We start from the raw sequence: 72,089 nt of genomic DNA on the forward strand, positions 1-72,089 counted from the left end.
ATTGTCTTGTGTCAAACCTTCTTAACTTTCCATTTTGTCATAGCGGTTTGTTTAAGTTTTGTCCAGGTTGTTTAGGATTTTATTCTGGTTTGTTTCGTTTGTTTTGTTATTCAAACCATTTCACCGGTAATCTAATGCAAAATCCGATCTTTTATTATTTCCAGTTTTCTTTTTGTTTAGTCCTTTTATCATTTTTATTCAACGCCGATTCTAGTGACATGACATGCGCACACAGTTTAGGCCTAGTCTTTAAATTTAATCATAAAACCCTAGAGAGGTGATCAGAATATTTAAAAAAAATAAAGACGGTTTGAGATTATTCAGAGCTCGAGTCATATGGAACTGGGGCAAGTAAAACATAAAGAAAACCGTTAAAAGCAAGATTCACCTTTCATGATAATGAGAGTGAGAGTGTCGCCCAACGGTGCTTTAGAAGTGACAAATGAACAAGCAGATATTGAATATAATTGTCAAGTCCAGCACCATCTGAAGAGACTGCAAATCTCTTTTTAATTGTGTTGTTTGCACTTGGCATGTTTTGAAGACTAGGATGACGAAGGCATTTTGTTCTGCTACCTAAACACTTTATCCTTCGTTACCCTTTTGAGCCTTATTTGTTTTTCTTTCGTACCCCTCGTTCGGAATCAATAGCAACGACTAGAAAATACGAGCCTGGAAGGTAAAGAAGAAGAAAAGAAAAAAAGAAGGAGAAAAGAAAAAAAATGAAAGGAGAAATGAGAAAAAAAGAGAAAAGAAAAATGATAACGAAAACAAAAGAAAGTTAGAAGAAAACAGAGGAATTTGGAACTACGTTTGACCTGATTCCTCAATGAGGATACGTAGGCGCTTCACGGCTCGGTCATAGGGTGCATAGTGTGCATGGTGTAATAAAAAGTAAAAAAATAATAATAAATAAATAATCCCCAAGCAAGAAACTGGGGCAAAGGTTGCGCTTGTTGTAAACAAATGTGATTTCGAAGGTTGTAATTTTGAACCCCAAATTTATTTTGTTTTTTGAGCCTTTAATACCCTTTCTTTCTAGCCTATCCAAAACCCACATTACGGTCCAAAGAAAGACCTTCTGATCAGTCTTCAAAAGATGCCAAGTCAGACAAATGAGAGTCTTACCGGTGAACATAACATTCTGTTCCACAGCAGAAAGGACTCTAATCTCCAGCAGAGAGAGTCATACCGGCAACACTCCAAATCCCCAGCTGGAAACTTATCGGTGAAAATCTTTACGGACACCATAAGGCGCTGCAAGCTGAGAAAAAAAAACAAAATGAGAGAGGCTTGATAGTGAAAACCCTTCGGGCACTACAAGTCGAATAAGATTGAGAATCAAATAGGGAATTGCCAATTAAAGGTCTTGAAAGACGATTGATGGCGGAAGATAGGCCACATATGCATGTCATGACCATTAGAGTCGGTATCTACGTTTGATAGGTTTTTATTTATAGTTTCTTTTGTTAAAGTGTCATCTTTTTCCTTTGTCTTTTATTCGGTTCCCCTTTTGTTTATCTTTCTCCTTTCATAGAAAAATTCCCCAGTAGAGTCTGTTTGGTCAGAACAAGTGAGAAATGACTTCAAAATCTGCCATCAGCTTTCCAATTATACAGGATGAGATCTGACTAATACATCCAAGTGGTATAGTCAGCAAGGAACAAGCGCGAGGCCAGTGTCAAGAAAGATATCTCCAGCAAAAGGAGATTGACAAAAGGATCAACGAGTGACAAAAGGAGAGCAATGAGCATGATTTGGGAAATTCATGCGAGACTAAAAGGTCGGGAAAATGACAGTTTCCGAACTATGCCACAAAAGAAGAGGGATATCCCCAGCAGAAAGGGATCATTCCCAGCAAATAATATCATCCCCGCAAGTTTTTTAGAAAGCAGAGCAGGGAAGGAGAAAGGGAAAAGCCATCCCAGTAGGAGTATCACAACCAACCACCGCGTTTTAAACTAACAAATTTTGTTTGATTTGAAACAGGTAAAGGAAATGGCATTGATGACGGAAATGCATGCCACAAGGGAGATTATCAAACTGGGGCAGAAAATTTTCCTTTCATTTAGAAAATTTTCTGGAAGTCAGGTACCCATTTGGGGAAGAATAAAGATAACAACAGTCTCAAGGGAAGTGGTCTTTGAACCAGTTTTACCCCCAGCATAACAAGTTTCAATGAGGAAGTTGTTCCCCAGCGGACAGAACAAAGGGATGAAACTTGAGCTCAGAAAAAGAAAGAGGCCAGCATCATTCCCAACAGCCTTCCGAAGAGTGAAGCACTAGTTCTGAAGGAATCAGAATCCCCCAGCAGTGTTATCCTCGACAGCGTTATCCCTAGCTGATAACATTCTATCCCCCAACAGGTAAGTAAATAATTCCCCAACAGGGTTATCCCCAGCAGTTTCGAGGAGTCTAACACAAGTTTGGTGAAAATCGGTATCCCCAGCGGTTCCTTTCTGGGAAAGGCAAAACGAGTCTTAAGGGAGGTAGTCTTCGAAGGAAGAAAAAAAAAAGAAAAAAAAAAGGGAAGTAGTTTGCATAGGAATGAAACATCCTACTTAAAAGGAAGTAGTTTTGAAAAGAGTACGATAACATATTTACTCAGCAGAGTTATCCTCAGCAGTGTTATCCCCAGCAGGGTTACTCAGTAGTTCGCAGTGTTATCCCCAGCAGGGTTACTCAGCAGTTCGCAGTGTTATCCCCAGCGGATCATCGAGATGTAGAAGCATCCTCGATAGAGTTTCGACCAAGTTTCAAGAGGGTCGGACAACCCAGAGTGGGTAAGGAAGAAAAGGAAAATCCATCCCCATCAAAATAATCCCCAGCAGTCTCGAGGAAAGACAACACGAGCTTTTAAAGGAGATAACCATTCCCAGCAAGGCAAAAAATCGGCCACCATTTAAAAAAAAACTGACTGATAAAATTTTCTTTGCTTGAGAGTTGAAACAGGAACAAAGCAGCGCAAGGGAAAAAGAAAAAAAAAGAAAAAATTACAAAGGTAAGTTTCTCAAACCTTTGATCTTTACATTTTCCTCCTGAGATATCAAATCTTAGTCCGATGAATCTTTCTCCTGAGATATCAAATCTTAGTCCGATGAATCTTTCTCCAAAGCTCGAAAGGAGCTTGATTTATTTTTTAAAAAAAATATTAGAGTTGAAGTTAGGAGCCCGCCTGGAGAATGGAGGTGTTAAATTTTGAGGAAGTTGTTGAAGTCAGGAGCCCGCCTGGAGAATGGAGGCTAGATATATTTTGAAAAGTTGAAGAAGTCAGGAACCCGCCTGGAGAATGGAGGTGTTAAAATCTGAGAAGTTGAAGAAGTCAGGACCCGCCTGGAGAATGGAGGTGTTAAAATTTAAGAAATTGTTGAAGTCAGGAGCCCGCCTGGAGAATGGAGGTGTTAAAATTTAAGAAATTGTTGAAGTCAGGAGCCCGCCTGGAGAATGGAGGTGTTAAAATTTAAGAAATTGTTGAAGTCAGGAGCCCGCCTGGAGAATGGAGGTGTTAAAACTTAAGAAATTATTGAAGTCAGGAGCCCGCCTGGAGAATGGAGGTGTTAAAATTTTGAGAAAGTTGTTGAAGTTAGAAGCCCGCCTGAAGAGAGGAAAGGCGTTTATTTTTAAAGTTGTTGTTGAAGTCAGGAGCCCGCCTGAAGAGAGGAAAGGCGTTTATTTTTAAAATTGATTGTTGAAGTCAGGAGCCCGCCTGAAGAGAGGAATGGCATTTATTTTTAAAGTTGTTGTTGGAGTCAGGAGCCCGCCTGAAGAGAGGAAAGGCGTTTTATTTTAAAAAAAGTTGTTGAAATCTCGCCAACCTAAAGAAAGGAATGGCATTTTATTTTTAAAGTTGTTGTTGGAGTCAGGAGCCCGCCTGAAGAGAGGAAAGGCGTTTATTTTTCAAGGTTGTTTTTGAAGTCAGGAGCCCGCCTGAAGAGAGGAATGGCGTTTTATTTTTAAAAGTTGTTGAAATTTTGCTAGCCTAAAGAAAGGAATGGCACGTTTATTTTTCAAGGTTCTTTTTGAAGTCAGGAGCGCGCCTGAAGAGAGGAATGGCGTTTTATTTTTAAAAGTTGTTGAAATTTCGCCAGCCTAAAGAAAGGAATGACATTTTTATTTTAAATTTGTTTTTGAAGTCAGGAGCCCGCCTGGAGAATGGAGGCTGGATATATTTTGAAAAGTTGAAGAAGTCAGGAACCCGCCAGGAGAATGGAGGTGTTAAAATCTGAGAAGTTGAAGAAGTCAGGAGCCCGCCTAGAGAATAGAGGTGTTAAAATTTAAGAAATTGTTGAAGTCAGGAGCCCGCCTTGAGAATGGAGGTGTTAAAATTTAAGAAATTGTTGAAGTCAGGAGCCCGCCTGGAGAATGGAGGTGTTAAAATTTTGAGAAAGTTGTTGAAGTCAGGAGCCCGCCTGAAGAGAGGAAAGTCGTTTATTTTTAAAGTTGTTGTTGAAGTCAGGAGCCCGCCTGAAGAGAGGAAAGGCGTTTATTTTTAAAATTGATTGTTGAAGTCAGGAGCCCACCTGAAGAGAGGAATGACGTTTATTTTTAAAGTTGTTGTTGGAGTCAGGAGCCCGCCTGAAGAGAAGAAAGGCGTTTTATTTTAAAAAGAGATGTTGAAATCTCGCCAACCTAAAGAAAGGAATGGCATTTTATTTTTAAAGTTGTTGTTGGAGTCAGGAGCCCGCCTGAAGAGAGGAAAGGCGTTTATTTTTCAAGGTTAATTTTGAAGTCAGGAGCCCGCCTGAAGAGAGGAATGGCGTTTTATTTTTAAAAGTTGTTGAAATTTTGCCAGCCTAAAGAAAGGAATGGCACATTTATTTTTAAAGGTTCCTTTTGAAGTCAGGAGCCCGCATGAAGAGAGGAATAGCGTTTTATTTTTAAAAGTTGTTGAAATTTCGCCAGCCTAAAGAAAGGAATGACATTTTTATTTTAAAGTTATTTTTGAAGTCAGGAGCCCGCCTGGAGAATGGAGGCTGGATATATTTTGAAAAGTTGAAGAAGTCCAACCCTCCTGGAGAATGGAGGTGTTAAAATCTGAGAAGTTGAAGAAGTCAGGAGCCCGCCTGGAGAATGGAGGTGTTAAAACTTAAGAAATTGTTAAAGTCAGGAGCCCGCCTGGAGAATGAAGGTGTTAAAATTTAAGAAATTATTGATGTTAGGAGCCCGCCTGGAGAATGGAGGTGTTAAAATTTTGAGAAAGTTGTTGAAGTCAGGAGCCCGCCTGAAGAGAGGAAAGGCTTTTATTTTTAAAGTTGTTGTTGAAGTCATGATCCCGCCTTAGAGAGGAAAGGCGTTTATTTTTAAAATTGATTGTTGAAGTCAGGAGCCCGCCTGAAGAGAGGAATGGCATTTATTTTTAAAGTTGTTGTTGGAGTCAGGAGCCCGCCTGAAGAGAGGAAAGGCGTTTTATTTTAAAAAAAGTTGTTGAAATCTCGCCAACCTAAAGAAAGGAATGGCATTTTATTTTTAAAGTTGTTGTTGGAGTCAGGAGCCCGCCTGAAGAGAGGAAAGGCGTTTATTTTTCAAGGTTGTTTTTGAAGTCAGGAGCCCGCCTGAAGAGAGGAATGGCGTTTTATTTTTAAAAGTTGTTGAAATTTTGCTAGCCTAAAGAAAGGAATGGCACGTTTATTTTTCAAGGTTCTTTTTGAAGTCAGGAGCGCGCCTGAAGAGAGGAATGGCGTTTTATTTTTAAAAGTTGTTGAAATTTCGCCAGCCTAAAGAAAGGAATGACATTTTTATTTTAAATTTGTTTTTGAAGTCAGGAGCCCGCCTGGAGAATGGAGGCTGGATATATTTTGAAAAGTTGAAGAAGTCAGGAACCCGCCAGGAGAATGGAGGTGTTAAAATCTGAGAAGTTGAAGAAGTCAGGAGCCCGCCTAGAGAATGGAGGTGTTAAAATTTAAGAAATTGTTGAAGTCAGGAGCCCGCCTTGAGAATGGAGGTGTTAAAATTTAAGAAATTGTTGAAGTCAGGAGCCCGCCTGGAGAATGGAGGTGTTAAAATTTTGAGAAAGTTGTTGAAGTCAGGAGCCCGCCTGAAGAGAGGAAAGTCGTTTATTTTTAAAGTTGTTGTTGAAGTCAGGAGCCCGCCTGAAGAGAGGAAAGGCGTTTATTTTTAAAATTGATTGTTGAAGTCAGGAGCCCACCTGAAGAGAGGAATGACGTTTATTTTTAAAGTTGTTGTTGGAGTCAGGAGCCCGCCTGAAGAGAAGAAAGACGTTTTATTTTAAAAAGAGATGTTGAAATCTCGCCAACCTAAAGAAAGGAATGGCATTTTATTTTTAAAGTTGTTGTTGGAGTCAGGAGCCCGCCTGAAGAGAGGAAAGGCGTTTATTTTTCAAGGTTATTTTTGAAGTCAGGAGCCCGCCTGAAGAGAGGAATGGCGTTTTATTTTTAAAAGTTGTTGAAATTTTGCCAGCCTAAAGAAAGGAATGGCACATTTATTTTTAAAGGTTCCTTTTGAAGTCAGGAGCCCGCATGAAGAGAGGAATAGCGTTTTATTTTTATAAGTTGTTGAAATTTCGCCAGCCTAAAGAAAGGAATGACATTTTTATTTTAAAGTTATTTTTGAAGTCAGGAGCCCGCCTGGAGAATGGAGGCTGGATATATTTTGAAAAGTTGAAGAAGTCCAACCCTCCTGGAGAATGGAGGTGTTAAAATCTGAGAAGTTGAAGAAGTCAGCAGCCCGCCTGGAGAATGGAGGTGTTAAAATTTAAGAAATTGTTAAAGTCAGGAGCCCGCCTGGAGAATGAAGGTGTTAAAATTTAAGAAATTATTGAAGTTAGGAGTCCGCCTGGAGAATGGAGATGTTAAAATTTTGAGAAAGTTGTTGAAGTCAGGAGCCCGCCTGAAGAGAGGAAAGGCTTTTATTTTTAAAGTTGTTGTTGAAGTCATGATCCCGCCTTAGAGAGGAAAGGCGTTTATTTTTAAAATTGATTGTTGAAGTCAGGAGCCCGCCTGAAGAGAGGAATGGCATTTATTTTTAAAGTTGTTGTTGGAGTCAGGAGCCCGCCTGAAGAGAGGAAAGGCGTTTTATTTTAAAAAAAAGTTGTTGAAATCTCGCCACCCTAAAGAAAGGAATGGCATTTTATTTTTAAAGTTGTTGTTGGAGTCAGGAGCCCGCCTGAAGAGAGGAAAGGCGTTTGTTTTTCAAGGTTGTTTTTGAAGTCAGGAGCCCGCCTGAAGAGAGGAATGACATTTTATTTTTAAAAGTTGTTGACATTTCGCCAGCCTAAAGAAAGGAATGGCACGTTTATTTTTCAAGGTTCTTTTTGAAGTCAGGAGCCCGCCTGAAGAGAGGAATGGCGTTTTATGTTTAAAAGTTGTTGAAATTTCGCCAGCCTAAAGAAAGGAATGACATTTTTATTTTAAAGTTATTTTTGAAATCAGGAGCCCGCCTGAAGAGAGGAATGGCGTTTTTATTTTTCAAAATTGTTGTTGAAGTCAGGAGCCCGCCTGAAGAGAGGAATGACGTTTATTTTAAAAGTTGTTTGTTTGAAGTCAGGAGCCCGCCTGAAGAGAGGAATGGCGTTTATTTTAAAAGTTGTTTGTTTGAAGTCAGGAGCCCGCCTGAAGAGAGGAATGACGTTTATTTTTAAAAGTTGTTTTTGAAGTCAGGAGCTCGCCTGAAGAGAGGAAAGGCGTGTATTTTTCAAAGTTGTTTGTTGAAGTCAGGCGCCCACCTGTATAACAAGAGGAATACTTTTTAGTCTTATACTGCAAATTTTTGAAATCAATAACCCTACCGGAAGGCAGAAGGTTACAACAAGAATCCCCAGCAGGAAACAATAAAAACCCCCAGCACCGGAAAGCAGAAGATTGCAAAAAGAGGTCCCAACACAAATTCAAGCGCGTGAGTCAAAAGGAAGAAAAGACGCGTCTTGAAAGAAGCGTCTTGTGAACATTAAATTATGCCCAGCATAACAAATCTGATGAAGAGAGCCGTATCCCCAGAGGAACCGCCGAAAAGCTTAATGAAGAAAGCCATATCCCCAGTGGACCGAACAAAATGATGAAAACTGGTATTCAGAAAAGCAAAGGGCCGATGCCATCACCAAATTCACGGAAGAAAAGCACCGGAGGAAACACAAGCCGAAAAGAAAGCAAGGCAACAAGAACAAGTTGCAGTCTAGCCTAACTTCTTGTTTTCTTTTAAGCACGGTGTAACAAGGATATCGGTAAGCAGTGGTAATAGCATGCAACAACAGTAACATTGCAGTCCCACGGTAGTCCCAGCTACCAAAACTTCCCGAACTACATTGACCTGATTCCTGTTTAGCCCAGGATATGTAGGAAACCTCTGAAGCAAAGCTTCGGTCAAATCTTTTTCAAAAAAAATGCTTCAACGGAGTACGCGAATGGGCAAAAATCGCTCGCTTTATCTTTGCACGAAAACCCTTCATGTCTTCGGGCAAAGAGGGGCAGCTGTAAGCACGTGATTTTTGCCCTATATGAGAATTACTCCCAAAAAATTCAAAATAAAATGATTTTCCTTGGTGTGCAATTTTGAGAATTTTTGTGACATTTTTGGATAATTATTTGTATTTGTCCGTTCCTGTTTATTTGTTAAATTAATAAAAAAATACAAAAATATGTCGCATTTTGCATGTAGGATTTAATTCTACAATTTTTAGTAATTAAATTTGTTTTACAAAAATTAAAAATTACAAAAATAGGCATCTTTTGCATTTTTAGCATTTAATATCCAAATATATAATTTTATGCTTAATTATTACTTAATTATGCATTAATTGTTATTGGGAGTTAACTTGCGCTTTTATAACTTAATTTAGTTCTTAATAATAATTTAAGTATTTTTATAATTTAGTTTTAGAAAAAAAAAGAGCAAAAATATAAAGAAAGTCGGAATTGGGCCTCTTCTTCAATTTCAAACCACAAGCCCAAAATATTGTCCAACCTTCCCCACGACCCGGTCCATTGCAAACCGGGTCGACCCGGTCCATAACCCAAAAGACCCAACACCCCCCTATCTTGCATTTCAAAAAACAAAACAAAAGAAAAAACCCTAAAAAACCTAGACTAACCATCCGCCCCCCCTTATCTTCTTCTTCTTCTTCTTCCTCAAGCTTCAAGCAAGCAACCATGGCTTCCCCCCCCCTTGCTGCTACCCTGCTGCCCAACGTCGACCACCCTCACACGACCTCCCCCTCCTCATCTTCATCCTCACAGAACCTCGCCATGAACGACCCCGCCTGCCAGCTCCTCCGCGCCGTTGCTGCTGCGTCGTCTGCTGCTTCAGCGGCATTGCTGCTGCTGCTGCTGCTCCGTCGAGCTCTACTAGCAGCGACTTCCATGGCCATGCCGCTTCTTCCTTCTGCTTCATCTCCATCTCCTTCATGCACATGGCTGTTGCTGTTTCTTCCACCCTCGTCGTCGCATCCAAACGACCCTCGTCGCTGCTGCTTCCTCGCCGCTGCTGCTGCTGCCCGCGTCCACCATTTACACAGCCAGACTGCTGCTCACGTTTCTGCTTTCATCTTCTCCATCCAAACAACCAAACGACCCTACTGTGCATCGTCGAGCAGCTGAGTCTAAACCAAACCTCGTCGCCTGCTGCTACTACTTCATCGCTGCTTCAGTTGCTTGTTAAATTCGTCTTCGTCGTCGTTTGTCCAAGTTTTGGTTGGGGTCGTCAAAACAGTCCATACAAGTTCATCGTTGGTCAGTCATTGTTCGTCGTTTCGATCTGGTTAGTGGTTTTTGAGTTTTATTTTTGTCCGTATTTCGTTTTGATATTCTCGAATCTAAAATCGGTAAATATTTGATTTTTGTTTTGTTCGTGTTCATTGTTTTGTTAATTTTTCAGTTTGTTCATGTGAAATTGTTAGTTTAATGTTTGTTAGATTCAAATTGAAATTTAATTAATTATTTCTTCAATTTGTTTCATGTATTTTTTCAGAAATTGTTAACGTTGTTTAAATCGTTTGAATCCGTCATGTTTTGTTGTTTAAAATAGATTTTAATGCATGTTTATTCTTTGTTTGAAGTTCATCCAGTAATTTAATTTGAGTTTGTTTTGGTTTTTGATTTGTTGATTTAATTTGAATCATGTATTTGTGTTGTTAATATTGTATCCTTGCTCATCCATTTTTTGTCTATGTTAACCAGGATTGGTTCTCAATATGGTTAATTTATTTCCATTAATTTGATGTTGTTCATCTGTGTTCATATGATTTGTTGTTGAATTTGCTGAGAAATTAGTCATATTGGCTATATTTTGGTTGAGATTGATTAGGTGAATTGGTTATAGCTGATGGGGTAGTTTGGTAAATTGCAGTATGTTCAGGGGTAAAATGGTAATTGCAATAAGGTCGGAGGGGTAGTTTGGGAATTGAACATTTTGAATAATTCTTTATGTTAAGCATGGGGGACAAATGTAATGGGGTGTGGGTGATATAATTGTTTAATATAATGGGGGGCAAGACATAATGTAGTGGGGGGAATATTGTAATTGTTTATGGTAGACATGGGGAACAAGATGTAATGGGATGGTTTGATATATTTGTTTAATGTAGTGGGGGGTGAGTGGGAAGATAGTGGGTTTGGTAGAAGAAAGTGATTGTTTTATTAATGGTTTAAAGGGTTTGGGATGGATATAAATAAAAAAACTTGATCAGATTTTTGAGGAGGAGAGAGAATAAAAAAGGGAGGAGAATACAGAACAGAGAGAGAAGAGATAAAAATTGGAGAAATTTCAAAACTAAAGGAAAGAACAAAAACTGAAAAAAAATCTTCTACTTTCTTTCATTGTTTGAAATCAGCATTAATTGTTGTTGTTTCATCGAAGCTTGAAGCTTTTTTTGGGATTACTACTCCACCGGATTGCAAACTTTGTTCCTGGGTTGTTACTGTTGCTGGGTTGTTGTTGCTGTGCTGTATTGTTATTACTGCTGTTGATTCTCATCTTCATCTTCTTTTGTTTCCAATACCAGGTACATGACTGTAATACTAGCTATTGCAAGCTAATAATGTGGAAGCATGAATACATATGAAGAATGAAATTTTGAAGTTTTAATTTCATTTTTTTGTTCCTTTTATTGATTGTATTTAAGCTATTTCATGTATTACTGAATAATAATTGAAATAAGAAAAAATAACATAAGTTAGTCTTTAATGAATCGGTTTGGCAAAACGGGTTAATTCACTAGTTATGAAGGTTTCAAGATTATCAACAGTAGGTTAATCATGACCAAGTAGCTAAATTTAGCTAAGGCATGAATTTAAATTAATTTTCGTAAATTAGGCATTAAGGCATGATTTGAGTTCAGGCAAGATTAGAAGAACGTTTAAGTCTAATAAACTTTCTAATAAGCTTTAGTAATTATGGTTAAATCTAGTTTCAAATGGTTGTGAATAATTAATCTCAATAGTTTTTTTTATAACAATGCTGAGTTTTAATCTAGCTGTATTTGATTCTTTTGAATATTAGTTGTCGAATTTTTATTTTATTTATAATTTCGAATTTTTTGAATAAAATTCCTTTTCATCAATATTTGTATTAATCTAGCAATTAGTATGTCATGCTTTCTTAAATAAATAAAATAAAAACTCATAATTAATTAGGATTTTCTTTCTTTATTTTAGAGACTAATGTTAATAGGAAAAATGTAGTCGCTTTAGGATTTGTCCATTTAAAATAAATGACACGAGCCTCGCCAAATAAAACACACAGATTGGTTAGGGTCGTCAAAACAGTCCATACAAGTTCATCGTTGGTCAGTCATTGTTCGTCGTTTCGATCTGGTTAGTGGTTTTTGAGTTTTATTTTTGTCCGTATTTCGTTTTGATATTCTCGAATCTAAAATCGGTAAATATTTGATTTTTGTTTTGTTCGTGTTCATTGTTTTGTTAATTTTTCAGTTTGTTCATGTGAAATTGTTAGTTTAATGTTTGTTAGATTCAAATTGAAATTTAATTAATTATTTCTTCAATTTGTTTCATGTATTTTTTCAGAAATTGTTAACGTTGTTTAAATCGTTTGAATCCGTCATGTTTTGTTGTTTAAAATAGATTTTAATGCATGTTTATTCTTTGTTTGAAGTTCATCCAGTAATTTAATTTGAGTTTGTTTTGGTTTTTGATTTGTTGATTTAATTTGAATCATGTATTTGTGTTGTTAATATTGTATCCTTGCTCATCCATTTTTTGTCTATGTTAACCAGGATTGGTTCTCAATATGGTTAATTTATTTCCATTAATTTGATGTTGTTCATCTGTGTTCATATGATTTGTTGTTGAATTTGCTGAGAAATTAGTCATATTGGCTATATTTTGGTTGAGATTGATTAGGTGAATTGGTTATAGCTGATGGGGTAGTTTGGTAAATTGCAGTATGTTCAGGGGTAAAATGGTAATTGCAATAAGGTCGGAGGGGTAGTTTGGGAATTGAACATTTTGAATAATTCTTTATGTTAAGCATGGGGGACAAATGTAATGGGGTGTGGGTGATATAATTGTTTAATATAATGGGGGGCAAGACATAATGTAGTGGGGGGAATATTGTAATTGTTTATGGTAGACATGGGGAACAAGATGTAATGGGATGGTTTGATATATTTGTTTAATGTAGTGGGGGTGAGTGGGAAGATAATGGGTTTGGTAGAAGAAAGTGATTGTTTTATTAATGGTTTAAAGGGTTTGGGATGGATATAAATAAAAAAACTTGATCAGATTTTTGAGGAGGAGAGAGAATAAAAAAGGGAGGAGAATACAGAACAGAGAGAGAAGAGATAAAAATTGGAGAAATTTCAAAACTAAAGGAAAGAACAAAAACTGAAAAAAAATCTTCTACTTTCTTTCATTGTTTGAAATCAGCATTAATTGTTGTTGTTTCATCGAAGCTTGAAGCTTTTTTTGGGATTACTACTCCACCGGATTGCAAACTCTGTTCCTGGGTTGTTACTGTTGCTGGGTTGTTGTTGCTGTGCTGTATTGTTATTACTGCTGTTGATTCTCATCTTCATCTTCTTTTGTTTCCAATACCAGGTACATGACTGTAATACTAGCTATTGCAAGCTAATAATGTGGAAGCATGAATACATATGAAGAATGAAATTTTGAAGTTTTAATTTCATTTTTTTGTTCCTTTTATTGATTGTATTTAAGCTATTTCATGTATTACTGAATAATAATTGAAATAAGAAAAAATAACATAAGTTAGTCTTTAATGAATCGGTTTGGCAAAACGGGTTAATTCACTAGTTATGAAGGTTTCAAGATTATCAACAGTAGGTTAATCATGACCAAGTAGCTAAATTTAGCTAAGGCATGAATTTAAATTAATTTTCGTAAATTAGGCATTAAGGCATGATTTGAGTTCAGGCAAGATTAGAAGAACGTTTAAGTCTAATAAACTTTCTAATAAGCTTTAGTAATTATGGTTAAATCTAGTTTCAAATGGTTGTGAATAATTAATCTCAATAGTTTTTTTTATAACAATGCTGAGTTTTAATCTAGCTGTATTTGATTCTTTTGAATATTAGTTGTCGAATTTTTATTTTATTTATAATTTCGAATTTTTTGAATAAAATTCCTTTTCATCAATATTTGTATTAATCTAGCAATTAGTATGTCATGCTTTCTTAAATAAATAAAATAAAAACTCATAATTAATTAGGATTTTCTTTCTTTATTTTAGAGACTAATGTTAATAGGAAAAATGTAGTCGCTTTAGGATTTGTCCATTTAAAATAAATGACACGAGCCTCGCCAAATAAAACACACAGATTGGTTAGGGTCGTCAAAACAGTCCATACAAGTTCATCGTTGGTCAGTCATTGTTCGTCGTTTCGATCTGGTTAGTGGTTTTTGAGTTTTATTTTTGTCCGTATTTCGTTTTGATATTCTCGAATCTAAAATCGGTAAATATTTGATTTTTGTTTTGTTCGTGTTCATTGTTTTGTTAATTTTTCAGTTTGTTCATGTGAAATTGTTAGTTTAATGTTTGTTAGATTCAAATTGAAATTTAATTAATTATTTCTTCAATTTGTTTCATGTATTTTTTCAGAAATTGTTAACGTTGTTTAAATCGTTTGAATCCGTCATGTTTTGTTGTTTAAAATAGATTTTAATGCATGTTTATTCTTTGTTTGAAGTTCATCCAGTAATTTAATTTGAGTTTGTTTTGGTTTTTGATTTGTTGATTTAATTTGAATCATGTATTTGTGTTGTTAATATTGTATCCTTGCTCATCCATTTTTTGTCTATGTTAACCAGGATTGGTTCTCAATATGGTTAATTTATTTCCATTAATTTGATGTTGTTCATCTGTGTTCATATAATTTGTTGTTGAATTTGCTGAGAAATTAGTCATATTGGCTATATTTTGGTTGAGATTGATTAGGTGAATTGGTTATAGCTGATGGGGTAGTTTGGTAAATTGCAGTATGTTCAGGGGTAAAATGGTAATTGCAATAAGGTCGGAGGGGTAGTTTGGGAATTGAACATTTTGAATAATTCTTTATGTTAAGCATGGGGGACAAATGTAATGGGGTGTGGGTGATATAATTGTTTAATATAATGGGGGGCAAGACATAATGTAGTGGGGGGAATATTGTAATTGTTTATGGTAGGCATGGGGAACAAGATGTAATGGGATGGTTTGATATATTTGTTTAATGTAGTGGGGGGTGAGTGGGAAGATAGTGGATTTGGTAGGAGAAAGTGATTGTTTTATTAATGGTTTAAAGGATTTGGGATGGATATAAATAAAAAAACTTGATCAGATTTTTGAGGAGGAAAGAGAATAAAAAAGGGAGGAGAATACAGAACAGAGAGAGAAGAGATAAAAATTGGAGAAATTTCAAAACTAAAGGAAAGAACAAAAACTGAAAAAAAATCTTCTACTTTTTTTCATTGTTTGAAATCAGCATTAATTGTTGTTGTTTCATCGAAGCTTGAAGCTTTTTTTGGGATTACTACTCCACTGGTTTGCAAACTCTGTTCCTGGGTTGTTACTGTTGCTGGGCTGTTGTTGTTGTGCTGTATTGTTATTACTGCTGTTGATTCTCATCTTCATCTTCTTTTGTTTCCAATACCAGGTACATGACTGTAATACTAGCTATTGCAAGCTAATAATGTGGAAGCATGAATACATATGAAGAATGAAATTTTGAAGTTTTAATTTCATTTTTTTGTTCCTTTTATTGATTGTATTTAAGCTATTTCATGTATTACTGAATAATAATTGAAATAAGAAAAAATAACATAAGTTAGTCTTTAATGAATCGGTTTGGCAAAACGGGTTAATTCACTAGTTATGAAGGTTTCAAGATTATCAACAGTAGGTTAATCATGAACAAGTAGCTAAATTTAGCTAAGGCATGAATTTAAATTAATTTTCGTAAATTAGGCATTAAGGCATGATTTGAGTTCAGGCAAGATTAGAAGAACGTTTAAGTCTAATAAACTTTCTAATAAGCTTTAGTAATTATGGTTAAATCTAGTTTCAAATGGTTGTGAATAATTAATCTCAATAGTTTTTTTTATAACAATGCTGAGTTTTAATCTAGCTGTATTTGATTCTTTTGAATATTAGTTGTCGAATTTTTTATTTATTTATAATTTCGAATTTTTTGAATAAAATTCCTTTTCATCAATATTTGTATTAATCTAGCAATTAGTATGTCATGCTTTCTTAAATAAATAAAATAAAAACTCATAATTAATTAGGATTTTCTTTCTTTATTTTAGAGACTAATGTTAATAGGAAAAATGTAGTCGCTTTAGGATTTGTCCATTTAAAATAAATGACACGAGCCTCGCCAAATAAAACACACAGATTGCGGGGCCCTCACAAATGCATGCTTTAAATTGCTTAGACTTCGTGATGGACCGTTTAGCAAAATTCCACGGCCCTACCCAAAGTAGATGATACGCTAGTCGCTTGAGGCGCGCCTTTAACAATTTAATTTTCTTAAACTCGGGTGCACATTGATGTGACCCAAATCCAAATCTCAACGGAGTCAAAGTGTGTCGACGACCACGGGTACATTGATTGTAACGCGGTTCGAGATACATTTTTACAACGTTGCAATTCCTTGTAAAAAAATAATAATAATAATTATGAAAGCGGTAAAAAGTTAAAATTTGCACATAAGTTCATATTTGTATAAAATCAGATAATCAAGCCGAATATGATAGTTGAGCGACCGTGCTAGAACCACAGAACTCGGGAATGCCTAACACCTTCTCCCGGGTTAACAAAATTACTTATCTAGATTTCTGGTACGCAAACTGTAATATGGAGTCATTCTTTTCCTCGATTCGGGAGTAAAATTGGTGACTTGGGACACCCTAAATCTCCCAAGTGGTGACTCTGAAATAAACAAATAAATCCCCTTTCGATTGTCTTTTGATTGGAAAAAACTCCTTGTACCCTCGTGGGGGCGGAAAAAGGAGGTGTGACACTAGCTGCACAAATAGTCAACACCGTAAAGTTCCCCGGCAACGGCGCCAAAAAGTGATCGCATCGGACTCAACCTGAGGAAGAGTGGGCACTAATACTTTTACCCAATAGCGGTATCGGGGTCAATTTTTCACAGGGAACTTCAATTTGGAGTTGCGTGTTTGTATAGTCTAGGACTATGTTTTAGCTCCTAATTGATCTTTTAACATTTTTGGTTTCCTTTTGATTAATAGCTACAATTTATCAACTACAATTGTAAAACTAAGTTATGCTAAAATTATGATTCTAAGTTGTATGCAATATAGAGAAAGGCACTAGGGTCGTGGCATGTACCTAGGTGGTCAACTAACGGGTAGAGATTCCTAATGCAAGAATGATGACTATGGGACTTATGCTATAACCATTGCACTTTTGCACTCACTCTCACACCTCTCGGTAGAGAGAGTGATTTTGCCCAATTGACTCTCTCGAGACCAATTGGGTAGGCCAATTTGCCCAAGCAACTTATGGTTCAAGTTGGGTAATTACTCTCTCGAGGTTTAACCCGTTAATTGGGACTACCATTCTCATGGGTCCATCCCAATTCCTTGTTAGAATTAATCTTGGGGTCATAGACTCTCTTTCTCAAGAAGAGTCAAGACTCACTAAGCTAGACTTAGTGTTTGCAACCACCAAATCTTAATGAAAACATAAGATTAATTCAAATAACAAATACCCAACATCATTCATGCACTAAACAATCACACCCATTAATTACCCACACTAGGGTTGAGCCACAACCCTAGCTAATGGGTTTAGCTAGCCATAATAGGAACAGAAATTGAAGAAATAATAGATGAAATTGACATAACAATTAACTACAATGTTAATCTACTCAAATCCACGTTAATACTAGAAGAAATTGCCCAAAATAGGCTAAAATCATGAAATCCCAAGTTTAGTTGCTCTATGCTCTCAAAACAGATCTGGAAAAAACTTGCTGCTAAAAAATAAAATGTTCTATTTATACTACATAGGAAAAACCGGACAAAAATATCCCTGAGGGTCTGGCGCGGACCGCGCACAAATAACGCGCGGCCGCGTAGGGTTTTGGGCCTTCATATCTTGCTTCTGGCACTAGGGGACGCGGACCGTACAAAAGTGACGCGCGACCGCGTGAACTTCATCCATGCGGACCACACTGATTAGGTGCGCGGCCGCGTGGGCTTTTGCCTTGAATGATTGAGTCTCTGATACTCTTAGGCACGGACCGCGTGAAAAGGGGCGCGAACCGTGCAGCTTGACTTGAAGATATCATGGCCTCTGAACTTTCCTGCGCGGCTGCGTGGCAGAACAGTGCAGACCGCGCAGGTTGAACTTGAAGATGTCCAGCTTTTGAACTCTCCTGCGCGGCCGCATGACAAAACAATGCGGACCGCGCATGTCCTTTTGATCCCCCCTTTTAGTTGTCTTTTGACACTTGGCAGATTTTACTCCTTTTTGAGCCGATCTTTAGTATTTGTCATCTTATCGCTCAAACCTGCAATCAAGCGCAACATGTAAGCATTTTGGGACTAATTTCTGGCAGTTAATGCATAAAGCTTAGGTAAGAATGGGTATAAAACATGTAGAATCATAGTTATCATCCTTCGCGTTGATCCTTTCTGCAAGTACCAAGCCCTTGGTAATTCCGACCATGGTTCCCTACAAAACTTCCTTCTAACAATCTTTTGTATTCTTTCTAACATTCCTTAGTCATAACCTTTGCTCTAATACCACGTTGTCACGTCCTTAGTCTTAAACTAAGTGCACATACGACACTTGGCAACTCACTCACGATCTTGCATAACTTGCTCACGTTCTTGTTATGTCAAGTCAGCCCTACTACACTCATGATCGCTAAGAGAATGGAAGAAAGAACACATGAGAATTGCCAAAGGAAGCTTTTGTATTAGAGAGAACTTGATTATTTTGCTTGGTTGATGAATTACAAATGAATGCTCCTTATTTATACTAATCACATGGGGGCTAGTATGTAAATAATAATTGTTCTACAAGTCCTTCCGTATTTACAAATAAGTCCTTCTCTAGAATATTCTACATAGCCAGAATCAACAATTCTATAGGGTTCTAGGGTCTTCCTAAGGAAACCACTATATTTCTCTAGAACCTTCCTACAAATGCATAAATATCTAGAACATTTCCAAGAAAATTCTCCATAGTTCTAGAATATTCCACCAAGATCTAGTCCCTAACTTATGTAACCATTCCATATGGTAAAGTATATGCCAAGTGGCACCTATGTGGCATGATGGTGTGGCAGGTCTGACATTATTCCCCTATTTAAGTCTTCCTGTAGGTATGTTTGATGGTTAATGACTTGAGGGGATATGAGGTTCGGGTTCCGAGAGGTTCGAGGGTGATTTGGGATGCTTAGTTCCTAACTTAAGGCTTAAGGTTAAGGTTGGAAGAGCTGACCAAAGTCAACATTATGGGTAAAAGACATCTGATTGGTGACTTGAAAGTTATAATAGGTTTAAATAGTAATTTTGGACTAGGGTCTCGGATGGCATGGGTTTGATTCGACACTTCTAGTTGAAAGTTAAAATTTTGAACTTTAAAAAGTTTGGGATCTTTGATTTGGTGCTTGATTCTTGGTTTTAATAGTGTTTTTAGTTTTTTGTGTCTTTGGACAAGTTTGTATATGGTATACAAACTTATTAGGATGATTGGACGGGATCCCAGGGGAGCTTAGATGAATTTCGGGTTAGTTTCGGCATTTAGGATTGAACTTGAACTGCTGGTTTTCTGGTACATTTATAGAGTTGAGTCTCGCGATCATGTAGAAGAAATTTGACCTGGGGGTGGGGAGGGGGGTAGGGAGGGGGAGTGATTTGTGAATCGCGGTCGCATGGAGGATGTTCTCGATCGCTAAGGATCATCTGTGTGTGCATTGCATTCACATGGGAAAAGGCTACGATCGCGTAGGAGACATGCCAGTTGGCCATTGCAATTAAGGAATGAGCTCCATGGGTATTTAACATTTGTACATATTCACCATTTTTTAGACCTAAACTTCGAGAAATGGCGATTTTTTAGGAGATTTTCATCCCAACTTCAAAGGTTAATGATTCTGACTTAGATTTGATTTAAGATATCGAATAACCATGGATTTTTATACCTAAATCTACGGATTTTGAAGAAAGAAAAAGAGTGTTTTGGCCTAAAGAATAATTATTTTCTTTTGAAATTCTGAACATCAATTTGAGGTTGGATTTTAAAACGAAGTATATATTTAGACTCGGGAGGCTATGGGTAACCGAGTATTGCGTTCTATTTGGGGCTCCACGCATGTGAATCTGGGTTGATTTTTGTTGACTTTTTCTAGTTAAAAATTGAATTTTTGGATTGGAATTGATTCCTAACGTATTGGTTGACTTCTTTGAGTGTTGTTTGGCTAGATCTAGGTCATTTCGAGGGGAATTTATAAGGAAATGCGTTATTTAAGAGTTGAAGCTATTTTGTAAGGAGGTAAGTCTCTTGTCTAACCTTATTAAGAGACAACTTTCTTCCAATTGAACCTATGTGCTACTTGCTATGTGATTTCAAATAGAAAAAAAAAATCTCTGCCTATTAAGAAAGGTGGAATTGCATAAATTTGGACTAACAATATACCACAACAATCTACCCAATTCGGAACCATCTATCTGTTTTGATTGTTTGTTTTGTTATATTTTGTTTATTTACCTAAATCCTATTATAAGAATAACTTCTCTTTGCTTTTTCAGATGGGTCAATTTAACCCATCATTGAATCTATTATAAACTAACACATTTTAAATTAAATAAAATAGATATGTTTAACCTTTATATGCTGATTTTGACACCCAAAAATTCACGTCTAACCAATTACAAAAAGCGAAAAAGCACATTCCAAGAATTGTACGTATCAAAATTACTCTTAAATAATAAAGCATTACTTTCTTATATTATTAAAGACATATAGCTTGTTCGGCCAAGTTTCTCCAAGTCTAAAGCACTTTTTTATTTTATTAAAAATGTATTTTTTTTTTCAAAGTTGAATTGTTTGGCCAAATTTTTAGAGGAAAAAAAGTGTTTTTGAGAAGAAGCAGAAGCAGTTTTGGAGAAGCAGAAAAAAATAGTTTATCTCCAAAAATACTTTTTTGAAAAATACTTTTGAGAAAAATACACTTAGAAGTAGTTTTTAACAGCTTGGTCAAACACTAATTGCTGCTTAGAAGTGATTTTCAAATTAATTAGCCAAACACAAATTGTTTCTTAGTAAAAATACTTTTGAAAAAAATACTTTTAAAAAAAATACTTATCAAAATAAGCTGATTTTTTCAGTTTGGCCATACATGCTAATGGTACTATTCAGCATTATAGAATCTGATGGAAAAGTAATGTTATTGAAGATATTTTACCGGAAGTTGATAATAAGGTCTCCAATTAGCTGGCATTATAATCTAGTATTAATGTTCTTGTTGACCAATTTTGGAATATAGAAATCCATAACTAACTATAGTTTTTAGTGCTTTTTACGGTTTCACGCGGTTAAAATATTGATTGTGATCTTGTTAGAAACATTTATTTATTCCTCACAAGAAGGGAAGAGTTGGTTCCAGCAGAAAACAATTACTACTATAAAGGATATTCAATTTAATTACGTAACATATAATTTTAACTTGTCTGGCTGCTTATGGCAGTGCTTATAACTTTTGAACATAAAAAAGTTGAAAGATTAGGTGTGAAATATTGAATCAAATATCATTAATCAAATTTATTTCGTTTCTCATCCGAAAAATCACAAAAACTGTCCACCCCTACCATTTCTTTAAGAAAGAAAAAACTTAAGGTAAAAAGTCATTCCGTTTTAAAAAAAAAAAAGAGTACTAGATCGACTCCACCATTATAGTTGTTCATGATAATGTGATGGATGGATAAAATTCATCAGGGATAGATGTAGAGTATTAAAGTTACGAGATCAATTGAACTTATATCTTTTGACGCAAAACATAAATTTACGTATAAAATTTATTAAAATTACAACAAAGAATATATATAAAATTCATAGATTTAAAAATATAATAGGTTCAATACTAAGAACCTTAGATGTTGGATCCATGAAGTTTAAATTTTGGATCCACCTCTAGAATTCACCCACCTTTAACAAAAGTCCGAAGAAACCCCCGTTAGAGAATGTTCATTTCATCCTTAATGAGCACTAGTGGCGGACCCATGATTTTGTGCAAGCTGGTTCAATCTTAGAAGTACATAACTTTAGTCGTAAAATAGTAGTTTTCAAGTGGATTCAAATAAAATATTTATACCAAAATTACGCAGCTTTAATCGTAACTTATAGATATACACAGTATTATTTTTTGATGAAGCGGGTTCAGTTGAACCCACTTGCCACCACGTGCATCTGCCACTGATGAGCATGATGTCGCACGAACTTGGATTAGTTAGACTCGTAAATATCGAATACCAAATGATTATACAAAAATATAAATTCTTCATTCTTAAGTTACTTTATTTTGTCTATCATTTTTATTTTATTTTATTTTTTCCATCTGTGTTTTAATTTGTGTATTTGTTGTCCTTATGGACCTAGCTAGTCGACTACTTGTGGAATTGTAGTCATGAAGGATGAATAGCAAGGAGAGCCAAGAAAACACAAAAAGAAAGGTCTAATATAAGGAAAAGAAAGAGAAAAAAAGGCATCGTGCCTTAATTGATCAAATACTACCATAAACTTCAATGCATATATTCTAATTAACTCCAACATTCTTCCATTTTTTCTACAGTGCAAATTAACTTGGACAACATGGGTAACAAACTAGTAACAATCACGAGCAAAATATATATATCAAGATAACTTAAAACTGATAAAGGGTAAAATTCTCCATCTTTTTGCTACACGCCGTCTCTTAAGTTCCATTATCGTTCTTTCTTGGTTTCATGTGTTTTTTTCTTCTATTTTAAACCTTCCACCCTTCAAATAAGAAATCAAATAAACTTAAAGAAAGAGCGGAAGGTTTAGAATGGAAGGAAAAAACACATGACAAGATTATTGATGAAAGAAAGTTACATCAATCTTGGATATTTATAGGCCCGGGAAAATGTAAAAGTTAATAATTGACATGGAATTATAATACTTAATGAAATTCAATAAACAGATTTAGTGTATGAATGCATTGATCAACAACAACAACGATCACCCAGTAAAATCTCACAAAGTGGGGGTCTGGGGAGGGTAGTGTGTATGCAGACCTTATCCCTACCCCGAAGGCGCAGAGATTTTGTTTCCGATAGACCTCGATGGAAATAAAACAAGTATGAATGCATTGATCATGAATAATTAATCCCACACTCAATTAGTTGACTATTGATATTCCCAAAGAGTACAATTAATTTTAATTGCAGAATTCCCAAGTCTTTTACCTTTAATGTTCATCAGTTTTCCAAGTGGAAATAAAAGCAAGAGAAAGTGACCGTCAATATCTTATCTACTTTTACACTTAATTCAATATTTTGGATGCTAATTAACCCTGTAGTCTTCCAATAATGCATGCAAGTGATCTTTATAAATTACGCTTCTTTGTCAAAAGTAAAATGCTACTCCTATTATTACTACACTACAGAATCAAGAACTGTTGAATTCATTTAACTATAATGGGTTCCTCTGAAAGCACCACAAAGAACTCAAACGAAAGAAAAGCTGGGCAAAATGGGGAGCAGTTGTCTGCTGCTGCCACAGATTCACCAGAAGAAGTGATACAAAAGCTAGCCTTAGTAGCTGGTGTAGCTTTACTAGGATGGGGCTTGAACAAGCTAATCGATGGAGATTCGAACGAACGAGCCAATAACAAGAAAATGATGAAAGCTCCAGGGAGGGACTATTACATTTACAGGGATGACTTTGAGCGTGATCCTACTGGCTATTTCCGCAACCTTCGCCGTGATTAAGTTACCATGCATTCAAAAGAAAGCTTGTTAAGATTGTTATGGAAACTAATATAGAGTCTTGTTTCGTATTTGACGTATTTGGTAATCACTATGTGCTGTTGTTGCGACATCTTTTTGGTCTATATTTTTGTGCAATGAACTTCATCTTTTAATTGTCGTACGTCTTAATTCTTTGCATTTCCTATCATGTTTTCTGTTTTGGTTTACTTCAATTTTATCCATTGTTGCTTTTGTTATGCTTCCTATTTATGTGTGTGATGGCGGCGTGCCAAGTTTACCGACTACAACAGGTTAAACTACAGTGATAATGTAAAAAAAAAGTTTAATCTGTTCGCGTATATAAGTTAAATCCAATATCTATTGACCAATAATCAAGTTCCTGTTTGTCTTTACATACAACAATAGACCCTTAAATCTTGTGGAGAATGATTTTAACTCCATGCTGTGGACGAAGCATAAAAAGCTGAACAGGAGAATGAACATAACTTGGTGAAACTGTAAACATATAACGTTGTAGAATCATCGAAAGAGTAACTTTAGATTCAATCATAGCAAAGTTCAAGCCTAAGCAAGTTCGAGGTCCATAACCAAATGGCAAGAATGCAACTGGATTGTTGTTTGTAGCTTTAACAACACCTTCAGCAAATCTTTCTGGTTTGAAAATATGTACATCTTCTCCCCATATTTTAGGATCATGTTGAACTGCTAATGGTGATATATATAGCTGCATTTGAGGTGGTAAAGTTAGCTTCCCTAGCTGTACTTTCTTGTTTACTTTCCTTTTGATGAATGGCACCGGAGGGTACAATCTTAAAGATTCTTCAATAATCATGTTCATCTACATTGAAAAAAAAACGAGTAAAAATACTAATTAGATACTTGGAGCAACGATTAAGTTGTTTCCGTATGACCTATATGTTAGGGATTCAAGCTGTGGAATCAGCCACTGATGCTTGCATCAGGATAGGCTGCCTACATCACACTTCCTTGGAGTGTGACCCTTTCCCGCACCCTGCGTGAACGCGAGATACTTTGTGCGATGGGCTGCCCTTAGAGACGATTTAGCTTAAAAATAGTTGAGAAGCACTAAGCGATAGAAAAATACTTTTAAATGTTGATGTGTCAGGTTAAGTGCTGATAGTTAAGCTATTTTTTTTGGTTAAAATAACTAAAGTGCCTTTTAATTATTCACAAACATATAAAATGAAAGGTTTCATTTTAAAAGATGTTAGGAATAGAATAGTAAAAACTTGGTCAAATCAAGTGTTTATAAATTGAAAATACATAAGTTAGGAACGACCAACATATAACTTTTGGGTGATTTTGATGTATACGCGTTTTTGTGTAATAATCCAAAAAGTATTTATAAGCTGATAACTTACCCAAACACCCTCTTAGTATATACTTATTCGAATTGATATATGCATGCAATAAAATGGCAGCACGGTGCACTAAGCTCCCGATATGCACGGGTTTTGGGAAAGGGTCGGACTACAAGGGTCTATTGTACCATGCATTTCTGCAAGAGGCTGTTTCTACGGCTGAAACCCATGACATCCTGGCAACAACTTTATCAGCTACGCCAAGGCTCCCCTTTGATATATGCATGCAATATTCAAGAAAAATGATTAAAATCCTCAATGCTTACTATTTTCAGTCTTGATAGGCCATCTGCGGTAGGAACATTTTTGCCAAATGATTCAAGAACTTCTTTTCTTGCTTTTTCTTGCCAATTCTTGTTTGTAGCTAGCAAGAGTATAGTCCATCCAAGTAAAGAAGTAGTTGTTTCATGACCAGCAAAATAAAATGTCTTGCATTCATCAACTATATCTTCTACTGAAATTGGCTTCTCATTATAATCTTGATAAGCCTCTAAGAGTTTCCCAAGGAAATCACTTCCAAAGTTATGTTCTTGCCCAAAAATTTCCTGTTGTCTTTTCTTTATTATTCGAGTAATACTGTCGCGTATGCCCTGCTCCAGTTTCTCTGACTCTATTTCATCTCTGCTTTTCCAAATTTGACTACACAAAATTTAACAAGTAAGTTAATTTATGAGTTACTGTTCTTCCATGGTTGGCGCTATTTCGCGAATGGTCATTCAACTTTCAGTCTATGATACTAAAGTCATAAAACTAACTTTCGGTAACTTTTGAAGTATGCCTATATACCGTAGAAAAAAAAAACTGAAAATGTTAGATCTGGTCTTGGAGAAAACAAGCAGGATGCCACATGTATTGAATATAATTAAGTATAATCATGTCAGTAACTCACCTTACATAATATCCACGCGATACCATATATAAAGGCAATAGCTCATTTTTTTTGACCCAACCTAATACCCAATGTCTTTCACCAAGCGCACATCTTGGGGCGCTCTATAAGTGAATCAAAAATTGAGGTTTTATTGTTTTTAATGGTACCACGGGAATATTATGTGAGGTAAGTTGTTGAAATCGCAATCTACTTGTGTTTCCAATGCCCTATTTGGCATTTTTTGGCTTTTATTATTTTCTATGATTAAGGGTGTCAAATGGGCGGGTTGGGCTGGCGGATTAAAATGGGCTGAGTTTATTAGGAGGATGGTGGAACAGTACAGAGATAAGAAGAAGGATCTCCACATGGTGTTTATTGATCTGGAGAAAGCGTACGATAAGGTTCCTAGGAAGGTCTTATGGAGCTGCTTAGAGGATAAAGGGGTCCCGAGTAACTATATTAGGGTGATTAAAGACATGTATGATGGAGCTAAGACTCGGGTTAGGACAGTAGGAGGCGACTCTGAACACTTTCCAGTTATTACGGGGTTGCACCAAGGGTCTGCGCTCAGCCCATTCCTATTTGCCCTGGTGATGGATGCACTGACTCATCATATTCAAGGGGAGGTTCCATGGTGCATGCTATTTGCTGATGACATTATTCTAATTGACGAGACAAGAGGCGGCGTCAACGAGAGGCTAGAGATTTGGAGACATGCTCTTGAGTCTAAAGGTTTCAAGTTGAGTAGGACGAAGACGGAATACCTCGAGTGCAAATTTGGAGTTGAGCCGACGGAAGCGGGAGTTGAAATGAGGCTTGACTCTCAAGTCATTCCCAAGAGAGGTAGTTTCAAGTACCTTGGATCGGTTATTCAGGGGATCGGGGAAATTGACGAGGATGTCACACACCGTATAGGGGTGGGGTGGATGAAGTGGAGGTTAGCGTCGGGAGTCTTGTGTGACAAGAAAGTGCCACCGTTACTAAAAGGTAAGTTTTATAGAGCAGTGGTTAGGCCTGCCATGTTGTATGGAACTGAATGTTGGCCGGTAAAGAACTCACACATCCAGAAGATGAAAGTAGCAGAGATGAGGATGTTGAGGTGGATGTGCGGGCATACAAGGATGGATAAGATTAGGAATGAAGATATTCGAGAGAAGGTGGGTGTGGCCCCCATGGAGGACAAGATGCGGGAAGTAAGACTCAGATGGTTCGGGCACATTCAGAGGAGGAGCACTGATGCACCGGTGAGGAGGTGTGAGCGACTGGCTGTAGTGGGCACGCGGAGAGGTAGAGGAAGACCTAAGAAGTATTGGGGAGAGGTTATCAGACAGGACATGGCGCGACTTAGGATTACTGAGGACATGACCCTTGATAGGGAAGTATGGAGGTCGAGCATTAAGGTTGTAGGTTAGGGGAGAGTGTGAATATTTCTACAGCACAATAGAGTGAGACTATCCAGTTAGGAGTTAGACTAGGAATGTCATTGGTCGTCTATTGATGCAGGGCTTTACCTTCTAGTTGTAATATACCAGCCATCTATTTCATATTTCCTATTTCGTATTCTGTATTTCATATTTCATATTTCATATCTCTTATATATTGTTGTTATTTTATTACGCATTTTTATGGTACTAATATATCATCTCCTATTGCTTTTTTGAGCCGAGGGTCTCCTGGAAACAGCCTCTCTACCATTCGGGGTAGAGGTAAGGTCTGCGTACATATTACCCTCCCCAGACCCCACTTGTGGGATTATACTGGGTCGTTGTTGTTGTTGTTGTCGTAGATACAGAGTTAAGTCTATGTTGCATCTTGTGGATGGACTTACCTTGATGCCAGGAAATCTAATTTTGTGAGCATTTCTGGAAACTAGCAAAGCTAACTTCATCAGCATCTGAAATATATTCTTTCCTTCTAAGTAACTACTTCCAAATGCAGTCCTGGAAATTATTTCTGATGTTAATATCCTAAACTCTTCAAACACTTCAATTTCCTTTTCTTCATGCATTTTCCACTTTTCCAGCATTGTCTCACAACTCATAATCATCATTGGAACCATACTCTGCATTCACAAAAATTATTAACAAAATTAACACTATTGGAAACAGAGAACTTGGCATATAATATATTTCAAAAAATGCACAAGAATTTTACTTTTAGGCTTTCTCAATGGAAAACATGGTTGGCTAGTATCCTCATTTTTGTCCATTTTTCGCCTTTAGACGACGAAACACCATCTCCTAAAAGCTTCTTGGAAAAGCCTTCAAGATCTATTTTAGGAAAGTTGTTGTTTCTATTACTCAGTATTTCTTTGAGAAGTTGTGGTTCAGTCACTACTAGTTCAGGTTGCAGTCCATACCAATAGAGAAAATTTGCCCCTATTATGTGACAATAGAAACAGAGAAATATAATCAGTAGTTTATATAACCATATAAAACAACACATTTAAAAAAAAAGGTAATCCGGTACACTAAGCTCCCACTATGCGTATGGATTCGGGGAAGGGCCGGACCACAAGGGTCTATTGTACGCAGCCCTACCCTGCATTTCTACAAGAGACTGTTTCCACGGCTCAAGCCCGTGACCTCCTGGTCACATGGAAACAACTTTACTAGTTACGCCAAGGCTCCCCTTCTAAGATAACACATTAAAAAGATATTTTCAAATGAATTTTTTTGACATTTATATTACCATAGACGTTTTTCCAAGAAAATACATGAGGTAGAATTCTTGGAAATATGTCATGTGACAAGTGATTCATGGATTTTGTTATTGAGTCTTTTCTCATTTCCACAATCTCTTTAGTGTTTCCATGTAAGAACTTGTATGTTGGACCTTGGATTCCTTGTGATCTCATCAGAAATTGTTCGCGAATCGGACTCCATAGCTTCTTCAAGATCCAAAAAAGGAGAATTAACAAAGAAATGAAAAGAAAACTCGCGATAATGATTATCATTATATGATGAATGATGTTCGCGATTTTTCTGAATCCAGATATCGAATAATGGACTTGAGTGATTTTGGTTTTCTAGTGTATTCGACTAAGGTTGAGAATATTAGCTTGAGTTAGCAGACAAATAAAATTCAGATACTGGCTTTGGCTTCATCAATAGCATTTCAAATTTGCATATTAAATCCCTGAATTAATTGTACATTAGCTATTGTAATATCTAAGATCACTATTCTTGTTTTTTGCTCTTGGCAAAGGTTTGATATGAATAGATGGTGTGGTCCATGAAATTTTAGGTGTCAACAATGATTAGAATGGATTATTTCATGCCAAAATGCAGTACAATAATTCCATATATAAAAAAGAGGTTGAAAGTGAGAAGTTTCAAGAGTCAAGACAAATAGATATAATGATCTCTCTTTTTCTCAGTACATGCACAAGATTATTAAACCTTAAATAGATTTTCAATATTATTTTATATTATAGTAATTGACTGCTTATTGTTCAGTCGCTTTTACCGAAGTATGTGTTTTAGATGATTCCATAGGCCATATGAAGTATATGTTTGATGCAAAATAAAAAAATCATGAGCATGTCCTCTCAGTCAAGCCTGAAAGTCGAAGGCCAACACTTTGGAGATTTCATGTAATTACAAGCGACTTGCATCAGGGTAGGCTGCCTACACTACACTCCCTTGGGGTGCAACCATTTTCCGAATCCTACATGAATGCGAAATGCTTTATGCATCAGGCTGTCTTTTTTTTTTTTTTACGAGCTAGGGCTTTGTAATTGAGATATACATCAGTCACCTTGGTGTTAAAGCTAAAAATGAGACTTAAACGCATCGTGAAAAATTATAAGCTAAACTTCATTCCTATTGTAATAATAAACAAACAAACAAAAGGGGAAAAGATTGAAGGATTAACTCTTATTACAATCAAGATTTGGAATATATTGTGAAGTGGAAGTTCATAATCAGGACACCATAGCTTGGACCACATGATTAATTAATTTATTGTGTGTACCTTTTTTTTCATTAGAAAATGATCCAAAAAAATTGTTGATGACTGTGTGAGGAAGACAGCATGTGGACTCTACTGAGGTAATAATAATGCTCAATAATGATAATCTTTACTCTTCATCCTCTTTAATGGAATGCAGGTACGCAACTGGATAATCCTACCATTACCCACACATACAGGGAGCAAAACTAAGCTGCACATTATCTAGCTCAACACGGTTCGTCTAACCATGCTCAGGATTGCACAACAATCTTCACTCAACCACCAGATTTTTTGTTACCACAACTACTAGCTGATCAACAAGGCACTGCCTTCCCAAGTTTAGTCAAATCCACCAATACGACGGACTTGTGCTACAGCCACCCCATTTTGGCATATGACCAAGCAGCTGGTCACTTTTTTTGATAACTCCTTTAGTAATACTGTGCAACCAGCATGTTAGACTATCACTAATGTGTTACTCTTTTTCTCTTATAATATTACTTCGTCTAATTTTCATGTCTTAAAATTTGCTGATGGTATGTGAGGATTACATAATTATAAGATCACTTTGATTTAATATTCTTTATCTTTATCTGTCTTTTATTACAAAGGTTATAAGAAAATCTATGATAATATGAATCCAAGAATGGTACTATACCTGGTAATATTGGGTGCTTATTCAAGTACATTGTGGTCCTACCTATGGTAATATGAAATCAATAATGGTACACAATTTGTTGATATTGGTATTTATGCAAGTAACATGCTGTCCTTCTCCTAATGACATTCAAATCATTAGCTTCTCTTTAATGTAAGCAGCCTTGCCTTTATATAATTGTGTCTGAATGTAGTGATATCTTGACTTTTAAAAGCGGTCACTTATACAGAGGCGAATCCAGGATTTAAATTCTATTGGCTCAACTTTTAAGGTTCTTAGTAGGGGTGTACAAATGAAATCGACAAACCGCACCAACCTGATAATCCGAGTCAAACCGAGAAAAAAAAAACTCGACTATGGTTTGGCTTGATTTTGTTTGGTGTTGGAAAAAAAAACCCGACCATATTTAGTTTAGTTTGGTTTTAAATAAAAAAAAGTCAAACCGAAACCAAATCAGCCTGACATTATATGTATAAAAGTTTTAAATATAAATAATACATAAAAATATTTATTGTAATGTAGTTTATAAATATTTTTTAAGCTTTTGCATAGTTTTATATTATTTCAAGCTTGAACTTATAATTTTTGGATGCTCCAATAAGTTTTATAGTTCATAAATGTTAGTAACTCAAATAAATCCTAAACTAATATCAAATCAATAGTAATGCTAATAAAGACATTCAATTCAATTGTACTATGAATGAAAATAATGTTGGATATTTATTTTTTTAATTTTTTCGTGATTTAGATAAAATGCATAACTTATTTTTCTTTTAGTGTTTAGTCATGTAAATGATAATACTTATTAGTCTTACTTATTTTAGCAACTTAATTATTAGTAATTTTAAATTATGTTTGTTTTTATTATGGCTTATTAATAATGCTTATTTTATGCGATTTTTATTATCTTTATTGTTGAATATTTTAGTACAATGACATGACTCTATCTCATATTTTTGTTATTTTATTGAAAAATACTTTAAATGGTTCTATCTTACTAGGATAAAGAAATATTTGGAGCACAAATTTTATATTTTGTGTTATGAAGACTTTATGGGAAAAGAACCCGAAAACCCGAAAAACACATGAAAACCTGAGATTTAAAAACCCGACTTTTATTTGTTTGGTTTGGTCTTTAGATTTAATAACCCGATACAATTGGTTTGGTTTGGTAATTAGAAAATCCGAACCAACCCGGTATATGTATACCCCTAGTTCTTAGCATTAAACTCATTGTATTTTTAAAATTATGGATTCAGACCTGCTATTTATTATAATTTTAGTGAATTTTATACTTAAATTTATGATTTGCGTCGAAAATACAAGGAACTCGTGAATTCAGAAGCTTTGTTTGCAAAACTTTTATTTATGTACATTATTTGGGGACATTGCTATGCCCTAAATAGATTCAAGGACAACATTAACTCCATCCTTGGGAGTCAAAATGAAAATATCACAAGGATTATGAACATAATTAGGTGACAGAGTGAACTTATAACGCTGCAAAATCATTGATAAGGCAATCTTTGCTTCATTTGTTGTAAAATTCAGACCAACACAAGTACGAGGTCCCAATCCAAAGGGGAAAAATGCTGCTGCGTTGTTGTTTGTTGCTTTAGCCACCCCTTCTGCGAACCTCTCGGGTTTGAAAATATGAACATCTTTACCCCAAATTTGTGGATCGTGGTGCAGTGCCAAAATTGGCATGAAAATTGTCATGTTAGCAGGAAGAGTCATGCTCCCTAGTCTAACTTCTCTTTTAACTTTCCTTGACATTGTAATAACTGGAGGATACAATCTCATACATTCATTAAGTATCATGTTCATCTGCAGGAAACAAAAAAGGAAACTATTGATCATAATAATTAAGTAAATAAAAGTGTGATCTCTTTAAACGCTAAAACTCAAGATGAGATAGTTTCACAATTCAATTCAGTATCAGAGCAGTCATCGGTCAGGCAATTCAATTCAGTATTAGAACAGTCATTGCCTCCCATTATCAAAAAGAATTTTTCATGTGCTTGGCGACAACAACAATAACGACCCAGTGTATTCTCACAAGTTAGCTCTGGGAGAAGAGATGTACGCAACCTTACCCCTACCCTAGACGAGCAGAGAGGTTGTTTCCGATAGAGCCTTAGCTAAAGAAAAGATGAAAGACGCACTGATATCAATTAATAACGTACTTGGCCTATGTAAAAATATCAGGTCAGCATGTGGGGGCGTGATGAAGACAAAGACGGAGACAGGATTTAAATCTTATGGGTTCAGGATTCTGGTTATTTTAAGTTATTAGGTTCTATCTTAATAATTTGCGCATATTCAATGAATTTCTTAAGACAAATATAAAGTTTGGATCAAAGCTACTGGGTTCGGCTGAACCTGTAGTCGAATGGGCTGGCTCCGCCCCTGGATGAAGATATAATTAAGTAAATAAAGTGTACTCTCTCTAACAGGTTAAACTTTTAGATGAGATGATCGCACAATTTAATACTAAGAGTGTTTCTTACTGTTCTTAGTCTTGTGATTGCATCAGAAGTTGGATTTTTAAGGCCACAAAATTCTAACACTTCTTTTCTGGCTTTTTCTTGCCATTCTGGATGATGTGCTAAGAGAAAAACAGACCAACCAAGTAAGCTTGTTGTTGTAAGATGTCCAGCACCAAACAATGCCTTGACCTCGTCGATCATTTGATCTATTGTGATACTTTTGTTCATGTCCGATTCGTGCAAAAGCTTCATAAGTTGTCCTAGGTAATCAGTCCCAAAATTCTCAAACGTTCGATCTTTAACCTTTTCTCTTTTCCTTACTAGCTCAAGGATGGAGCTCTTGATTCCTCTTTCAAGTTTCTCTGCTTCAATTTCATCATTTGTTCTTATTAGCATACTGCAAAATTCAAGAAACCAATAATTATGAATGAGACGTAACGTCCTGAGGAAATCTCTTGTTTCCTATAATGTTGATTACATGATTCCAGGAAATCTGACATTGTAAATATTTTTGACAGTTATTGCAGTTAATTTTGCCACCATCTCGAAAATATGTTTGCCTTCCATATAGCTGCTTCCAAACGCTGTCCTGGAAATTACTTCAGTTGTTAACAGTCCAAAATCCTTGAACACGTCGAACTCTTTTCCTTCGTGTTTTTTCCATTTCTCTAGCATTGTTTGAACACTCGCACTCATTTCTGGCACCATATGCTGTACATAATTTCATCCATTCATACCAACATCAGTACTTTAACGTTTTAAAGACGAAATACTGATACTGTAAAGCTATAAGGCTTACTTTCAGGCTTTCGGCGTGGAAAGTGTGGTTGGCTAGTTTTCTTACTTTTGCCCATTTTTCACCTTCATTGGTTATTAGTGCTTCCCCTAGTAGTTTTTTTGCATAGCCTTCCATGTCCATTTTCGGGTAAGTGTCTTCTTTATTGGCCAATATTTCTTTGATAAGTTCTGGTTCAGTGACAAATAAGTATGGTTTTGAGCCATGCCAAGTGAGGAAATTCCTCCCTGTCACCGGACAAAGCAAACACAATGAACAATTCAGTGATGAGTTTAAGTTCTATGCACTAACAGTGTTAAAATATTTACACAATCAGATTACTTACAAGGTTATTACTAGTAATGTGATAAAAGAGTGGTAACTAAATCTACTATCATAGGTTAAACTACAATGCTAGCGTAACAAATATTCACACGTGTGCATCAAATTTAACCTAGTTTACTTACCATACATCCTTGTCCAAGAGTAAACATGAGGCTGAATTCTTGGGAAAATGTAATGAGAAATATCCATCATAGGTTTATCCATAGTTTGGCTTCTCATGAGTGAAATTTCTTTGGTATTCCCATGGGGAAAGCTATAAAGGGGTCCTTTGATTCCCTGAAAACTCATTCTATTTTGTATTTGAAGTGGTATCCACCATACTAAATAAAGGAATTTAATGATTGTCCAAAGGAGATAGAGACAGAGGGTACTGAAAAAGAAGATTATGAAAATTCCACCTAAATCCATCTTTAGGTAGTTTGGTTAGGATCTGATAATTGAGTGAAATCTATCTCTATTTAACTCTGACATTTCATTTAAGCAAGATTTGTGACAATGATGTGTAAGGAATCTATATGTTGGAAATAAAGACAGATACATGTTAAATTCCAGGTTTGTCATTATTGAGGAGATTATTAGATTTATTAGTAGCTTTTAGAGTGTCAAGGTTGTTTTAGTGGCTTCCCGCCTATGCGTCTGCCCTGACATTTCTCTGAATCCAGATATCGAATAATGGACTTGAGTGATTTTGGTTTTCTAGTGTATTCGACTAAGGTTGAGAATATTAGCTTGAGTTAGCAGACAAATAAAATTCAGATACTGGCTTTGGCTTCATCAATAGCATTTCAAATTTGCATATTAAATCCCTGAATTAATTGTACATTAGCTATTGTAATATCTAAGATCACTATTCTTGTTTTTTGCTCTTGGCAAAGGTTTGATATGAATAGATGGTGTGGTCCATGAAATTTTAGGTGTCAACAATGATTAGAATGGATTATTTCATGCCAAAATGCAGTACAATAATTCCATATATAAAAAAGAGGTTGAAAGTGAGAAGTCTCAAGAGTCAAGACAAATAGATATAATGATCTCTCTTTTTCTCAGTACATGCACAAGATTATTAAACCTTAAATAGATTTTCAATATTATTTTATATTATAGTAATTGACTGCTTATTGTTCAGTCGCTTTTACCGAAGTATGTGTTTTAGATGATTCCATAGGCCATATGAAGTATATGTTTGATGCAAAATAAAAAAATCATGAGCATGTCCTCTCAATCAAGCCTGAAAGTCGAAGGCCAACACTTTGGAGATTTCATGTAATTACAAGCGACTTGCATCAGGGTAGGCTGCCTACACTACACTCCCTTGGGGTGCAACCATTTTCCGAATCCTACATGAATGCGAAATGCTTTATGCATCAGGCTGTCTTTTTTTTTTTATGAGCTAGGGCTTTGTAATTGAGATATACATCAGTCACCTTGGTGTTAAAGCTAAAAATGAGACTTAAACGCATCGTGAAAAATTATAAGCTAAACTTCATTCCTATTGTAATAATAAACAAACAAACAAAAGGGGAAAAGATTGAAGGATTAACTTTTATTACAATCAAGATTTGGAATATATTGTGAAGTGGAAGTTCATAATCAGGACACCATAGCTTGGACCACATGATTAATTAATTTATTGTGTGTACCTTTTTTTTCATTAGAAAATGATCCAAAAAAATTGCTGATGACTGTGTGAGGAAGACAGCGTGTGGACTCTACTGAGGTAATAATAATGCTCAATAATGATAATCTTTACTATTCATCCTCTTTAATGGAATGCAGGTACGCAACTGGATAATCCTACCATTACCCACACATACAGGGAGCAAAACTACGCTGCACATTATCTAGCTCAACACGGTTCGTCTAACCATGCTCAGGATTGCACAACAATCTTCACTCAACCACCAGATTTTTTGTTACCACAACTACTAGCTGATCAACAAGGCACTGCCTTCCCAAGTTTAGTCAAATCCACCAATACGACGGACTTGTGCTACAGCCACCCCATTTTGGCATATGACCAAGCAGCTGGTCACTTTTTTTGATAACTCCTTTAGTAATACTGTGCAACCAGCATGTTAGACTATCACTAATGTGTTACTCTTTTTCTCTTATAATATTACTTCGTCTAATTTTCATGTCTTAAAATTTGCTGATGGTATGTGAGGATTACATAATTATAAGATCACTTTGATTTAATATTCTTTATCTTTATCTGTCTTTTATTACAAAGGTTATAAGAAAATCTATGATAATATGAATCCAAGAATGGTACTATACCTGGTAATATTGGGTGCTTATTCAAGTACATTGTGGTCCTACCTATGGTAATATGAAATCAATAATGGTACACAATTTGTTGATATTGGTATTTATGCAAGTAACATGCTGTCCTTCTCCTAATGACATTCAAATCATTAGCTTCTCTTTAATGTAAGCAGCCTTGCCTTTATATAGTTGTGTCTGAATGTAGTGATATCTTGACTTTTAAAAGCAGTCACTTATACAGAGGCGAATCCAGGATTTAAATTCTATTGGCTCAACTTTTAAGGTTCTTAGTAGGGGTGTACAAATGAAATCGACAAACCGCACCAACCCGATAATCCGAGTCAAACCGAGAAAAAAAAAACTCGACTATGGTTTGGCTTGATTTTGTTTGGTGTTGGAAAAAAAAACCCGACCATATTTAGTTTAGTTTGGTTTTAAATAAAAAAAAGTCAAACCGAAACCAAACCAGCCTGACATTATATGTATAAAAGTTTTAAATATATTTAATACATAAAATTTTTTATTGTAATGTAGTTTATAAATATTTTTTAAGCTTTTGCATAGTTTTATATTATTTCAAGCTTGAACTTATAATTTTTGGATGCTCCAATAAGTTTTATAGTTCATAAATGTTAGTAACTCAAATAAATCCTAAACTAATATCAAATCAATAGTAATGCTAATAAAAGACATTCAATTCAATTGTACTATGAATGAAAATAATGTTGGATATTTATTTTTTTAATTTTTTCGTGATTTAGATAAAATGCATAACTTATTTTTCTTTTAGTGTTTAGTCATGTAAATGATAATACTTATTAGTCTTACTTATTTTAGCAACTTAATTATTAGTAATTTTAAATTATGTTTGTTTTTATTATGGCTTATTAATAATGCTTATTTTATGCGATTTTTATTATCTTTATTGTTGAATATTTTAGTACAATGACATGACTCTATCTCATATTTTTGTTATTTTATTGAAAAACACCTTAAATGGTTCTATCTTACTAGGATTAAAGAAATATTTGGAGCACAAATTTTATATTTTGTGTTATGAAGACTTTATGGGAAAAGAACCCGAAAACCCGAAAAACACATGAAAACCTGAGATTTAAAAACCCGACTTTTATTTGTTTGGTTTGGTCTTTAGATTTAATAACCCGATACAATTGGTTTGGTTTGGTAATTAGAAAATCCGAACCAACCCGGTATATGTATACCCCTAGTTCTTAGCATTAAACTCATTGCATTTTTAAAATTATGGATTCAGACCTGCTATTTATTATAATTTTAGTGAATTTTATACTTAAATTTATGATTTGCGTCGAAAATACAAGGAACTCGTGAATTCAGAAGCTTTGTTTGCAAAACTTTTATTTATGTACATTATTTGGGGACATTGCTATGCCCTAAATAGATTCAAGGACAACTTTAACTCCATCCTTGGGAGTCAAAATGAAAATATCACAAGGATTATGAACATAATTAGGTGACAGAGTGAACTTATAACGCTGCAAAATCATTGATAAGGCAATCTTTGCTTCATTTGTTGTAAAATTCAGACCAACACAAGTACGAGGTCCCAATCCAAAGGGGAAAAATGCTGCTGCGTTGTTGTTTGTTGCTTTAGCCACCCCTTCTGCGAACCTCTCGGGTTTGAAAATATGAACATCTTTACCCCAAATTTGTGGATCGTGGTGCAGTGCCAAAATTGGCATGAAAATTGTCATGTTAGCAGGAAGAGTCATGCTCCCTAGTCTAACTTCTCTTTTAACTTTCCTTGTCATTGTAATAACTGGAGGATACAATCTCATACATTCATTAAGTATCATGTTCATCTGCAGGAAACAAAAAAGGAAACTATTGATCATAATAATTAAGTAAATAAAGTGTGATCTCTTTAAACGCTAAAACTCAAGATGAGATAGTTTCACAATTCAATTCAGTATCAGAGCAGTCATCGGTCAGGCAATTCAATTCAGTATTAGAACAGTCATTGCCTCCCATTATCAAAAAGAATTTTTCATGTGCTTGGCGACAACAACAATAACGACCCAGTGTATTCTCACAAGTGAGGTCTGGGAGAAGAGATGTACGCAACCTTACCCCTACCCTAGACGAGCAGAGAGGTTGTTTCCGATAGAGCCTTAGCTAAAGAAAAGATGAAAGACGCACTGATATCAATTAATAACGTACTTGGCCTATGTAAAAATATCAGGTCAGCATGTGGGGGCGTGATGAAGACAAAGACGGAGACAGGATTTAAATCTTATGGGTTCAGGATTCTGGTTATTTTAAGTTATTAGGTTCTATCTTAATAATTTGCGCATATTCAATGAATTTCTTAAGACAAATATAAAGTTTGGATCAAAGCTACTGGGTTCGGCTGAACCTGTAGTCGAATGGGCTGGCTCCGCCCCTGGATGAAGATATAATTAAGTAAATAAAGTGTACTCTCTCTAACAGGTTAAACTTTTAGATGAGATGATCGCACAATTTAATACTAAGAGTGTTTCTTACTGTTCTTAGTCTTGTGATTGCATCAGAAGTTGGATTTTTAAGGCCACAAAATTCTAACACTTCTTTTCTGGCTTTTTCTTGCCATTCTGGATGATGTGCTAAGAGAAAAACAGACCAACCAAGTAAGCTTGTTGTTGTAAGATGTCCAGCACCAAACAATGCCTTGACCTCGTCGATCATTTGATCTATTGTGATACTTTTGTTCATGTCCGATTCGTGCAAAAGCTTCATAAGTTGTCCTAGGTAATCAGTCCCAAAATTCTCAAACGTTCGATCTTTAACCTTTTCTCTTTTCCTTACTAGCTCAAGGATGGAGCTCTTGATTCCTCTTTCAAGTTTCTCTGCTTCAATTTCATCATTTGTTCTTATTAGCATACTGCAAAATTCAAGAAACCAATAATTATGAATGAGACGTAACGTCCTGAGGAAATCTCTTGTTTCCTATAATGTTGATTACATGATTCCAGGAAATCTGACATTGTAAATATTTTTGACAGTTATTGCAGTTAATTTTGCCACCATCTCGAAAATATGTTTGCCTTCCATATAGCTGCTTCCAAACGCTGTCCTGGAAATTACTTCAGTTGTTAACAGTCCAAAATCCTTGAACACGTCGAACTCTTTTCCTTCGTGTTTTTTCCATTTCTCTAGCATTGTTTGAACACTCGCACTCATTTCTGGCACCATATGCTGTACATAATTTCATCCATTCATACCAACATCAGTACTTTAACGTTTTAAAGACGAAATACTGATACTGTAAAGCTATAAGGCTTACTTTCAGGCTTTCGGCGTGGAAAGTGTGGTTGGCTAGTTTTCTTACTTTTGCCCATTTTTCACCTTCATTGGTTATTAGTGCTTCCCCTAGTAGTTTTTTTGCATAGCCTTCCATGTCCATTTTCGGGTAAGTGTCTTCTTTATTGGCCAATATTTCTTTGATAAGTTCTGGTTCAGTGACAAATAAGTATGGTTTTGAGCCATGCCAAGTGAGGAAATTCCTCCCTGTCACCGGACAAAGCAAACACAATGAACAATTCAGTGATGAGTTTAAGTTCTATGCACTAACAGTGTTAAAATATTTACACAATCAGATTACTTACAAGGTTATTACTAGTAACGTGATAAAAGAGTGGTAACTAAATCTACTATCATAGGTTAAACTACAATGCTAGCGTAACAAATATTCACACGTGTGCATCAAATTTAACCTAGTTTACTTACCATACATCCTTGTCCAAGAGTAAACATGAGGCTGAATTCTTGGGAAAATGTAATGAGAAATATCCATCATAGGTTTATCCATAGTTTGGCTTCTCATGAGTGAAATTTCTTTGGTATTCCCATGGGGAAAGCTATAAAGGGGTCCTTTGATTCCCTGAAAACTCATTCTATTTTGTATTTGAAGTGGTATCCACCATACTAAATAAAGGAATTTAATGATTGTCCAAAGGAGATAGAGACAGAGGGTACTGAAAAAGAAGATTATGAAAATTCCACCTAAATCCATCTTTAGGTAGTTTGGTTAAGATCTGATAATTGAGTGAAATCTATCTCTATTTAACTCTGACATTTCATTTAAGCAAGATTTGTGACAATGATGTGTAAGGAATCTATATGTTGGAAATAAAGACAGATACATGTTAAATTCCAGGTTTGTCATTATTGAGGAGATTATTAGATTTATTAGTAGCTTTTAGAGTGTCAAGGTTGTTTTAGTGGCTTCCCGCCTATGCGTCTGCCCTGACATTTCTCTGTTTTTTATGGGCATTGTATTACATAAATTTTTACTCCACATCGAAAGTTATGGGTTCAATAGAACCCGTGAATTTAACAATACATCCACCCCTACCTGGAACTTCTAAAGTTGTTAATGAAACATATAAGTGTATATCAGCAATTAAAAGGCGTAAGAACATGCATATGATGGAATTGACTAACAGTAACAGGGTTTTCGGATTACAGTTATTATATAAAAGTATTAGAGACATCTATTCTCAACCAGGAAATATTCATCCATTTTGTCATTTATGCTAAATGGCAATCGAAACATGTTCAGCAATCTTGGTTGGATTGGAGATCGTCAAACTATCTGAACACAAATATGGACTTGCTGGCAATGTTACACGGTCTTCAAAATGTTGTTACACCCATATTGTATCCTCCAAAAATGCACTACTTTTGGAGGATCTGACACGCACCATGCAACATTTTTGGAAAGTCTGAGCAACATAGCTTGTTGGAATCTATTCATTTTGAATGAAGAAGTTCACTTCAGACAAAGTCTAAAGAAGCTGCAAAAGTCGCAATAGTCACAACATTAATTATTTGATGCTCATCTGCATATGGTTTTCTTGTCATAGGATGTGATGGGTTCACAATGTCTTAGCTTTATGTTTTTATGATCTAACAAACTTACTGTTAAAGAATTAGATAAGGAACCTGACACACTTGGTACAAATCGCAAATCAATGGACTCCAGCTAAATGTGAACTACTATAACTTCAGAAGATAGACAACCAACACAAGGACCCGATACCCTTGTGTTTCCCTGACAGTAGTACGGAGTCAATTATGTACAGCTGGAAAGTGACGTTGCTGCCTGCACTGTACACAGAAACAATGCAGGACAGTTCTGCAGTCACTTGTCCTTTGACCAACCAAGTGATTACATCATTCAAGTGATGTCATCCAAGTTGTATTAACAAGAGTATTACAACAAAACATCACTTGAACACTTGATAATTCACTTCAAGCATTCAAGCCATCTGATATTCGAGCATTCAATTCTTAAGTGCATCAAGAACAAAGTTTAACACTACTACAGACTAGAACCTAAATCTAGTATTTTGTTGTCCTTAGTTTAGTTGTAACTTTGTAATTGTTCTTCGTTATAATTCCTAATTTGCTTAGCTAGAAGCGTTGCTTAGGAACCCTCTTGTAAAATCATAAATCCTTGGTGTTTGTATCGTGACTAGAGTTAGTCATGAGTTGAAGTCTTTGTAATAGGTGTATTGCAAAGTGGCTTATAATAGGTGTATTACAAGTTAATGAGGGATTAAGAGTTTAATTCCTAGATTGCATAGGTTGTAATCTAAAAGTTGCTCATAGTGAAGTTGAAATCCTACCAGTGTAGGTCATGGTTTTTTATCCCCTTGAGCAGGAATTTTTCCACGTAAAACTCCCTGTCTTATTTACCTACTGTTTCATTAGAATTCTCAGTGGGAACTCATAAGAGGACCTGGTCCCTCTATAGTTTGGTGGACTCATATAAACTGATAATTGGTATCAAAGCGGGTTCCTCTTATCAGGCTAACACCTAGGACGGATCCTTATGGCTGCTCCACCAAATTTTGAAGAAGGTCAGTCCACGTATAGACTACCCAGGTTCAATGGGCAATACTATGGGTGATGTAAGACAAGAATGCATGATTTTATCATGGCTGAAGATTCTGAGTTGTGGGATATTATATGTGATGGTCCTTTTGTCCTAACAAATAATGTCGGAGATCTTCCAGTGATGATGCCAAAGACCAGGAAAGAATACACCGATGGAGATAGGAAAGTTGTGGAGAAAAATTTTTGTGCCAAGAAAATTTTGGTGTGTGTCATAGGACCTGATGAATACAACAGGATCTCAGCTTCTCAATCCACCAAGGAGATATGGGAAACTTTGCAAACAGCACATGAGGGAACCACTCAAGTAAAGCAATCTAATATTGATATGTTTACCACTAAGTATGAGCTCTTTAGGATGAAAAACGATGAATCTATTCAAGACATGCACACAAGATTCACTTCCATCATAAAGGAGTTACACTCACTAGGTGAATTCATTCCCATGAACAAGATCGTGAGGAAAATTCTTAGTATCCTGCCTAGTTCATGGGAGAGTAAAGTAATGCTATTACTGAAGCAAAGGACTTGCAGGAGATGACCATAGACGAGCTAGTTGGAAATCTGAAAACCTAGGAAATGAAGAGGAAGATAGACAGTGAAATAAGAGAACCAAAGAAGGAGAAGAACCTGATACTCAAAGTTAAAGGCAATGATTCAAGTGAGTAAGACTATGACATGGCTTACCTAACCAAAAGATTTTAGAAAATGGTCAGAAGGAATGGTGGGATACCAAAGAGAGGCAGTTTCAGCAGACCAAAGAATTATGACCTCTGTCATAAATGTGGAAACCCAGGGCACTTTATCAAAGAGTTTCCTCTCCTAAAGCAAGAACACTTCAAATACAACCTTGATAAAGCAGCCAAAAGGAACTCGGTTCCTGACAAACACTTCAAAAGAAAGAACGTCGTTGATAATGTTGTGAAGCAAGCTCTTGTAGCAAGGAGAGATTCCTCCAGTGAGTCTAAGGAAGAAACTGATGCAGGTGATAGCTCTATGATGGCAGTTGAAAGTGAAGCTAATGAATATGATTCAATATTTGCTTTGATGGCACAATCAGACGATGATGAAGATGATGACAATGATGAAGTAAATTTCAGGGATGTTTAGAGAAATCTAAAATCCTACTCTCCTAAAAAACTCATGTCATTAGCAAATGTATTAATGATGCCCATCATAGTCTTGTAGATGATAAGGATGCCTTGACTATAGAATTAGGAGATGTTGAGCAAACCAGAGATGACTTGGTAGTTTGTGTGGTTGACTTAAAGAAAACTATAGATAATCTGGAAAATGAAAAGAAAGCTTTAACTGAGAAAATCACTTGACGAGTCCTATCCTTCCTATGAAAAAAGAAACAAGGATGATCAAGATAGATAGCCTCTGCTAGTTTCAGGTAAAGTCATTGACATGACAAACGGAAAGGCAGACATGATGAGTCAGGTAAAGGAACCAAGTGAAGATAATGCAGTATCCTCTTCACCAGTTGAAGAGGAACAAAGTAACACAATTACAACCACTGAAGCTGAAGAAAGAGTGGTTGATGCAGTTCAAAGTACTCCATAGGTATCTAAGAGAAGAATGCAAGGGAACCAGTCAGACTTACCCAGCTCCTTTGCAAATGAAATTCAAGTGCCTAACTAGAAACACAAAAGCTCTCATCCTCTTGACAACATAATTACCCCTTTAGATTCAGGTGTGCAAACCCCGATCAAAAGCCAGAAATTCACTTGCCTTCTGAGCCTTTCTTTCCTAAATAAAACCCAAAAATATCAAGGAGGCCTTAAAGGATGCAGACTGGATTACAACCATGCAAGATGAGTTGCATCAGTTTGAAAGGAACAATGTATGGCACCTGGTACCTCGACCCTCGGATCGAACCATCATAGGAACCAGGTGGGTATTCAGGAATAAGCTTGATGAACATGGAAACACTACAAGGAACAAGGCTAGGCTAGTAGTTCAAGGTGACAATCAGGAGGAAGGAATTGATTATGATGAGACGTTTGCTCTGGTTGCTCGCATGGAAGCTATTAGAATCTTAATCGCTTTTGCATCACATATGGAATTCACTCTGTTCCAAATGGATGTTAAAAGTGCATTTCTGAATGGATTTCTTAAGGAACAAGTCCATGTAAAGCAACCTCCAGGGTGTGAGTGTCATGAGCACCCTGAATATGTTTTCAAACTGGAAAAGACATTGTATGGGTTGAAGCAGGATCCTCGAGCATGGTATGAAAGGTTGTCAAAGTTCCTCTTAGAAAATGGTTTTACAAGAGGGAAAATTGACAACACCTTGTTCTTGAAGAAACGGGGGAGGAACCTGCTCATCGTTCAGGTATATGTTGATGATATCATTTTTGGGGGCAACAGCTGATTCACTATGTGAAGAATTTGAAAAACTCATGGGAAGTGAGTTTGAAATGAGTATAATGGGTGAGCTGAATTTCTTCTTGGGTCTTCAAGTGAAGCAGTCCACAAAGGGTACATACATCTGCCAACAGAAATATATCAATGAGCTCCTGAAGAGGTTTGATATGGAAGCATCAAAAGTGATAGACACTCACATTGCCACTGCCACTCGACTGGACATGGATGAATCTGGCTCTTCTGTGAATCAAACCATGTATAGAGGCATTATTGGGTCCCTTCTATACCTCACTGCCAGCAGACCTGATATTGTCTTCAGCGTAGGGTTAATGTGCAAGGTTTCAGTCAAATCTCAAGGAATCTCATCTGAAGGCTGCCAAAAGAATTTTGAGATATCTTAAAGGAACACAGGACTTGGTCCTGTACTACCCCTCAGGTAACAATTTTAATCTTATTGGGTATGTTGATGCTGACCATACAAGTTATCGTATGGACAGGAAAAGTATTTCTGGAATGGCTCACTTTCTAGGATCATGTCTCATCTCATGGGGCACAAGGAAGCAAAACTCAGTGGCTCTTTCAATAGCTGAAGCAGAATATGTAGCCGCAGCTTTCTGTTGTGCTAAGCTCTTATGTATCAAACAGCAATTGGAAGATTTTGGTGTGTATACTGACTATGTGCCTCTTCTATGTGATAACACCAGTGCACTCAACACGTCCAAGAATCCAGTTCAACACAAAAGAACCAAGCATATTAATGTGAGACACCATTTTCTTAGGGACAACGTGGAGAAAGGACTTATCTGCATGAAGTTGTGTTGTACAGAAGACCAAATTGTAGATATCTTCACCAAGGCTTTGAGCAGAAAACATTTTGAAAGAAATAGGCTGGATGTGAGGTTAATAAAGCCTAATTGAGAACCTGATTCCCATCAGTTGGCTATGAAAGTCACCTTCAGGTAAAATTAGCTAAAGTGTTTTCCGTCCAAGTCTAACTCACTTCAATACCGTTGTAGGTAGACATGCATGATGATTATAGAAGCTGGAGATGCACTACATGGGTGGTAAAAGAGGATTGAAATTTTTAAAGACAGGTCAAGAACCTGGTTCTTGTACCATAGATTAGTAGTCCTATACATTTTTCATACATATCTTAAAAAGGTGCGAAAATCAAGTACCATGTCATCCACCTTTTCAGACTCTGCTGTCACGTCTTTTCATTTCAAATCCTTTCCATCTCCCTCTGAAACGTTACAACTCCTCACACATTACTGCCATTTCAGGACCGATTTTTCTCTCTCCCTCATAATTATCTTCTCCCATTAAAACCTTTTCTTCTTCTTGAACGATTATACTCTCCTCTTAAGCTTTTCCCTAGAAAATTCTCAACTGTATCCTTGCAATGGCTGAAAATCACCCGATAATTCCTTCTCCAATTGAGAACACCCCAGAGAAAACCCTTGATTCTTTCATCCCCGATGAACCCTCTTTCACCACTCCAGATTCAACCACTGAAAACACCTTCAATCCAGATTCCCATACTCTCTCTAGTTCTCATGCGACTCTCTCAGACCTCTCTCTCACTCCAAATGATGAGAACTCAGAAACCCCAAAATTCGATAATTCTTCATCTCTATCGACTGAAATTCTCACCGACCAAGTCAAGGGTAAAGAATAGGGTGAAGTCCCAAAGATTGTAGAGGTTTCAGGGGTTAGTGTTGATCAATCTTCAGTTGTTCTTGCTCCTAAGTTTGTGGTGCCCATGGAGTCTCTCGAGGAGGAAAGCGTCACAAACATACTTGTTATATCTGCAGATGGAATAGTGCATGAGGTAATCTTTGGTGTGCAGATGGAATAGTGCATGAGGTAATCTTTCACAAACAGGGGTTTGTGAAAGAATTAGTTATGGTGCTCTTTGAAAGCTCTGCACCAGCATAAACTACTGGGACTTCTCGTAAAGGACCTGACCCCTCTCCAGAGGAAACAGGTCAAGGATCCTCCTCCTAGGTCAGTTCTGCTTCAACACTCTTTCCACAATTTGCTGCTGAGCCCTTGGAGATTCTAGTTCCTGAGATGAGGTCTAGTGATGAGGAAGACCAAGATAACATTGCTCTGGATGCTTTCATTGTCAAGAAAAGGGCAGTAATCACTCATGAGTCTTCTACTAAGAGACCTACTACTAGGTTGAAAGCTAAAGAGGAATATGAGTCTGCCTTACAGAAGAGCAAAATGAGCAGTAAGAAGAAAAAAAAAGATTGGTAAAAAATGGAGAAGTGGTATGTGACAAGGACATTCCTGTGGTAGAAGTCAATGAGGAAACAATAGAGGAACCCAGTTCCTTGGTTACCAGATCTCCGAAGAAGAAACAATCTGATTCAGTGGAGGATGTTACTACCCCTAGTTCAAAGGTGAAAGGTGTTGTGAAAGGAGGAAATTTGAAACATGTTGTGAGTGAACAATCTTTTTCTGATGAGGATGTGTTGAACAAGTCTAGTGGGAAAGCAAAATAAAGTGTGAATTCTAGCAAAAGGAAGTTGGAACTTGTGAAAGAACCTGTTTTTGCAAAAAGAGTGAAAATGAGACTAGGTCTGCTATAGATCGATTGAGGCACCAAAAGGTCTTGTTGGGTCACACTTTTGACCAACAATTTCTGATATGGCTGGCATGAGACAAGTAATTGAGTTGGTTGAGTTTCAACGGTGGGGGCATCTATTTCAAATGGATGCGCCCAAGGTGTATGAAGATGAGGTCCAAAGCTTATATGCCGACCTCTTTCCGAAATGGGGTGGATATTGTGTTTGATGTTGCTATGCTTGGGGATATTCTGAAAGTCCCTACTATTGGTATGTCATCTATGAAGGATGTGTGTGGGTCAAACTTCAGAAATGCTATCGTGAAGGATAATGCAAACCAGAAAGGGGAACGGGTTCACAAGAAAGCCTTGCTCCCTGTTTATCAGTTACTCTTCGAGTTGGTGAACAAGGTTCTTCTACCCCGTGCTGAGAGGAGGTCCATGACTTCCAGGTCCGACTTGTATCTGATGGAGGCATTGGATGGATTTACACATGTGAACTTGCCTGCCATCATGATTGAGCATATACAGAAGGTGGAGACTTTCAAGGATGGAAACCATGGTCTTCCATATGGGTTTCTTCTTATGCACGTCTTTAAGTTCTTCAAAGTGCCACTGGGACAGTGCAAAGTAGGGACCAAGAAGCAGACTTTCTCTCAAACAACTTTGGAGGAATATAAGTGTATCGAAAAGAATGGAAGGGTAGGCAGTACTTCAACAATCTCTCTGCTCATCAACGCTCAAAACAGTGCAACTAAGGAGATTCGAATGTTGAAGACGAGGAATGTTATCCTGGAAGGTCAGCAGGCCCAAGGGGCCTTAGGGTCAAATGAGGAGATACCTCGTTTGACCAAAGAAAATGCTGATCTGAGGGCACAAGTGGAGAACCTGAAGGAAGAACTGCTCATCGAGCAAACGTCGGCGAATGCCCGAATAGATCTTGTTCTTCAAACCTTTGTTGCAGCTTCCAAACCCTCTCCTCCTAGTGTTCCTTAGACAACCCTTTCAGTGACCAGTTTCTGGATTTTATGTTCTTGTTTTGATAACTTGGCAGTTGCTTTTTTTCCTTTTGTGATATGGATGGGATGTACTTATACTGTTCCCGCTGAACACAGTCCAATCTTTGCCTTTGCTATATAGAAAAGGCATATGTTTTCTATACATAAAAACTATCCTCTTTTGCTATTTAATGCTATGTTTCTTTGTTTCTCTTTTCTATCATGTTATGTGCATATATGTGGCATGAGTTAGCTAGGCTAGACTTCTTTATGCTGATTACTTGCTTGTGTATTTTTAATTGTCACAACCCAAACCGATGAGCCGAGACGGGCACCCGGTACCTTACTCAATCGAGCATCAACATAACGTATTTTTTCATGTCATACTATCATAGATAACTAAGCCAGAAGGTGGCTGTGAGATAAGTAGAATATAACATGTGATACCAACTTATACATAAGGTATACGGGCCCATAAGATCAAAATAACCATTTGTATACTGAACATAGGCCGACAAGGCCATATAATCTTTTACGTACATGACATATGTCTACGAGCCTCTAAGAATACATAATTTTCATAAAGAACAATACACGTCTAAATCTACCAACCAAACAGGCAACTCCAAAGCAAATGGAGTGCACCAATACTTTCCGCTGAGCTGATATCCTACTTAGAAGACTCTCGACCTTTCTATCGGGACCTGCGGGCATGAAATGCAGCTTCCCTAGGAAAAAAGGACGTCAGTACGAATAATGTAACAAATATATAAGGCACATAAATAAGTACATAATAGACATGGAAGAAATATAGAGTAAATGACTCAACCTATAAGTCTGGATAATTCTGTAATTCATGAATAGTGTCATGCATATGCGTATGAATGTCATGTCGTGCATAGGTACATGTTTTATAACATCATTAAGCCTCTGAGGGCATCCCATCATATCATCTCGGTTACTGTGGGCAAATCATCAACATATACCAGCTGATCAGGTGGTGGTAGGTATAAAACGCCATAACCTTTTCTCATATCCCATATACATATAGATACACAGATACGCGTATATAATGCCATCTGGTCATGGGTCAATGTACATGAATGCAATGCATGAAAGGTACGTCAATAAAATCTTTCAGAGTGTCATAAGACTATTATACCTTTTAGTGATATCATGAAGTGAACTTTTTTTAACTTACGTATTTTTCTGAGACCCATGAACAGATGATAGAATAATATGACACATGGAGAATCAAGAACATAAGCATCCCTAGCATTTTTATGAATAGAGTCATTTATGAAAATTGCGCATTTGCTCGTTTCGTTTGTGCCGTATAGATTATGCCAAAAGAAGGTAGGGATTAGCCTTAACATACCTGAGTCAATTCTCTTGACAATCCCTCTAATACACGTCAATTGCGACAAAATGTGTAACGGCCGATTGAAGTAGGAAAAAATCAGTATGAAAACTTTCCGAAATGTATGCTTACACCTTGAAGCTTAACAAGAAGCTTGAAGGCCATGATCATGAGAATAAGCAAGAGGTAAAATCATTATCGTCATCATATCAATCAAAAATCTCAAAAGGACAATGGGAAAGAAGGCTTCAAACAGATATTCACATGGCTAAACAAGCTCTTTGTGAAGCTTTTGTCACTTGACACTACTCCTTCAACTGGAGATTCTCCAAATAATAATAATAATTCCACACCTAATCTTCCTGTGCAAGAACCAATCCAAACATTTACTACCTATGCATCCGGTGCTGATAATATTGCTAAGTTGCTTCAAATTGGATGAAAAACTCACCCAAATCACCTTCTCAAAGTCGATCTACTTCAAAAACGTCCTCCTTCAACTATCCATCAATCGGTGTGGTTTCATGTGCTTCTTGCATTGACCTTCTAATCTCAAGGGGATAGGCAACCATTAGCTTTTATGTATTGAGATAAATTGATATTATTATTATGCAAACTTTTATAAGAAAGCTAAAGAGAAGTGAATCACTTTGTTGGCTTTAACAATGTGACACCTTGTTAATAGTTTATGAGTCACTTATTGCATTTATTACCCACTTCATGGGCTGCCACTTGGTGCCTTTAACTTTATCCAAATAATTCATCTTTTCCATAATTAACTCATTAACCCCCCCCCCCCACCACTAATCTAATAATTAACCAATAACCCACATGATTAAGAATTATCTCAAATTACTTAAAATACTATTTATTTTTAACATACTTTATACACCTTACTATCATGGTCATATGGTATCTTATATGAGACTAGTCCATAAATACTAGGTATTGTAGCTCGGACCATATTTTATCCCAAATTGTCAAACTTTGACGAAACTCATTTTCTTCGATTTACTTACCCTCTCACCTTCACGAATTTACTTATTCCTTGTTTGAAATATCATAACACTTGTAACCTCAAACTAATCTCATTTTCGAGCTTGCGTCGATTAACGTACGACATACTTTCATGTACGAAAATATGGGGTGTAACATTAATGATATCAAAAGGGGGAAGTATAATTGAAACAGGGATCTGATTAAGGGGAAAGCATAGAGTCAGAGAGAACTTGTGAAGTTCTTGTTGCTTCATCTGCTTAATTTTGCTCTAAACATGGGTTATCAGTTTCTAAGTTTGTCATCGTCAAAAATGGAAAAAATAATTGGCTCACAATTTCTTAGCTTTATGTTTTGATGATTTAACAAACTTACTGTTAAAGAATTAAATAAGGAACCTGACACACTTGGTACACATCGTAAATCAACGGACTCCAGCTAAATGTGAACTGCTACAACTTCAGAAGATAGAGAACCAACATAAGGACCTGACACCCTTGTGTTTCCTTGACAGTACGAAGTCAATTGTGTACAGCTGGAAAGTGACGTGACTACCTGCACTGTACACAGAAACAGTGCAGCACAGTTCTGCAGTCACTTGTCCTTTGACCAACCAAGTGATTACATCATTCAAGTGATGTTATCCAAGTTGTATTAACAAGAGTATTACAACAAAACATCACTTGAACACTTGAGAATTCACTTCAAGCATTCAAGCCATCTGATATTCGAGCATTCAATTCTCAAGTGCATCAAGAACAAAGTTTAACACTACTACTAACCAGTTCCTAAATCTAGTATTTTGTTATCCTTAGTTGAGTTGTAACTTTATAATTGTTCTTCATTATAATTCCTGATTTGCTTAGCTAAAAGTGTTGCTTAGGAACCCTCTTGTAAAATCATAAACCCTAAGTGTTTGTGTCGTGACTAGAGTTAGTCATGAGTTGAAGTCTTTGTAATAGGTGTATTGCAAAGTGGCTTGTAATAGGTGTATTATAAGTTAGTGAAGGATTAAGAGTTTAATTCCTAGATTGCATAGGTTGTAATCTAAAAGTTGCTCATAGTGAAGTTGAAAGCGTAACAATATAAGTCGTGGTTTTTTATCCCCTTGAGCAGGAACTTTTCCACGTAAAACTCTCTGTCTTATTTACTTACTGTTTCATTAGCATTCTCAGTGGGAACTCATAAGAGGACCTGGTCTCTCTATAATTTGGTGGACTCATATAAACTATCAGGATGTTTCAGGTTTCTTTCACTTGCCAATAGGAAGCTTGAAAGCAATAGTATGTGTTACCGCCACACTACCCCAAATCGCGGAGGGGGAGCTTAATTTTCGTGAAATGGGCATCATTTGAATACTTGGGATGCTGGCATCTTACAAGGACTGCAGTTAGAAGTAGTTAGTTGAAAAGGAAGCAGGTTTTTTAGTGTTCGAAGTGTTGACATCTAAAACGGGCGAAAAAAGGAACAAGCTAGACTCCCTGGACTATGCTAAACTTAGCGACGAAGCCAAAAAATTCCTAAGGGTATTCAGACATGATAGAATTAAAAAAAAATTCTGACAAAAGGTGTTCAATATATATTATATACATCTAAAATCTAATATTTTACTTATATATACTATGTAATTTTTCGTAATATTTCGACAAAGAGTGATCCATTGACCACCCTTAGCAAAAGGGGGCTTCGAAATTCATTTCGGCCAATTGAACTTACCTGAATTGTTTTTTTTAAGAACCAAAAAGATTTGTGCCAAAATAACAGATGCCAAGAAGAACAGAAGTCCTTGGACACGTAATGGATGGCCCCAATAATTTTAGTTCATCATAGGTAGGGACACTATTGTTGAGATAATAACTTCTATACGAAATGTTGATATGGATCGAAAAAGGGTGGTCCGAATAGCATCTACTAATATTACCGAAAATATTGTTCAAATACTTTTACGAGAAGGTTTTATCGAAAACGTGAGAAAACATCGAGAAAACAACAAATATTTTTTGGTTTTAACCCTGCGCCCCTAAACTGTTTGTTTTACATCAAATAAAAGTATTTCTTTTTCTTGGTTCAGATGTCAAGAAACTTGAAGAAGGGGATAAGGGATTCCAAAGTGAAAAGCCTCAAATGAGACTTTCCAAAAGGTACTGCAGTCTCTAAGTGCATTGCTAAAATAAGCTCCATATCAACGTAAATTAGTTAAACATATGTGGGCAAGTGAAGGTAAGAAAGGAGTAAATGGAAGGTCGAAATAACAGACCTCAGAAAATCCCAGTACAAGGACATTGAAATGATAATGGTGTTTGAAATCCACCGAAATTGCTTAAATTATTAAACTATGAACCCATAACTCAAACAAGGTGATGAGTTTAGTGGTCGAAACCTGAATCTCGAATTCATAAAACTAAAATTTTAGATCCGCTTCTGGAAGCGGAAGAATTCCTTTCTTGAAAATCAAATACAAGGACAGATGGACAGATTAAGATCATGGAATTAGACAAAGCTCATTTAAGCTCTCGCAACATGAGTAAAAATGTCTAATAAGTCAACTATTGTACTGTCTTCTTCTACCTCGAAAAAAGGAGGAAGAAAGTAGCAAAGTAGCGTAATACTTAGGCAAAATTGAGCGACTTTTTTATTAAAAAAATTTAGTGACTTTGGTGTAACAAACTAAAATTTGAGTAGTCCTCCTTAAAACTACCTCGAGTTTCCAATGTAATTTAAGTTGGTTCTGGTCTTGAGTTATTACACAAAAGTCACTAAATTATAGTGCAGTAATGTTAATCGATTTTTACTAAGAAGCAATGTCATTATAAGACTTTCGTTGTCAAGCAGAAAGCTTTCAAAACACAATTATTTAGCAAAAGTTGGTGGGAGGAAGAATGCAATTAATTTAGTCTCTATTTTTCTCCGTTGGAGTAGTACCCTTTGATTATTCCCCTGATTGCTTTGTTTTAAACAATTATTGAATCTTCTTTGGAATATATGTGCAATTAATGAAGCCAGGCCGCCTATAGACTCTTAAAATGGCTTCTTTCCAAATTTCATTTGCATTAATTCTCCGATGTGGTGTGGCAGAACCAGTTTATTATTTTGTAACACATCCAACTCAATTAAATTTGGAAAGAATGAGTGACTAAATGAAGAAGAGTCGATCTTTTAACCCTTTAGTATCGGAAGCTCATTGGTCTGATTAATCTAAATCCGTGCTAGATAGGCACACTATGATAAAAGACTATTTCTACCAAGAAATTATCCGTTCCCAATGCTCGAACGTGATACTTCTAGTTATCCTGAATGGTTTTGCTCAGTTTAGTGATGCCTTTAACACGTTCAAATTCACCCTCTTCGTCTTTGAGTATATGGAGTATTTTTTACCCTGTATCTACTTATAAAAGCCTTGACAAGAGAGAGTTGCTCAAGTGGTAAGCAGAGGCGGATTTAGCCTTTTGACGCCAAGTTCAACTGAAATAATAACTTTCAACGTGAAACAAAAATATGTGTAACAATTCAGAAAAATTATAATAAATAGTATATATGAATCCATAATTTTAAAAATATAATGGGTTCAATAGTAAAAACTTCAAAAACTAACTCATACAATATTTTAAATTTCGAATTCACCTCTGGTGGTAAGCACCTTCTACCTCCAATCCGAAGGTTGTTGGGTCGATAACCAAGGGAGCAAAGCGGGGATTTCCTAGGGAAGCAAAAAAGGAAGTAAAGCCTCAAAATGAGACTTTTCAAAAAGGTACTACAGTCTAAATGCATTACTACTAAATAGGCAGAAACCCAAATGAACACGTGTCATCGAGGGAAACCTTATTACAATTTTCTTAGTCTTTCTTGGCTCGCTGATTCTTGATAGGTTCTTGTACAAATCACGCTGCTATCCATTTTCCACTACAACATTTAATGAATTCAGAGGGAATCAGAGAAATTGGAGCCATGGTAATGGAGCTATCGTCAAATATTAACATATTCAGCTGCTGATTGCAGTCACAATTAACGTCTGAATTTATGTATTCCTCACATGGAGCTATCAAACAATCCTCCCATGGAGTTTCATGGATCAAGCTCTATGGTAATTTACATTTACCTTTTATCCTTTATCATAATCAAATACTCTTTAACTGACTTGAAGGGGAGCCTTGGAGCAATAAAGTTGTCTCCGTGTAATATATGGGTCACAGGTTCAAGCCGTAAAATCAGCATTGATGTTTGCATTAGGATAGGCTGCCTACATCATACCCTTGAGGTGCGATCTTTCCTGTAGAAGCAATGTTGGAAACATGGAAATCTTATGAAAGTAAAGATATTGAAGTGTTCGAAGAATTCAGGCTTTTGAGCTCGGGAGATCATAGCAAAATCAGTTTTCAGGAGTAATTTCTCAGACAATCATAATACAAGGACGCGATGAAAAATAATTGAAATGATCATGGTGTTTGCGTCAACTCATTCAAGAATAAGGATTTCCAAAATTACCCTGTTGTTTGCAAAGAGGTGGACAAAGATTCGAAATTGGTTTTTTTGATCCATTACAAATGTTATTTTACTTGTATAATCCTTTTCACAAGAGATCACTAAATACAACACATGTTGATCGATATTTAAATATATGAGCTTTTAGGGTTATTTTCTTGTAAAATTTTACTGAGAAGGTATTGATCTTCATAATCACTTGGATCTTATTTTTCGAATGATATCCTTGAGCCGAGGGTTTACCGGAAACAACCTCTCTACTTTCCCAAAGTAGGGGTAAGGTCTGCGTACACACTACCCTCTGTATTGGGAAAAAACTGAGTTTATATTAAAAAATGATGTGGCATGACACGTGGATTAGTTAAATGGTCAAAGCGCAGCAATTGACTAAGAGGCACGGATGGAAACAACCACGGGAAGAAGAATTTAAATAGGCACGAGACAATGTATAGATACGAGTCTCGTACCAATTTAAATTATCTACAGCCAACGGATAGAAGGCATTGAAAGCAAAGATCTGGTGACAGAAAGGAGTCCAAATTCATTATTAAATACTTGATACGTTATGAAGTCGGTATTTAATAGGAATGATTGTATAACGGCTTATTTAATATCATTTATTACTCATGATTATATCATTAAAGCTGAGGCTTCATTCCTTTACCTAGAATTATCTATAAAAGGAAGAAGTATCATCATTTGTAAGGACACGGAATACTATTGAGAATTTATTGAAATATACATCTATTTGCTTCTTACCATCATTCTCAAAAGTATTTTATTTTTGTCTCCTGATTATCAGTAACCCGAATTTCTTTTTAGCTTTGACCAAAGACTCGGATTTTTGGTTAAACAAATTGGTTCTGTTACCGGAAATCTGATAATATTTCCTTTTAAACTACATCTTATCTATTAGGCGTCACCATGTCAAACAACAACGCCGACAACAATAGTAACAACACATTGGGAAACCATGAGAATCAAATACATCAAAATCAAGATAATGTGGTTCCCTCTCCTCTAAATTCACCACGTCAATCTCGTGAAGGCACTCCTGTTACCGAATCACGTGCTGATCAACAAGAGCAATCTGAACATTTTGAAGGAGTTACAACTGAAGCTTTGCAAAAGCTAATTGATGCACAGGTCGGCAAAGCTCTTCAGGCACTTGTTAGTCGATTGCCTGCTGTGCCACCTACACCAACTCCTAATAATAATACATTGGAGAACCCCCGTTCTGGTCTTGATAATTCTGGAAACGGAGCAAGCCCCACTGAACCACAAGAAGGGGGACCAGGTAATTTAAATAATTCGTATTTGCAAAATTTAGTACTAACCTTGCAGAAACAGCTTAAGGAACAAAATGAGCGTATTGAACAAATCCCTGGAGTTCCACCTGTAATAAAAGGAGTAGACATGGACAAATACTCACAACAACCATGGAAGCCTAGTGCTGCTCCCCTTCCAATTCCGAAAAAGTTCAAAATGCCTGACATCCCGAAATATGATGGTACTACAGACCCACGTGACCACGTAACTGCATTTACAACCGGCGTAAAAGGCAACGACTTGACCAAACAAGAAATTGAATCAGTATTGGTCAAGAAATTTGGAGAAACACTCACCAAGGGTGCATTAACCTGGTATTCTCTTTTATCTGAAAATTCTATTAATTCTTTTGCTGAGCTTGCAGATTCTTTTATTAAAGCACATTCGGGAGCACAAAAGGTTGAGAAAAGGATGGAAGATATTTTCAAAATCAAACAAGGGGATTCGGAGTTGCTTAGAAACTTCGTTGATAGATTCCAGCGTGAAAGAATGACTCTACCTCGTGTGCCTGACAATTGGGCTGCTATAGCTTTTGCAAGTAATTTAAATGACAAAAGTTCTGAAGCCACGAGACGACTCAAAGAAAGTCTTCGAGAATTTCCTGCAACCACATGGAATGATGTTTACAACAGGTATAGCACGAAGCTGCGAATCGAAGAAGATACCGTACCTAAGCTCCATCATGAAGAAAGGGGCGGTACTCGAAAGTCAGAAACCGAAAAAAGATCAGGTAAAAACAGGTACGATCCATATATGGGACCCGCAGGAAAGGACCCACGGTCGAAACAAGATAGCCAGCAATATGATCAAAAATCAAGGAATCGGGATTCTGGTTCTTCTTCAAAGTTCAGGAATGATCGGAACAGACAAGAATCACGAGATGATGACAGGAGTTTAAAGGCACGATTCGGTGGATATAATTTTAATGTCTCTACCTCCGAGCTCGTAGCTGTTTTAAGAAGCATGGGAGATAAGGTACGGTGGCCAAAAGAGATGCGGTCAAATCCAAGTAGACGCAATCCGGATCATTGGTGCGAATTTCACAACGATCACGGGCACAAAACTTCAGAATGCAGATTCCTGCAGAGTGAAGTGGATCATTTATTAAAGCAAGGGTACCTTACTGAGTTATTTAGTGAGAAAGGAAAACAAGCTTATATGAAAAACAGACAAGAGCCACCACAACCTCCTTCACCCAAAAGGACAGTGAATGTCATAAGCGGGGGAGAGGACATTCACGGCGTAACCTATACAACCTCCAACAAGGTTTCTAAGGTAACAATAACACACGGGAAACGAGTGCGGCAGATCCTTGAAAATGAAAGTATTTCATTTGATGACGCAGATACCGAAGGAGTAACAACTCCACATAATGACGCACTGGTAATATCTTTACTTGTACATAATACTAATGTAAAACGAGTTTTGATTGATCCAGGGAGTTCTGTAAACATTATATTATTAAGGGTACTACGAGAGATGCAAGCTGAAGACAAAATGATACCCAAGGCGCACACCTTGTCAGGCTTTGACAATTCAAGTGTAGTAACAAAAGGTGAGGTATTTCTAACAACTTTTGCTATGGGTGTTGTGAAGGAAACTAAATTTCAGGTAGTTGATATGGAAATGGCCTACAATATGATCATGGGGAGACCATGGATACACGATATGGACGCTGTCCCATCAACTCTACATCAGGTTATTAAATTCCCATCACCATGGGGAATTTGCCAAATTCGTGGGGATCAGCAGATGGCTAAAAGTGTCAACGCTGTAACAAATACGAGCACCAAGAATAAAGAAAAGTAGCAATTACAGGAAACAGTTGAAGGTAAAAAAGATCAAACTTCAACTGAACAGGAAAAGACGGATTTGGACTCAAGACCTGACACAATTCAAGAACCTGAAGAAAATGAAAGCATCAAAACGACAATTGAAGAGCTTGAGGCAGTGATGTTATTTGATCAATGGCCTGAACGGAAGGTTTATGTCGGGGCCAATTTAAGCACGAACATGCGAGGTATGATAATCGAATTTTTAAAAGCTAACTTAGACTGCTTTGCTTGGTCCCACGCTGACATGACAGGTATTCCACCAAATGTGGTCACTCACAAACTCAATGAGGACCCCTTTTTCACACCAATAAAGCAAAAGAAATGGAAACAAGGTGCTTTCAAGAACCAGGTGATTCAGGAGGAAGTCCAAAAGTTATTAAAAATCGGATCAATCCGTGAGGTAAAATATCCTACTTGGTTAGCTAATACGGTGGTCGTACCCAAGAAAAATGGTAAGTAAGTGTTGTTTTAGTCCGCGAGGACCAAGGTAAACAATCTCCTATTTATTATGTAAGTAAGTCCTTATTGGAAGCTGAGACACGATACCCACAGCTAGAAAAATTAGCATTAGCTTTGATCATGGCATCTAGAAAGTTAAGACCTTATTTTCAATGTCATCCCATTGTAGTAGTTACTGCTTTTCCACTTCGAAATATATTGCATAAACACGAACTTTCAGGAAGATTAGCAAAATGGGCTATAGAACTAAGTGAGTATGAAGTTATTTATCAACCCAGGACCGCTATAAAGTCTCAGGTACTAGCTGATTTCGTGGCTGATTTTAGCCAGGGGATGCATTTAGAAGCAGAAAAAGAATTATTAGTTTTTAATGGTGCGAACCCGGGGACTTGGGTTTTATACACTGACGGTTCATCTAATGTAAAAGGGGCAGGCTTAGGAATAGTCCTCGTACCACCTGCGGGTGAGACCATTAGACAGGCTATAAAATGTCATTCTATAACTAACAATGAAGCAGAGTATGAGGCTGTAATTGCAGGTTTAGAATTGGCACGAGAACTCGGCATAACACAGATTATAATCAAGAGTGATTCTCAACTCGTGGTTAATCAGATGTTGGGGACTTATACAGCCAGAGAGTCACGAATGCAAGAATACCTCGCAAAGGTACGGGAGTTAATAAAGCAATTCCAAACTTGGAAAGTAGTGCAGATCCCAAGAGATGAGAATGTAGAGGCAGATGCTTTAGCAAACCTTGCATCCGCAGCAGACGTGGCAAACAATACAGATGCTTCAGTCATACATCTATTTCATTCCGTTCTTGAACCTGATAAAAACGAGGTAAATTTTAATCATCTAACATGGGATTGGAGAAATGAAATTGTTGCCTTCTTACAGCACGGAACCGTGCCTAATGACAAAGGAAAGGCTTACGCGCTTCGCAAAAAAGCTGCACGATATTGTTTATATCAAGGTAATCTTTATCGAAAGATGTTCGGCGGACCACTAGCAAGGTGTCTCGGTCCCTCTCAAACCGAATATGTCATGAGAGAAGTACATGAAGGACATTGTGGGAATCACGCAGGAGGACGGTCACTGGTAAGAACGTTAATTCGCACAGGATATTATTGGCCTAAGATGGAAGAAGAGGCAACCAGTTTCGTGTCCAAATGTGATAAATGTCAAAGGTACGACAATAATATGCACAGACCAGCTGAGTTACTACATCCTGTTTTAGCCCCTTGGCCCTTTATGAAATGGGGAATGGATATCGTAGGTCCACTTCCACAAGCAAAAGGTCAGGTAAAATTTCTACTTGTACTTACAGATTATTTCACTAAATGGGTAGAAGCAGGGGCATTTAAACAGGTACGAGAAAAAGAAGTTAAAGACTTCATATGGCGAAATATAATATGCCGCTTTGGAGTACCAAAGGAGATCGTGTGTGACAATGGACCACAATTCATTGGAGCACAAGTTACAGAATTTCTTCGAAGTTGGCAGATCAAAAGAATAACATCTACGCCATATCATCCAGTGGGGAATGGACAAGCGGAATCAACTAACAAAGTTATTATCAATAACTTGAAAAAGAGGTTACAAGATTCAAAAGGTAATTGGCCTGAGGTGTTACCCGGAGTACTATGGGCTTATCGTACAACGACCAAAACAGGCACTGGAGAAACACCATTTTCGATGGTTTATGGTACGGAAGCCTTAATTCCAGTTGAAATAGGTGAGCCAAGCACACGGTACGATCAGGCAACAGAGGAATCCAATAATGAGGAGATGCGTGTTAGCCTAGATTTACTTGAAGGAATAAGAGAAGCTGCTTTGATAAGGATGGCAGCACAAAAGCAAGTAATAGAACGATATTACAATAGGAAAGCATGCCTCAGATATTCAAAATTGGGGACTTCGTGCTTAAAAAAGTGTTCCAATCTGCAAAAGCTGCTAACTCAGGAAAGCTAAGTCCAACATGGGAAGGACCATACAAAGTCCGTGGCATTGCGGGAAAAGGAGCATACCAGTTGGAAACAATGGATGGTAAAGTTTTACCCTCACATTGGAATGCTGTCCACTTAAAAAGATATTACTTTTAAGAAAGTACCTACGGTCAGGTATCATCATGTTAAAATTTCTCTCTTGGTTTATTAATATTTTACTAACGATTTTAGATGCTAGGCAAAATATCCTAACTCGTGCCAAATGATGAGTCACAACCTGCAAGGCAAAATGGAGTATTCTTAAATTCCTAGCCCAGGGTTACAATTAATCTGATGGAAATACACACGAGTTAGGCAGTCTTCATCTATAATCGCACCGTCGAGTCCCGTATATCTTTCTGTTTCAGGAAAAGGGCCAAAGTAAAAGAAATAAACAAGTGCTCGAGGCTTCATACTTCACCGCTCAAACACTTGGGGGACTACATATTATACACAGATAGGTGCAGAGAAACAGATACGAGTATCGAACAAAAATCGGCCACAAAGAAAGCAAGTGTTGAGAAAAAGTTACGAAGTCTTCAGCATTCATGAGAACAACAGAGTCATCTCTCAAACTCATAAACAAAGTCACCTCTCAAACCCTTCTTAACATGTAAAGATAGGGTCATGACTATGTACTGAAACAGGTTATGAAAAAAAACCTTGTTTATTTTATGTTATTTACAAATCTGTTACAAGAAAAACAGTTATGAGAAAAGTTGTAGATGTATTGTAATACATGTAACAATCAAACACTTGTTAAAAGTTTATGAATGAAAACTTGCCAAAGTTGTTTCATACAAAATGTGTGTTTTCCTATTACTTTCATCGTATTTTAACACCATTATAAAGTTGAGACATCTTCTTCATTAAGTGTCAATAAAATAAAAGGGCCCTCTTTTATAAGCCTCATGTCAATAAGTCATGGAAAGAATCATAAAGCATTTTCAAAGGATAAAAATGCTAAAATATTCTATAAGTCCTAAATAAGTAAGGAAAAGGTAAGAGTAGAACACATTGAAGTACTAACAAAACTTCTTGATATAGTTAAAAAGACTAAGTAGAAACTTAGTCAATAAAAGTTTATACAAGTGCCCCATTATGATAACTGGGGACTTTCACCAAAAAATCCCTTAAAAAACTAAGGGATAAAACCATCATTCAATTGAAGGGGTTATCACGGAAGCTTCAACTTCCACAGACTGGGTTATAGAAGTTTCACCCTCTGAAGCTGGAATAGCAACATTTTCAGCTGAAGCAGGAATTGTAATCCCAATTGCTGTAGTATTCACTTCCTCATTTAAAAGTTCTTCTGTTCCAGGAACTTCAAGTGCAGGAGAAGGAGTATCAGTAGACTGTTGGCTTTTCTCGATGGTATCTATGACTTTGGCCAGTTCAGACTGCAAGTCAAAACCTTCTTGAGCAGCTTTCGTCAAAGCATCACGACGAGAATTCAGGAAAGCCCAACTCACTTCTATGTTAAAATTTTCCTCTAGAAGTCCATATTCCTTTTCCCACATAGCAAGATCGTTTTTTAAGATTTGATATTCAGCTAAATGGGAATCAAGGGAAGCTTCAAGAGAAGCATGAGAACTCTTCAAGGCATGAATCTCGTCAGAAGAAGTCTGTAAGTCAGCCTGAGCTTGAGTCAAGCTTTGCACTAACTCTCCTGCATATTCTTCCTTTCTAGCCAAAAGTGCCTTCAGCTCTCTAACTTCTTCACTAGCTCTGGATAATTGTTCTGACAAAGAGCATTCCAAAAGCTCTTTGTCTCTTTTCAATTGGCTTGAAGAGTCTTTGACAGTTGCCAGTTCAGAAGTTAAACCACGGTTTTGCTGCTCCAGGAGATTTTTATCTTCTTGCAACTCTTCTATGGTCCCTTGAGCATTTTCGAACTGCTCCTTCCAATTGGTTGCTTCAAGCTGGGCTCCCCTAGCTATTTCCTCAGCCTCGTGGACAGACTTTTCAGACTCACGAGCTTTTCTTTCCAGTAGGGAAATTCTTCTCATTAATTCCGTGCCAATAAGGTTAGCCTACAGAGGTAAGTCATGGAAATGAGAGATTGAAGATAATTTAAAAAAAACTTGTTGGTAGAAATACCTTCAAAGTAGAATGAACTACGTCATTCATCAAAGTTAAGCAGCTATGGCTCTCCATCTTCTTCTTCTCGATATCTCCAATTAGAGGTTCGAGCCAAACATCGGCTCTGCCGGTCTTCCTCAAGAGGCTATGATTGGCAGGAACCTCCAAAGTAACACTTCTCATAGTCATACTTCCACTGCTAGAACCTGTCTCTGTATGATGAACAGAGGGAAGATGAGCAGTGGAAGGAATGGAGGGAAAAGATGTAGAAACCAATACCGGAGCGGAAGCAGGTGCGGTCGAAGCAGCCAAGGGAACGGATATAGGAGCGGTAGAAATTGGCAAACAAACGGAAGTTGTCAAAACTGGTAAAGAAATACTTACGGCTGGCAGAGGAATGGAGGAAATAGGAACAAATGAGGAAAGAGGAGCTTCATCAAAAACAGGTCCGAGCTCGCCACTCCCGAAACCACTGTCAAAAATGTGCTGAATTGAATCATTATTATCTCTTGGTTCGGCATCCTCATCAGATTGAATCAAAACAGGTTCGGTGGCGGAGGTACGAGCAGGAGTGTTTTCAATTTCATTATCAATGATTATTCGTCTCCTGGCCCTTGGCCTGGTAATTAGGGAGGTACCCTCCTCTTCTTCTTCAGAACTTTCCTTTGTAGCTTTTCTTTTAGGCAGCAAGGCTCGAGCCTTATCTAAATCCAGAGCAGCATTCGCAGACATGCGAATGGCCATAGCTACTTCAGCCGTCATTCCTCTAATGCCAAATCCTGATTAAAGGATGGATATACATGATTAAAGTTGAGGAAAAAGCGCTTAACATGTAAAAAAAATTTATAAAAAAGGGGAACCGTGTGTTTTGACTTTCCAGCCATGTAAGGAAGAAATTGATTTCCAAGTTCTCTGCTCCCTAGAAGCAATCTTCAAAAGTGAGTCTACCCAACCACGAAAGTTGGGAATAGGTTCCACATCTCCCATGGTTGCTACAAAAAACCAAGAAGGGACGAGATTAAAAAACAACTTTCTTTTGAAATTCTCAAAAGTAAGTACGGTAAATAAAAGGAAACCTACGTTCAAAATTCCACTTCTCAGGGAAGGGAATATTTGTTTCACCAATCAAGTCCAGTGTACGGACAACAACGTAACGAATATACCATCTACGATCTTTGTCATACTCAGGATTTACCAAAACCTTTTTGCTCGTTGCAGTTAAGGTAAAAACCCCATGGCGTATTAAGTTAGGATGGTATAGATGAATGAGGTGAGAAAAGGTGAAATTGACATTGGCCTTAGAAGATAAATATCTCAAACAAGCCACTGTTCTCCACACCAATGGACCGATTTGGGCCAAACAAATTGTAAAGAAACGACAAAAATCGAGAATAACTGGGTCAATCGGAGGATTGAAACCTAAAGTGAAGGGGTAAGTGTAAACAGAAGAATACCCACTTCTAAAAGAGGAAATTCTTTGATTTGGGGAAGGAATTGACATTCGGAGACTATCCTTCCAGTTACAATCTCTTCTTATGGTGGGGATTGTAAGTTCGGTTACTATTGTTGGGTAAGTATCGGCTCTTTCTAAATTTTTAATTTGTTTTTGAAGAGACATTTTGTCACTTTCAAAAGACAAATCGCCGGGAACTATATCATCAAATGAGGGTTCTTGAGAAGGATCAAGAATTTCCCTACTCTTAGAAGAAGGGGCTTTTGGGATAGAACTCCTTGAAGAAGAACCAGAGGAGCCGCCTCGCGTAGATTCTAACCCTGTTCGAAGCCTACCTCCTCCGCCTCTTCTGTGTCTAACAGAGGCGTTGGGGAATTGATCTAGAATTGGAACTTTTTTACGGTTAGGGTTTGAAGAAGACATTGTTAAGAAGGAAGTAAGTGCTGAAGATTTGTGAAGAAGACAAAGGAGGACAAAGTTATGTGTAAAATGGGAACCGTCAACTTTTTAAGTGTAATGATGAAAAGCCTATAATAAATGCAGCTATCACTTCGTAAATAGTGAGAGTGAAGAAGTCTCGAAAAAGAGTATGAATAGTGGAATCAATTAGAAAATGACACATGGGCAGAACATTAAATGGAAAAGACTGATGAGACGTTAGTACTGTCATGAGCATTAATTACGGTAAAAATTCCTTTTACATGAAGATCCACTTCCCAATTATTTAATTGATAAAAAAATGGAAAGTGGGGGGACTATCTGTAATGGGAAAAAACTGAGTTTATATTAAAAGATGATGTGGCATGACACGTGGATTAGTTAAATGGTCAAAGCGCAGCAATTGACTAAGAGGCACGGATGGAAACAGCCACGGGAAGAAGAATTTAAATAGGCACGAGACAACGTATAGATACGAGTCTCGTACCAATTTAAATTATCTACAGCCAACGGATAGAAGGCATTGAAAGCAAAGATCTGGTGACAGAAAGGAGTCCAAATTCATTATTAAATACTTGATACGTTATGAAGTCGGTATTTAATAGGAATGATTGTATAACGGCTTATTTAATATCATTTATTACTCATGATTATATCATTAAAGCTGAGGCTTCATTCCTTTACCTAGAATTATCTATAAAAGGAAGAAGTATCATCATTTGTAAGGACACGGAATACTATTGAGAATTTATTGAAATATACATCTATTTGCTTCTTTACCATCGTTCTCAAAAGTATTTTATTTTTGTCTCCTGATTATCAGTAACCCGAATTTCTTTTTAGCTTTGACCAAAGACTCAGATTTTTGGTTAAACAAATTGGTTCCGTTACCGGGAATCTGATAATCTTTCCTTTTAAGCTATATCTTATCTATTGTCGTCACCATGTCAAACAACAACGCCGACAACAATAGTAATAACACATTGGGAAACCATGAGAATCAAATACATCAAAATCAAGATAACGTGGTTCCCTCTCCTCTAAATTCACCACGTCAATCTCGTGAAGGCACTCCTGTTACTGAATCCCGTGCTGATCAACAAGAGCAATCTGAACATTTTGAAGGAGTTACAACTGAAGCTTTGCAAAAGCTAATTGATGCACAGGTCGGCAAAGCTCTTCAGGCACTTGTTAGTCGATTGCCTGCTGCGCCACCTACACCAACTCCTAATAATAATACATTGGAGAACCCCCGTTCTGGTCTTGATAATTCTGGAAACGGAGCAACCCCCAGTGAACCACAAGAAGGGGGACCAGGTAATTTAAATAATTCGTATTTGCAAAATTTAGTACTAACCTTGCAGAAACAGCTTAAGGAACAAAATGAGCGTTTAACCTATATCACATACAAGAAGGGGAGCATTGACGTAACTGGTAAAGTTGATGTCATGTGACCATGAGGTCTCCAGTTCGAGCTATGGAAACAGCCTCTTACAGAAATGTAGGGTGAGGCTGCATACAATAGACCGTAGTGGTCCGAGCCTTCCCGGACCCCGTACATAGCGGAAGCTTATTGCACCGGGCTGCCCTTTATATCAAATGCAAATTAACCGATTTTTTAATTTATGTGCAGGAAAGAGTTTTTTATGGAATGGTTCTAAACCACAATTGATTGTAACAGATGTTAACTTGATTAAAGAAATTCTCACCAACAAGGAGGCATTTGCTAAGCCTAAAATTAGTGGTCCTTTAAAGAAGTTATTTGGGAATGGCATTCTTTTTTCAGAAGGTAAAAAATGGTCAAAACTTCGTAAAGTGGAAGAGTATGCTTTCCATGCGAAAAACTTGAAGGTGAATCTCCTAAATCTTGTTATAGTACCGTCAGACCTCTTTATAACAGCATCTCTATATAACAATGTTTATTTGAACCGATTTTTATGTTATTATTATAATATATATCTTCTATAACAGCACTTCACTATAGCAGCTAAAAGATATGAGAACAAACGAGGTTGTTATAATGATGTTTGACTGTACTAATCGAGTTTTAAAGAACAAATTGTCTAATAATACCTTATATTATACATTTACAAATCAGGACATGATTCCAGCAATGATTGGAAGTATGGAAGCAATGTTAAAAACATGGAATCTTATGAAAGTAAAGAGATCGAAGTGAATGAACAATTCAGGCTTATGAGCACGGAGATCATCTCTAAAACTGCTTTCGGAAGTAGCCACTTGGAGGGGAAGCATATATTCCAAATGTTGGACAAATTAACTCTATTCATTGTCATGAGCTCTAGAAGGTCTAGAATTCCTGGAATAAGGTATGAGTAGAAATTAACAACTCTTAAGAACTTTGTTTGTTGTTACTGTTCTATGGTTTCTTTTCATCTTCTTGAGCCGAGGGTCTATCAGAAACAGTCTCTCTACCCTCCAGGGTAGGGGTAAGGTCTGCGTACACACTACTCTCCCCAGACCCCACTTATAGGATTATACTTGGTTGTTGTTGTTGTTGTGCTACTTCATATCATTCTTAATAACTACGTTGTTTTTGCACCTTCAAAGTAAACTTTTCAGGACAACTGAGGATATAGAATCAGACAAGATCCGAGAAGCACTACGCGAGATCATGTTAATGGTAAAGAAAAGAGAAGCCAATGTTAATTCAGGACAAACAGACAGCTATGGAAGTGATTTTCTTGGATCACTTTTGAAGGCTCACCATGATGTTGATGAAAGAAAAAGAATTTCTGTGGACCATGTCATCGATGAATGTAAAACCTTCTATTTTGGTGGACATGAAACAACAACCAATCTACTAAGCTGGAGTGTTCTTCTCCTAGCAATCAACACTGATCGGCAAGAGAAATCAAGAAAGGAAGTTCTTGAACTCTTCGGCAAAGAATATCCAGAGACAGATAGCATTTTAAAACTAGAGATTGTAAGAACCCAAATTTCTTTACCCAATCTTTCCTCAATTCCTAGGCTGCTATTAATTTTTGGACTAATTACCTTATATTGGGCCGCCCTCCAAAATAATAGCCGCAAATATACATATAATATACATACAATATACATATAATATACATGTTATATATGTTTTGTATATGTAATTAAAATGAAAAAAGACATGCTCAGCTCTAGTAGCAGATCTATGATGGTTTGTTTGTGAGTTCAATTCAACCTATTGCTTTCAACTCGAACTTTATGTGGGAAAAAATTTAAAATGTAAACATGTGTGATACATGCTGAACTCACTGATTTTAGATTCTGAATTCGCTTGTGCTCAATCCTAACCGTTTATGTAATCGTTGTAGCATATATGAATGGCCAAGAAGTTATAATCAGTGTTCTTTGCGTGTAGGTGGGCATGGTAATAAATGAGAGTCTGAGGCTTTATCCACCAGTTGTGGATATAAACAGAAGAGTAACAAGAACAACAAGATTTGGCGAACTTACAATTCCAGCAGGAGTTGAATTGGACATTCCCCCTTTATCAGTTCACCATAGCTGTGAAATATGGGGCGACGACGCTCGCCTATTTAAACCAGACAGATTTGCTGATGGAGTAGCTAAAGCAACAAAGGAGCCGTTGATGGCGTTTTTACCTTTCAATTTTGGTCTTCGAAAATGTCCTGGCTCGAGTTTTGCAATTATGCAAGTCAAGATAGCACTTTCTATGATCTTGCAACGTTATAAGTTCACTCTTTCACCAAATTACAGTCACTTTCCCATTGTAATTCTCTCCCACTGTAAAATTATTAGTTATAAAATGGCAGCCCCGTGCACTAAGTTCTTGCGGGGGGTCTGGGGAAGGGCGGACCACAAGAGTATATTGTACATAGTCTTATCCTGCATTTTTGCAAGAGGTTGTTTCCACAGCTCAAACCCATAACCTCCTTATCATATGGCAACAATTTTACCAATTGCGCCAAGGCTCCCCTTCAAAATTATTAACTATCACACTTAATAATAGATTTCCAATATTAAAGTATGTTTGTATTATGTGTTCTTATCATTACTGTATTATATGTTAGTTTAAGTGAAATGTTTGTGGTGATTGTTACTTTAAACTTACTGCATTGCATTTAAATTAGTTGATCAAGTTCCTGCTCCTTATTCAAATTTATTTTCTTGGAATCCTATATAATTTCTCCTTCCAAATCTTATCACATTAGTCAATCTAGTCAATACTCTGAGTACCTACTAAGGGGTCGTTTGATAGATGGATAAGCCAAAATAATTTTGGGATAAAAATTTAGTACTATCTTATTCCTTGTTTGGTTATTAATTTTGAGATATTAAAAATAATATCGGAATAATATATACCGGCCAGAGGGTAGAATAATAATCTCAGAATAAATTATCTCATGATAAAGCAGTAAATTGACAATCCCAGGATTAATACAACATACCAAACAGTCAATAAGAAATAAAATCAAGTACAAAAAATTCTTCTGCTACTCGTGTATCGAACATGTATCATGCATGTATCTCACACACAGGTATACATGGATATACATGTGATACATATTTAATACAAATATGATACATATGTGATACACAAATGATAAACAGTGTGATACACATATCATCTTGTCTATGTTCATCTTCTACTTCAAATTTTCAATTCAAACCACCTCATAACTCTACCAAATCATCCCAAAAGTGAGATTTAAACTCCATAACATGTATCCAATCTATTCCAACATCGCTCGCTCAAAAGAAAGTAAAAAAATGATAATTCTCTACAAATAACTAATTGGCTAATATTGATATTTTATGAATTGGCTAATTTTTGTACTAACTTACTTATGGGCTTACATAGCTGGTAATTTCCCATTAAAAGATGGTTGTTTCTTTTAGGGAAAAATCTCACTTTATACCCATTAAACCCAAACTATTTACCCTTTAATATTCAAGCCTAAACTATTTACTTTTCCTACCTATGTGGCCCACAGTATTTACCCATCCCACCAATTAGCTATTTGCCTTCCTATTGAAGTACATAATGTTAAAACTTCTAGCTTGATTTTTGCAAGGTTACTTAGAGCTATTACAATATGATAACTAAATAATTTCGTCTTTCTTTATTTTAAGTAGCATATAGGATTACTTAATATATTAAGTTTGTCGGATCTGATTGTTTGTGTATGAAGACCCACCATTGTTGAGCTTGAAGCTCCTGATTTGAAATTTTATTTTGAAGATTTATTGTTTTGATTCGATGTGGGTACTATAAAATATTGCTTATAGTACCTTCGAGTAAGCTTGCCCGATCTGAATATTTATGTGTATGTGAATATCCACCATTGTTGGGCTTAAAACTGTTGAATTTAAAAATTTTATTTTGAATATTTCTTGTTTGATTCAATGTGGGTGTTATTAAATATTACTTTTAGTACCTTTTGGAAGTTCATACTGAAATTTGATCATAGTTGGAGCTGATTTGAGGTGATTGAGATCAAATTTTTCAGCTGAAAATCGAAGAAGAACACAATTACCCAACAATATACCACTATGTTGTACAATATGTTGTAGGAGTATATAGCTATACTGAAAAGTATTCTATTATGGTATAAAATATACTACCACGATATACTATAATAATCGAAGAAGAACATAGTTACCTAACAATATATTGCCACGATATACAATATATTGTAGGAGTATATAGCTATTGTCACGACCCTAAACCTGGACCCGGTCGTGATGGCATTTCTCTTGAAGACAAGGCCAGCCGACACTACCCATCTCAGTATTTAACAATTAAGCATTTAGAAATCGTCTAAGCATGATCAAATAAATCAAGGTTTAAGCACTTCATAGCATAATTCGCGGAAAATAAGCCAACACAGCCCGATACCGGGGTGTCACTAGTCATGAGCATCTAAACAATCCGGAATACTCCAAATCAAACTACAGAGTTTAATACAGAAACTAAGAACATGAAGAAATAAGATAGGGAAGAGCTCCGGGCTGTGAACGTCGATAGCTACCTAGAGACTCCTCGGATCCGCCTGAGCTGGAAATGATCAGTACTCGGGAGCGAGACCAGATACGTATGAATCTGCACACAGGGTGCAGGGAGTAAAGTGAGTACTCCAACTCAATGAGTAATAATCATAAATAAAAACTGAAAGCAGGAAATCACGTAAGGCGCAAAGCATGCTATAATGAGGCAGTAAAACCATTTAGAACAGTAAACCAATGAAAGATAGGTAAAATCCTTTAACTCAAAATTTACTTCATGAAAAGCCTTTTTCAACAATTAAGCATGGTAATTGACAGGAAATTAAGAAAAGGATAAACACATAAAGGTTCGCCCTTCAGACACAATATCAACAAATCCGCCCCTCGGGCAACATCTCAAAACAATACCAGCCCCTCGGGCTATCACATAGAATAGTACCAGCCCCTCGGGCAATCATATAGAACAATATCAGCCCCTCGGGCAATCATATAGAACAATATCAGCCCCTGGGGCTCAATCTCATATCACAATGGGTACCCGAGCTCACTAGGGGTGTACAGACTCCTGGAGAGGCCCCCTTACGGCCCAAGCGCAATATCAAGTCATCTCGTGGCATCATCACTAGGCCCTCGGCCTCATATCAATGAGGGTCTCATATCAATCAAGTCACCTCGTGGCGTACATATCTCAGGCCTTCGGCCTCATAATCATTATCAAATGTTTCCTCACAACATAGGCCCTCGGCCTTACTCAGTCAAAATTCTCACAAGCCACTCGGGCAATAGTAAAACATGATTCTCATCCCAAAAATATCATTTAAAAGATCATGTAAGTGTTAAAACAAAGTAAACATGGCTGAGTACGAAAATAGCAAAATATAACATGACTAAGTTCAAGTATAAAGTCAAAACAATGAGGAAATACCAGTGAAAATCCCCGAAGGGTTCAAATAGTTGGCACAAGGCCCAAATATGGCATTCAGCCCAAATCATGATGATAGCAAATAGATTTCAGCCAAATACGCGGTAAAATAGTCATTCGGGACGGACTAAGTCACAATCCTAATAGTGCACGACCCCACGCTCGTCATCAAGCGTGTGTGTCACCTCAATATAGCACTACGATGTGCAATCCGGGGTTTCAAACCCTTAGAACATCATTTACAATTATTATTCACCTCGATCCAATCCAAACTCTAGCCCACGATGCCTTTGCCCTCACGAATCAACCTCCAGATGCTCCAAGTCTAGCCACAGTTAGTACATAATCATTAAAATATGCTAAGGGAACAAAGTCCACTCTAAAATATCCAATTTACATCAAAAATTCCGAAATTGCTCAAACCCGGCCTCCGGCCCACGTCTCGGAATCCGATAAAAATCACATCAATAAAATTCTCGTTCACTCACGAGTCTACCCATATCAAATTCATCAAAATCCGACCTCAATTGTTCATTCAAATCCTCAAAAGCAATCTCAAACTTTTCTTACATTTTTCCCCAATTTCCACTCTAATTTTTCAAATTAAATGATGAAATTCAAGACCAAATCATGGAATTAAACCAAATATGAGTGAAGAATACTTACCCAAATAGATCCACTGGAAATCTCCTCAAATTTCAGCTTCTCCCGAGCTCTCCAATGGTTTTTATGAAATTGGACTTAAACCTTCGATTCAAAATATAAACTGTCTGCTCAGACATTT

The 72,089-nt window shown here is 36.7% G+C and overlaps 4 protein-coding genes across 4 annotated transcripts; 1 reads left to right on the plus strand and 3 right to left on the minus strand.

The window, feature by feature from the left end:
* Positions 1–23,768: 23,768 nt before the first annotated feature.
* Positions 23,769–28,770, minus strand: LOC138880363 (cytochrome P450 CYP749A22-like). Its single transcript, XM_070160371.1, has 5 exons — positions 28,338–28,770; positions 27,801–28,024; positions 27,475–27,708; positions 25,042–25,414; positions 23,769–24,231 (listed from the first exon to the last, which is right to left on the minus strand). Exons 3-5 carry the CDS (start codon positions 27,504–27,506, stop codon positions 23,803–23,805), a joined length of 834 nt encoding a protein of 277 aa, XP_070016472.1. The 5' UTR covers positions 27,507–27,708; positions 27,801–28,024; positions 28,338–28,770; the 3' UTR covers positions 23,769–23,802.
* Positions 28,771–31,574: 2,804 nt separating this feature from the next.
* LOC104214774 (cytochrome P450 CYP749A22-like) lies at positions 31,575–34,295 on the minus strand. Its single transcript, XM_009764489.2, has 5 exons — positions 33,990–34,295; positions 33,547–33,770; positions 33,226–33,458; positions 32,769–33,144; positions 31,575–32,085 (listed from the first exon to the last, which is right to left on the minus strand). Exons 1-5 carry the CDS (start codon positions 34,273–34,275, stop codon positions 31,657–31,659), a joined length of 1,548 nt encoding a protein of 515 aa, XP_009762791.2. The 5' UTR covers positions 34,276–34,295; the 3' UTR covers positions 31,575–31,656.
* Positions 34,296–37,462: 3,167 nt separating this feature from the next.
* Positions 37,463–40,173, minus strand: LOC138880416 (cytochrome P450 CYP749A22-like). Its single transcript, XM_070160535.1, has 5 exons — positions 39,877–40,173; positions 39,434–39,657; positions 39,113–39,345; positions 38,656–39,031; positions 37,463–37,973 (listed from the first exon to the last, which is right to left on the minus strand). The coding sequence occupies exons 1-5, from the start codon at positions 40,160–40,162 to the stop codon at positions 37,545–37,547; spliced, it is 1,548 nt and encodes a 515-aa protein (XP_070016636.1). The 5' UTR covers positions 40,163–40,173; the 3' UTR covers positions 37,463–37,544.
* Positions 40,174–42,076: 1,903 nt separating this feature from the next.
* LOC138880153 (uncharacterized) lies at positions 42,077–42,589 on the plus strand. The gene has a single exon (XM_070159818.1). It carries the CDS (start codon positions 42,077–42,079, stop codon positions 42,587–42,589), a length of 513 nt encoding a protein of 170 aa, XP_070015919.1.
* Positions 42,590–72,089: the final 29,500 nt, after the last annotated feature.

This window comes from Nicotiana sylvestris, chromosome 10 (assembly GCF_000393655.2).
Source record: "Nicotiana sylvestris chromosome 10, ASM39365v2, whole genome shotgun sequence".
Lineage (NCBI taxonomy): Eukaryota > Viridiplantae > Streptophyta > Magnoliopsida > Solanales > Solanaceae > Nicotiana > Nicotiana sylvestris.

Bases quoted from the DNA above. Each gene is read 5' to 3' on its own strand.
- LOC138880363 (XM_070160371.1), bottom strand. From the start codon at position 27,506: ATGCTCACAAAATTAGATTTCCTGGCATCAAG. The intron at 25,415-27,474 runs GTAAGTCCATCC...AATTTTGTGTAG, and splicing joins TTAGATTTCCTGGCATCAAG to TCAAATTTGGAAAAGCAGAG. The intron at 24,232-25,041 runs GTAAGCATTGAG...TTTTCAATGTAG, and splicing joins GCCTATCAAGACTGAAAATA to ATGAACATGATTATTGAAGA.
- LOC104214774 (XM_009764489.2), bottom strand. From the start codon at position 34,275: ATGGATTTAGGTGGAATTTTCATAATCTTCTTTTTCAGTACCCTCTGT. The intron at 33,459-33,546 runs GTAAGCCTTATA...AATTATGTACAG, and splicing joins TCCACGCCGAAAGCCTGAAA to CATATGGTGCCAGAAATGAG. The intron at 32,086-32,768 runs GTAAGAAACACT...TGTTTCCTGCAG, and splicing joins CAATCACAAGACTAAGAACA to ATGAACATGATACTTAATGA.
- LOC138880416 (XM_070160535.1), bottom strand. From the start codon at position 40,162: ATGGATTTAGGTGGAATTTTCATAATCTTCTTTTTCAGTACCCTCTGT. The intron at 39,346-39,433 runs GTAAGCCTTATA...AATTATGTACAG, and splicing joins TCCACGCCGAAAGCCTGAAA to CATATGGTGCCAGAAATGAG. The intron at 39,032-39,112 runs GTAATCAACATT...TGAATTTTGCAG, and splicing joins GTCAGATTTCCTGGAATCAT to TATGCTAATAAGAACAAATG.
- LOC138880153 (XM_070159818.1), top strand. From the start codon at position 42,077: ATGCATGATTTTATCATGGCTGAAGATTCTGAGTTGTGGGATATTATA.